Source organism: Homarus americanus, unplaced genomic scaffold, assembly GCF_018991925.1.
Source record: "Homarus americanus isolate GMGI-L3 unplaced genomic scaffold, GMGI_Hamer_2.0 scaffold6922, whole genome shotgun sequence".
NCBI classification, from domain to species: domain Eukaryota; kingdom Metazoa; phylum Arthropoda; class Malacostraca; order Decapoda; family Nephropidae; genus Homarus; species Homarus americanus.
Window position 1 is genome coordinate 139,290 of NW_024734765.1, and position 65,004 is coordinate 204,293.

Consider the following 65,004-nt stretch of genomic DNA (forward strand, 5'->3'; position numbering starts at 1 on the left):
AGCCTAACTGAACCCTGCCTTAACTTAGCCTAACTGAACCCTGCCTTAGCTTAACCAAACTTAACTTAGCCTAACTGAACCCTGCCTTAGCTTAACCAAACTTAACTTAGCCTAACTGAACCCTGCCTTAGCTTAACCAAACTTAACTTAGCCTAACTGAACCCTGCCATAACTTAACCTAACTTAACTTAGCCTAACTGAACCCTGCCTTAACTTAACCTAACTTAGCCTAACTGAACCCTGTCATAACCTTCCCTAACCTAACTGAAACCCTGTAACAACTTAACCTAACTTAAATGATTCCTGTCATAACATAACATAACATAACAAATATAACATAACATAACATAAACTTTATCTTAGTTTTTTATATAATTATCTCTGGGTAAAAAGATTTAAAACAATAAATTATTTCCCAAAAGGCATGACTAACGTGAGGTCGTATTTCCCAAATTGTTGGCAAAATGGCAAAAATCACCGTAATTGGTGCTTTAAAACGCCACAGTTGTATGATTCGAATAAATTTGTCTGGTTTTATTTTTAATTTTTGGTCTATGTAAATAATATAAAAATGGATAAATGAAGCACTTTATCACAACCAACTCCAAAGTGTTTCATACCATTAAAATAATATTACCTCGACAAACAAAATAATTTATAATAACAGTACAAATTAATATATACGAGTAGAATTTATGTAAATCTGAGATAAAAAAAAATCCTAGTAAAGTTTCCTTATTTTATAAGTTAATTTTATCCTCATTCATCATACATGTTAAAAAAATAAGTCATACTAACACTTCACTGTCAACACTACACTCTGCAAAAATAAATTCAGACAATATTGTATTTTACAGCTATTATATGAACCCATCACACCGTGCCCTTTATGGTAGCACAGTTCAGAGGAGATATAATTGTACGTTTAACGCTGCCACCTACACAGGCCGAGGCTGGGGAGACTAACTGCGGTATACTGTACATCTCCACCTCTGACTACCACGCCTAGATTTAAGGCTACACTTGATGACTTCATTACGAGTTTTAACAGTGACTGCAGTGCCAACAACCGGAGGGACAGCAACAGCAAGGAACAGCACAGCAAAAACAGCTACAGCACAAACACAGCAACAGAAAGGACAGCAAAAGTGACTGTAGCAGCAGCAAACTAACTAGTAGCACCAAAGATAGCAACAGCAAGAACAGCAACAACAAATACAACAGCAACAACGAAGAAAGCAACAGCAAGAAGCGGTAGCAACAGCAGGAGTAACAGCAGGGTCAGCAATAGTAAGGACAGCAACAGCAGCAGCAGCAGCAGCAGCAGCAGCAGCAGCAGGGTCTCAAGGGCTTCACGACGCCTACAATAGCCTGGGTCCAGGTATCAAGAGTGAGAGGTGTATTGCCGCTAGCCACAAAAACACATTGGTGGAGGTCCCGCACATCCTCGACTCTCGCGGCTCAATAACACAATAGACAAGACGCCTCGTAAGATCCTGAGAGTTGCTGAGGAAGATCCTGAGAAGTGCTGTGGAAGATCCTGAGATTTGTCGTGTAAGATAATGAAAGGTGCTATGGAAGATCCTGAGAGGTGCTGTGTAAGATAATGAAAGGTGCTATGGAAGATCCTGAGAGGTGCTGTGTAAGGCAATGAAAGGTACTATGGAAGATCCTGAGAGGTGCTGTGTGAGACAATGTAAGATCCTGAGAGGTGCTGTGTAAGGCAATGAAAGGTGCTATGGAAGATCCTGAGAGGTGCTGTGTGAGAATGAAAAATCGGAAGATTCTGAAAGATGCTATGGATGAAACTCGTGGATTTTCGAAAACCCCGAGAGATTGAGGGGGAGATGTCTAAGGTTGCTGTAGCAGATAGTGAGAGACCATTGGAAGATATTGAAAGATTTTGCTAAAGTTGCTGAAATAGGCTGTGAACGATGCTGACAGATGCTGTAGGAATTACTGAAAGAAATTGTGGAGATATTGAAAAACTCTATAGATGATAAGATGATGATGTAGAAGATACTGGAATACTGCTTGTAGAGGTTGCCACTTAAACATACTCTATGAGATGCCTTAAACTGTTGTGAAAGGCCTTTGAAAACTGTGAAAAATGGTGAAATGTACTGTAGAAGGTATTGAAAGGTGCTCTAGTCGATAGTGAAAGGTGATGACATTGAAAGAGTAAGAGTAGTGTGTTTTAAATGATGATATAAATGAAATTCGTGTAATCTTGTTAGACTGGTTGAAGGTCTATTGTTCCACACCTTCACACTGAGGTATTTTATGGAGGTCTGGGATTGAGAAGAGCGCTTGGGGGGATGGCCTCAGCGGGTATGGCGTCGTAATTGGTATATCTTATTATTGGAACTGAAAACAATCATTTTCAATCAGGTGGTTAAATGACTTCTATAAATAAAAAAAATAATTCACAACAATAAATATTAATATCTTCAATTCTTAAAAAAAATCAATACTGCAAATTGTTCAGTTATGTGTTAAATTTTGTTAAGTCACATTGACTGGCCAATAACAAGAGGTTTTGTTTTAGTGGTCGAAGGGAAGCCTGACACGTTATGATTAATTAATTCAACCTAGATAATGAGCGCTTCCCGCCTTTATTCACCACAGATTCAGATCCTGCCTGGTTTAGAAATTCTGACTGGGTCAAACATCACTCTCACTGATTGAATAGTTTCACCTGTCTTCTGTCTACTGTGACGGTTACTCACGGCAAGCTTGTCAGAGTTACTAGTAACTTATAACAAACATATCAACGACTATTACAGATTCTTGCCTTCATTCCATACGTCTGTTACGCTGTCTCAGGCAGAGAGAGAATGACACTCTTTTACTCTTCATTGTTTGTTAACGAGGATAGAACTTTACCCCAACAGTCAGCTCCTTCCTCCCATGTAACTCATCGCTCTGTTAACATACACCGCGCACACACTTCCTATTGTTTCTTCCCCGCACTATAAAGGATAAGTTCTGCTTCTTTACCAGGCACGGTACAGGGCTCGGCTGTGCAATTATTGTCATATACATTGCATCTTGCTATTCACGCTTCGGGTGTGTACAGGAACACTGTAACAGTATAATCAAAAGTTTATCTCGGTGGAGTCTTCACACACTCACCTGCCTGGTGGTCTTCTTGGCGTCCCGCCAGAAAGGAAAAACTGTGGAGGTATAGCATGATACATGAGGACCTTGAATTAGTTTATTGTCAGAGCTGAATAACTAACTAGGGCGACCTCCATAAGGCGAAAGTCAAGCCGTGTGTCAGGGTTGTGTGGGCCCTCAGGCCCGGCCCTAACAAGGTCCACTGTCCCCCTGAGACAGTGGAAACCTAGTTAAACCTCTCGACGCCTCCTACCTTGCCAGCAGAAGCAGAGGTAATATCAGCAGGCAGCCTGCTGGCCAGCAGAGGTTATACGCGATTTGTGGAGCGCTTGTATCAACATAGCCACACTCCCGGTGGCCTGTGTTTAATATTAAGACACAATATATTGCAGGAAATGACGTGATAGCCACTAAAACATGGCTGACTCCTCACAGCTCTAGCAAATTGGGCAATATATTATGCTTCACAAGACAACAAATCATAGGGTAAGAGGGTGAGCCTGGCCAGGGGGTTAGGGACGACACTTATCAACACGACGACCACAGCACTACACTGTGTGAGACTTATACTGACACAGCAGGTCGACGACCACAGCACTACACTGTGTGAGACTTATACTGACACAGCAGGTCGACGACCACAGCACTACACTGTGTGAGACATGTTGACGCAGCAGGTCGACGACCACAGCACTACACTGTGTGAGACATGCTGACGCAGCAGGTCGACGACCACAGCACTACACTGTGTGAGACATATACTGACACAGCAGGTCGACGACCACAGCACTACACTGTGTCGACGACCACAGCACTACACTGTGTGAGACATATACTGACACAGCAGGTCGACGACCACAGCACTACACTGTGTGAGACATGCTGACACAGCAGGCCGACGACCACAGCACTACACTGTGTGGAGACTTATACTGACACAACAGGTCGACGACCACAGCACTACACTGTGTGAGACTTATACTGACACAGCAGGTCGACGACCACAGCACTACACTGTGTGAGACATGCTGACGCAACAGGTCACGACGACCACAACACTGTGTGAAACATGCTGACACAGCAGGTCGACGACCACACTGGGCATGCACTAATACTGATACAATTTGAATTTAAATACTGTGAAGTTGTTGGCTTTGAACACTCGTTGACAAAGGAACAAAAACTTGTCCATCAAGAAATAGTGTGAACCAGCAGTGACAAAGTATTTTTTCCGGGAACAGGGAGAATAGGGGAGGGTGGGGAGTGGTGGAGGGGGAAGGGTGCGGGGGGGGAGCAATAACCTAAATATTTAACTAAAATAATCACTATATTCCAGCAGGGCGCCTTAACAGGACGTAGCTGGGTGACGGTCTTAGAACACTCGTGAGTTTCTAAAACAGTTTCTGAACGAATTATTCTTCCGGAAACATTAGATCAGTTTAGAGAGTTGTGTTTATCTTGTATAAGGGTTGTATTTTATATTTAGAAAAAAGTTTACACATTATCTCAGCCGCAGCTCTACAACTCAACCCTCCCATAGACTTAACCCTGTCATTATCTCCTGCGGGATGAAGGACGTGACTCTGGTGGCACAGGGCAGGGCAGGGCAGGGCAGGGCAGGGCAGGGCAGGGCAGGGCAGGGGGCACAGTTAAACTATCATGTGTGCATATTGTATCCATAAACTTTTAATTAAAATAGATAAAAAAATAATCTGGTAATTGAAAACTTTAATACACTGCTAAATTTTATGTAATGAAGTGCATTACGACACAATAAATGACATAAAAAATTAAATTACGTAATTGCAAGAAACAATGACTTCCCTTTAGAAATTGATTCCAAGTTCCACGATTCTCCGTCCTCAGCCATATTTTGTATAGTTTCGACAACATCTATATAAAGTTCGCCAAATACCTCTGAAGCATCATGGTCTAGTTACCCAAAGAGTTTTATATATTTCAACTATCTTTTGTCTGGAACTGTAAGGGAACATAATGACTACTGTATGTTGTCTTCACTGGTGTTTGACTGAATACTTAAAACAACCTGGCATGCACAACTGAGTCCTGTTACCCCTGCAGTCCTACCCCGCCACACCTGCAGTCCTGTCCTACCCCGCCACACCTGCAGTCCTGTCCTGCACACCTCGCAGTCCTGCAGTCCTACCTCATACCTCCAGTCCTGCAGTCCTACCCGCCACACCTGCCACACCTGCAGTCCCACCCCCCCACCCCTCCACACCTGCAGTCCCACCCCGCCACACCTGCAGTCCCACCCCGCCACACCTGCAGTTCCTCAATGGTATATTTGTGTTCAGGATAGACAGTAAATTATTGTATAAAATAATACTGTCAGGCACCTGTATACGGGCCCATGTCTCAGGGTTACAAGGGCACATTTACAAGCGTCTAGGCCGGGGTGAGGTGGGGGGGGGTTACGTGGCCATGGACCTGACCTGGTTATCAACAGATTCGTCGACCATCAGTACTGTATGTTACTTCAAGTGGTACTATAGGCTCACTAGGGCCCAGGCTAAACTAATTTAATCATTAAGGTTAGGGTCCATTATAATTGAGACCCATTAGACCTGGATTCCATTAGGGCCACAACCACCACTACTGCCATCTGAAGAAAACTCTCCTGCCTCACTTGCGTCGTGACTCTAGGGAGAAGTGGAGAAGCAGAGGCAAGAATAGGAAGAGGGAAATGAGGTGGAAGATATGAGAGAGACAGAGAATAAAGAGAGGAGAAGAAGGAAAAGAGATTAAAAGGAAGGGGGAATTAGAAGTATGAAAGTAGGAAAGAGAACGGATGAGAGAAGAAGATGGGGACAGGGAAGGGAGGAGAGACGGGAAAGCAGGGGGAGGAAAACGAATAGGAAAAACATGAAGGTCCCTCAGCGACGGGAGTCAGTATAATGAGACCATGGAGACAGAGGAGGAGGAGGAGGAGGAGGCGGAGAAGAAGGAGGTGAGAGAGATGGAAAGAGGGAGGAGGTGGAGGAATAGAAGGAGAAGGAGTAGAAGGAAAAGATGAAAGAATTGATTGATTAGGAGCAGGAGGTTGAAAGAAGGAGGGGAGGATGAATAAGAGCAAACGGAAGATCAGAAGGAGGAAGGGGGGGGTAGGAGGAGGAGGAGAGGGGAAAGAAGACAAGAAAAAAATGGATAATGAGAGAGAAATGGTGAGGAAGGAAATGAAAAGTGAGATGAAGAGAGGAAAAATGAGATAGACAGAGAGCAGGAGGGGGAAGAAGAGCAGGAGAAGGAGGAGGAAGAGGAGGAGGAGGAGGAGGAGGAGGAAGAGGACAAAGATAAGAATGAAAAGGAGGAGGAGAAAGACGAGAAGGAGGATGTAGAAGAAAAAAGGAGGAGGCGGAGGAGGAGGAGGAGTGATGGGCCTGGTTGGTGAGAGTGTGAGGGAAAAAGGTGAAAGGATCATAGATAAGGAAGAGGGAGACAGAGGGAGACGAAACGATAGGAGAAAGACAATACCTGCCAAGGAAAGTGGAAGAGCAAAAAACGACAGAAGAAAAAGAAATTGTGACAAAAGAAAGACGATGAAAAAGCAAAGAGAACAGAAACCATGGACAATAAGAGAACGTGGAAAAGGAGATTGAAAAACAACTAAAAATGAGTAAATAAATTGATAATATATGTGTGTGTGTGTGTGTGTGTGTGTGTGTGTGTTGAAAATATCATATTAAGGAGTCTGCATAGATTTCTCAAGAGAATATGTGAGATATGTCAAGGATAACAACGCGTCACCTTTACTCATTGAAAAATACAAGTTTTATTTAGGGCAAAACTAACTTTCTTCCATCAGGCGAGTCTTAACCTTATTACTTGCACTATTAATAGAATAATTAACTAGAATGAATTGTTTCTTATTCAATCAGGTGGTCTAATGGCTACCTGGCTGATCAGAACATATTGTGGGATTCTTTAACCTGTAGTGTGATGGAAATAAGCAGACGGGTGAGACAGGGATTTGATAATTTCGAGCTTCCATGGACGTACAATGGAGGAAGTGTTCTGTTTTATGTCTGGGAGTGTGTTTATCTTAGTGAATGGAGCCATGATGGAGGGAATCAGAGGAGGAGGAAGAGGGTAATATATACGCTGAGGAATGTATAAAGTGAGAGAAGTGAGAGAAATAAAACAAATAAGTAGAAGATTGGCAGCTGATGAGGACTCGTAGTATTGATTCTGGATGTGAAGGGAAGAAATATATAAGAAACAAAACGAAGGGCCTGTATGATAAAGAGGTAAATAGGGAGGAAGAGAATAAGAATAAACCCAGGAATTATGTTGTGTGGAAAAGAAAGAAAAGTGTAGGACAAAGAGGTTACCAGGGTTTGTTATGGTGGCATAGGGAAGTAAAATATTAGTAAGAAGAGTGTGTGTGTGTAGCTCAGAGGTTGAGGTAAAGGGGAGAAAAGATGACCAAGAAAGAGGTGGAAGGAAGAACTATAAGTGAGAGGGACGGAGCAGCGGTATAAATGAATAACTGGGGAGTCAGAGTGATGTACTGCACAATGACGCCAGCCGTGTGAGTGATCGACTGACACCAAATGAAGGGAATTTGTGTTTTTTCATAACTCTGACTAACCTATGATAAAGCGAGAGAGAGCTGGTGAGTGAAAAGTGTGTGTGTGTGTGTGTGTGTGTGTGTGTGTGTGTGTGTGTGTGTGTGTGTGTGTGTGTGTGTGTGTGTGTGTGTGTGTACAGTAAAACAACCTATGGAGTATTATAACGAAATTGAACCTTTTCTGACAGTAACACCCGCTGGACCCACACATAAGCGTGTACTGTACAAGGACCTATTTATTACAACATGATGACCCCGAAATAACACATACGTCCACTACGCTCTGTAAGTTGTCATTAGATATACTGTTTGTCAATTTTGTAGATATTCCTCTATATTTTCCTCTATATTAAAGTCGTATAAGCGCTTCCCTTTCAGCTCTGTTGGTCCAGCCGGAAATTTGCCACATATGTGAATCATATTCTCCCACACATCTGACTCGCGCGTGTGAGTGAGTATGAGGCAGCAGGTGAACAAGACGGTGGTGGTCACGTCGCCCAACAGCCAGTCACCGTCGCCTCCCTCTCCTCACTTTCCTGGATTATTATTATAATTTTTTTAACCAAATCAAAGGGTTGAGTGATGATGTGGCTTCCTCCGCGACAAGTGAGCTTATAAAAAGAGAGACGGATCTTCCTTTATAACAACACTTACTATACTGAATCATATAGACTGGTTTATTACCTTATATTAGTGGTGTGGATAAGGAGGCCTGGTGATATTGCCTACACCATGCTTTAAAAATAGTGCCATCTGGGTGTAGGTGGTGGTGGTGTTGTGGGTGGGGGTGGTGGTGTTGGTGGAGGTGTTCTGGGTGTGGGTGGTGGTAGTGGTGTGGGTGGTGGTGGTGGTCATCTCCCTTACATCATAAAGAAAATGCCACACTTCAAACACCACACACAGTGACGTACCTTCCACGCCACACAGTAAGTGGAACATCGTCTATAGCGCAGGTGTGTGGTAATAGTAACACCTACTCTTGATGAGACATGTGTGTTAATGACTTAGGTGTGTGTTAATGAGGCAGGTGTGTTAATGAGGCACGTATGTTTTGATGACGTTAGTGTGTGTTAATGACGTAGGTGTGTGTTAATGACGTAGGTGTGTGTTAATGAGGCAGGTATGTTTTGATGACGTAAGTGTGTGCAATAGGTGTGTGTTAATGAGGCAGGTGTGTTAATGAGGCAGGTATGTTTTGATGACGTAAGTGTGTGTTAATGACGTAGGTGTGTGTTAATGACGTAGGTGTGTGTTAATGAGGCAGGTATGCGTTAATTAATATTGTATCACAGGTGCGGCGACGGAGTGCACCATGAGGGTGTGACCGGCGCCACACCCACCACAGTCACCATGAGAGTCTCCACCACACTGCTCGTCGTCTTCATTGGTAAGTGGTAATGTTTATGTCGAGAAAAATCTTATGGATAAATCTCGTCACATTAATTCTCGTGATGGCAGATAACTGAATGATTCTCGAGAAACCTAACCTAACCTAACTTAACCTAACCTAACCTTTAGAAAGAGACGTGATATTTGTCCGTGCAATTAGCCACGATAAAAATAGAAAAAATATTTAAGTAAATTTATAGTATACTTTAACTACTGTCAACAGATGATTAAGTGAAATTTAAGTGGTGTATGTATAATAAATATGTAAGTAAGAAAGAGTTATGTAGTCAATATATAAGTAAGTGATAGTTAAGTAGTGGGAAGTGGAGACGGACACTGAGAAGTAAAAACAGCATTTGGTAAAGCATCAGTCATCACAATGCTATTTGACAACACGCTCTCCAGGAAGACCTTCACATGAACTAAAGTCATTCTCAGTTGTCCCTATTACAGTACTTCTCAAAACACACACACACACACACACACACACACACACACACACACACACACACACACACACACACACACACACACACACACACACACACACACACACACGTAAGTTCTCGATGCAATTTTCCGTCTGCATTTAAAATTCCAGACAAAACTGCCATAGTAAGATTTATTACCGCCGAAGTCCTCCTCCTCTCTCTCTCTCTCTCTCTCTCTCTCTCTCTCTCTCTCTCTCTCTCTCTCTGTATCTCTCTCCTTCTCTTGCCCCCCTTTCTCGCTCTATCTCTCTCATTCTCTCTCCCTCGCATTCTCTATCTTCATCTCTATGTCTCTCTCCCGACTTTAAGAAAATAGGGCAGTTTTTCTTGACGTGCTATACAGCTGGTGATATACAGTATGTGGAAAGTGTGTTTTACTATTCAAGACACATTTTCTTTTAAAGTAAGTTTGCCTTGACGAATATTTTTTACCTGTGTGAGTAAAGTCTTGATGGATGAGAGTCCGCACAATACCTTTTCACTTCCCCGTGTTCAGGATGATGGCCATCAATCTTCAATTATGGAAGTCTTGTACGTGAAATATCTTCCTCCCGGGTCTAGATCTGTGTTTAGTCTTACTAGCATTACAACCTAGTACTAAGAGTTTCTAGTATTATAACCCAGTACTAGATCCTGTTAGCATTACAGCCCGGTACTAGGATTTGCTAGTACTACAACCAAACATTAGCGGTGTTGCTAGTATTAAAAGATGGTAGTATGTATGCATGACGATACGGCAATTTCTTGTGTTGTGTTAAGGTTTGTTAACAACATGTGTACTTACAAATCAGTCTACACATCGTGGGTGTGGGTGGTGGTGCTGGTCTGGGTGTGGGTGGTGGTGGTGGTGGTGGTCTGGGTGTGGGTGGTGGTGGTCTGGGTCTGGGTAAAGGTGGAGGTGGTCTGAGTGTGGGTGGTGGTGGTGGTGGTGGTGTGGTGGTGGTGGTGGTGGTGCAGGTGGTCTGGGTCTGGTTGGTGGTGGTGGTGGTCTGGGTGTGGGTGGTGGTGGTGGTGGTGGTCTGGGTGTGGGTGGTGGTGGTGGTGGTCTGGGTGTGGGTGGTGGTGGTGGAGGTGGTCTGGTCTGGGTAAAGGTGGTGGTGGTCTGGGTGTGGGTGGTGGTGGTGGTGGTGGTGGTGGTGGTCAGGTGTGGGTGGTGGTGGAGGTGGTCTGTGTGTGGGGTGATGGTGGTGATGGAGGTGGTCTGGTTGTGGGTGGTGGTGGTGCTGGAGATGGTCTGGGTGTGGGTGGTGGAGGTGGGGGTGTGGGTGGTGGTGGTGGTGGGTATGGGTGGTGGTCTGGTGTGGGGTGGTGGTGGAGGTGGTGGGTGGTGGTGGTGGTGGGTGGTGGTCTGGGTGTGGGTGATGGTGGTGGTGGAGGTGGTCTGGGTGTGAGTGGTGGTGGTGGTGGTGGTATGGGTGGTGGTTTGGGTGTGGTGGTGGTGCTGGGTGGTGCTGGGTGTGGGTGGTGGTGGTGCTGGGTGTGGGTGGTGGGGTGGTATGGGTGTGGGTGGTGGTATGGGTGGTGGTCTGGGTGTGGTGATGGTGGTGGTGGAGGTGGTGGGTGGTGGTATGGGGGTGTCTGGTGTGTGATGGTGGTGGTGGAGGTGGTCTGGGGTGTGAGTGGTGGTGGTGGTGGTGGTGGTATGGGTGGTGGTTTGGGTGTGGGTGTTGGTGGTGGTGGTATGGGTGGTGCTGGGTGTGGGTGGTGGTGGTGCTGGGTGTGGGTGGTGGTGGTGCTGGGTGTGGACGGTGGAGAGGCCTTTGATCACAAACCCTCCGAAAGTTTCCATGCACTTTAAACTTAGTAATCATCACTCTTATACACGGGGAAACACAATATGCTTCTTAACGGGATCTCTTCGTGAGGGAAGTGTGTCACACCTTAACTAGCGGAAGAAGATGCTGTGTACGTCAGTTGGATGGTACTGTGAGACCACCACACACACACACGCACACATATACGCATACGCACACATACACATACGCACACATACACATACGCACACATATACACTGACGCACACACGTATTCCAATGAAACATCAACACAGATAAAGTAAGATGACCCACATGGCGTGAGTCACAAATTAGAGGTGTAATAACAAGAAGCTGCTGATGCAAACACCATAAAGGAAATTGAAAACCTTTGTCTCCAGACCTGCCTCGTTCCTTATGGCGAAGTTAGAATTATTATATCTCCATTCTTATGATAACACGGTGGAAGAAGAATGACTTTCATAAGTAATGATTAAAAAAGATTTGCGATAATGGAGAATGTGTGGTGTAAGAATTGCTATGTTAAAAAATCACATTATGTACTAGAAAAATAAGACACGTAACGTATGATATACGCCTCTGTTGAACAGCACATCGGGGGTGTAATATCCTACCCAAGCACCCAATAGATCGTGTATGGACAAAACTAATGAGGAAAGTAACCTCGTGTGAGCTTTTGAGTTCACTCCGAGAAGATTGAGAATCCTTCCTTAATTCTGGAAGTTAATGTCACCTTGAATGGATAGTTTCAGGCAAATTAAATCTTTATCGGTGAGGGAAGTATGAATCCTTTTATCATCAACGATTATTTCAGTATTTCACTTAACATTTTTCTGGGCTAGAACCCACTTTGGAGATTATTAGAGCAAATTAGTTAAATTTATTCGAGCCAAGAATTAGGGGTTATCCCTCAATAGTTCCGAGGCCACACCGACTGAGCCCTCGTTTACGTATTAAATTTGCTTTATTATATTATCACTTTGTTTATTTACTAATGCAACAGTTGTCTCTCATGTGATATTGATTGTAATAAGTTTGTATGTAGGTAAGATAGTGGAACTAATGTCAGTAGGGTCATTTAGATAAAATTTACGCTTTGGCAAAATTCGGCTATGATACGTCAGTATTTGGCTGTACAGAGGTGACATCTGTGGCAGGCTGGTACATTGTAGACTGTAGTCAGTGACTCAGTCTGGGCACAGCTGTCTTTAGTTGAGTATACCTTCTCTCTGGTGTTTTGGGAGTTGCTATTTGACTATTGAGATTTGTTTTGCTTGATATTGATTTTGTGTGATCGTGTTGGACCTTCAGTCCTCACTCAGTCACTTCCAAACATCTTATTATTGTTATTTATTTCATTTTGTGTACATATGTGGTGCTGGGAATAAGTTATTAAATATTCATATATTTATTGACTTGTTTAGGTTATGATATTTTAACTTGACCTTTGTTGAGGGAACTTGGGATTAATAATATAATAAATAATACTGATATATTTGAAAGACTAAAGTGATTTGTGTTTATGTAACGATTTACCCTCGGGTCGTAACAGTGTAGCTGTGATACATGGTGGTGTAATAGTGCTGGTCATCATCACCTCCTTCAGGAGTATAACTTGGTCATCATCACCTCCCTCAGGAGTATAACTTGGTCATCATCACCTCCCTTGGTCATCATCACCTCCCTCAGGAGTATAACTTGGTCATCATCACCTCCCTCAGGAGTCATAACTTTATAAACATTGTGTGGTGGATGTAATCCTAGACAAGGTTCTTGAAACTCCAGGGCACGAGCAGTAGGTATATTCAATAAGTGGTACAAGGCTGGGCGTGATAGCCAACCGATACAGGAGCGATTACTAGGGACCCCGGACCGTAGGTAGGCCGAGGCCGATCTGAGGGAAATTAGCTAGCCAGGCAAGGGGAGTTGCTAGACATTCCTAGGACAATAAATGAGGTCTTCTAATTACTCGACTAGCGCGGTACAGACATAGTACATCGGGACATAGTAAATGAACATAGGCATTAGACATAAGCATGGACATCAGACATGCTATAATAATATGTAGTAATACAGACATGTGAATAAATGGTACAATGAATGGTAACAAGAGTCCTGGTGTCAGGCGTGTTCACATATCTTGGTATGTACATATCTATACACCTCCCTCCCCCTTTACGCTCGTAGTGCAATCTCGAGCGGCTACGGACTCTTTTTCCATGAGTCGGGGGGAGCGGCGAGGGACAATGGGAGGATCAACTGACGACCTTCGTTCCTGGTCTGGGCAAGGGGACACAGGGGACGGGGAGGAAGGTTCGTCACTAGAGGATGGCACTGGGCGGAGGTGGCGTCTGTTTCGCCACCACACACGACCACTGGGGAGGCGGACTTGGTACGAACGAGGCTCGCCACGGCCCATGACGACCCCAACCTTGTCCCAGCGGTGTGACGTCGGGTCCTGGATTCGTACTTGCTGGCCGACGGCCAACCTGGGAAGGGGGCGGGCTTGGGCGTCATAGTGGCTTGTCACTTGGGCCATCCGGGCAGCCTCACGGCGGTCACACTCGTCCGCCTTGATCTGCCATTCATCTAAGAAGGACTGGGGGTGGGCAGGCACACAAGTACGAAGGGGGCGGCCATACAACACCTGGGCAGGAGAGCGTCCGGCAGGGGTAGGGGTGTTACGGAGTTCCAGTAGGCCCCTGTCGAACTCCTCGCAGTCCAGGTTCCCCGTCGGTGCTGTCTTGAGGATGAGGTATTTTACGGACTTTACCGCTGCCTCGGCGTGGCCATTCGCCTGCGGGTAATGAGGGGAGGTGACGATGTGGTGGACGCCCCAGCGTTCGGCGAAGCTCTTGAACTCGTGGCTATTGAACGGGGGCCCACCGTCGGTTCGGAGGCGGAGAGGCACTCCGACTTCCCGGAAGAAGCAACAAAACATCCGGATGACCCTGGAAGAGGTGGTGTCCCGACCACAGGGAACTACCACGGGCCATCCAGAGAGCCTGTCGGCGACCACCAGGAAAGACTTTCCGGCCACATTAAAGAAGTCGGCGGACACGGACTCAAAGGGCCGCTTTGGGAGGTCATTGCACAGGTACGGCTCTTGTTGCTGGCTGGGTTGGAGTTGCTGGCAAGGCTCACAGGCCTCAACCGTGCTCTTAATATCGGCGTCAATACCAGGCCAGAAGACGGTCTGACGGGCTCTGCGCCTGGTGGCTTCAACGCCGCGGTGGCTGTCATGGAGGCGGGATAAGGTGCGCCGGCGGAGGGCAGCGGGAACGACGATCCTGGGGCCGTACAACACCAGCTCTCCGTCCGCATAGAGGCTATCCCTTAGCTTCCAGAAGGGGAGGGCGGAGGCGTGAATGTCGTAGCGGTTGGTGGGGAATCCAGCGGAGACGTAGTCGAGGAGTTGGACGTATGCCGGGTCTTGAGCGGCGGCGATGCGAAGCTCCTGGAGAGTCCTATCGTCTTCGATGGAGGGCGTCGTCGTCGTCTTGTCAGCAAGAGAAGTGGCTGTGTGTGTCACTAAAGACCGAACGTGAGCAGCGGCCATGGTACAGTCGACTTCATCTTCAGGTGTGGGGCGACTAACAGGGGCTCGGGAGAGGGCGTCTGGTATGCACAGAAGCTTCCCGGCGCGCCACACAGCTGTAAAGACGTAAGGGGCGGTCTTCTCTTTGAGACGTTGGAGGCGAGGATTTTCGATGGCGTCCAACGTGTAGTGATTAAGAATGGGTATGAGCGGGCGATGGTCCGTCATGAGGGTGAAATGCCCAAGGCCGAACAGGTAAAGGCGGCACTTGGCCATAGCCCAGGCGACTGCCAGCATCTCTAGTTCAATGGTGGCGTATCTGGTCTCCGTGTCCGTCAAAAACCTGGAGCCACACTGAACTAAGCGCAGTCTACCCTGGCCGTGGTCTTGAAGGAGGGCATATCCGAGGCCGTATAGACGGGAGGCGTCGGTCTGGAGGACCACTGGTAAGGACGGGTCGAAGGGTGCCAGGACTGGTGGTGACAGCAACGCCTTCTTAACATTCCTGAACGCTAGGTCGTGGTCAGGAGTCCAGAGGAAAGAGCGCTTGGGGCTCATGAGGGGGCGTAGAGGTTGGGCTGATGTGGCGATTTTAGGGGAGAAGTCGGCCAGCTGATTTACCAGGCCCATAAATGAGCGAAGGTCGGTCAGGTTCGCTGGAGTAGGGAAGTCCCTGATGGCCTTGACCTTCTCCTCATCAGCTGAGATCCCCTCTGGCGAGATGTTGTAGCCGCAGTAGTTAACTTGGGGGGCGGCGACCACAAATTTGTCTTTGTTCAGGGTGATACCATGGGCACGACATCTTGTGAGCATCAGATGAACTCGGTTCAAGTGGGCCGGGAGATCATCGTCGAAGAGCAGGATGTCATCTACGACCTTCACGCAGTTGGTGACACCCTGCAGAGCCATATCCCCACGGAGGCAGTACGCATCCCCCGTTGCTGCGAAGCCCATGGGTCCGCGGCAGTGTTGGAAGCGGCCGTAGGGCGTGATGAATGTAGTGAGGTGGCGATCTTCTTCCGCCAGGTCGACTTGCCAGTACCCATGTAGTGCATCCGCCGTGGTAAAGAACTTTGCAGACGGGGTGACGCTGCGGACTGCTTGGATGGGCGTAGGCGATGGATGGGCGGGACGGGAGACCTGCGAGTTGAGATGGGTGAGGTCCACTGTGATGCGAACACCTACAGGCTTGGGTGCCAAGACCATAGGGTGGCACCACTCGGAGGGCTCCTCACCGGCGTGTCTGATGATCCCCTGCTGCACCAGAGAATCGAGCTCCGCCTTCACCTTGTCCCGTATGGCAAAGGGGATAGGCCTGGGTGTGTGGATGGCGAAAGGCGTCGCGCCAGGCTTGAGGTGGATTCTCATCGGGGGGCCTGTCATCTTCTTGAGCGGCGTCTTCTGGAGGTCGGGCTTGGAGACAAGGACGTCGCTGAACTGACGAAAAAAGAACTCCCGGGCGGCAGCAGGTGTGGTCATGGCTGAAACAGGTATCTCTGCACACCTGTTGAGGTGTGTCACAGCGAGGATGGGCTTTGGGAACTCGGATGAGACGATGGCCAAGTCCTGACAATGGCCACATGACAAGAGGGGTTTGGATGCCCTCATGGACGTGGACTGTGGCAAGGCAAGACTTGGGACCGAGCTGTAGTGTTGCCTTGAAGCAACCCAAAGGTGGAGACATCGGGGACCCGTCCGCTGTGAGCACGTCGTTCATGGCTGTGGGTGACAGGCTACTCCTGGGGATGTTGAGGGCGTCCAGGTGTGTTGGTCCAATCACCGTGATGTCCGCGCCCGTGTCAGGTATCATCAGGAGGTTGGAAGAGTTGGTACCGTAGGACAGACGAACATTGACGGGCTTGGGGGACCTGTCACTTGAGGTATCATCCACGCGTCGGCATCCTTTGTCGTTCTTGGGAGACGGTGGTGTGGACGTTCTGTCGGGCTGTGAAGAGACGTTTTGACCTGGAGATGGAGGCTTCTTGGTGGACCTGCAACACTTGGCGAAGTGTCCTTGCTTGTTGCAAGCGTTGCATGAGACCTTGTTGGCAGGACATCGAGGTGTGCGGGGCCAATGGCCTTGAAACCCACAGTTTCGACATGTACTATCAGCCGCAGGGCACTTTCCTGGACCATGCTGGTGCTGACAGTTTCTGCAGGATTCGGGAGAAGAAACTGGTGACTGTGACGGGGGCTGTGGAGAGGACGTCGTCTGCATCTGGCGTTGATTCCTCTTGTAGGTGGAGACGGCGTGGACTTGAGATGGCGATGAGTGTATAGCTGAGGCAGCCTCTCTTGTGGCCTCATACGACCTGCAACAGGTGACGAAGTCGGTGAGGGAAGAGGCGGCGTCGAGGGTGAGGAGTTTCTGAAGCAGGTCCTCGTCACGTACACCCATCAGCAAGATCATCTTGAGCTGGATCTCAGCACAGGTTACAGGATCGCCTGTACATAGGTCCACCTCGGTTGCTAGGTCCTTAAGTCGTGCATAGAAGTCTGAGAATGATTCCCCAGAAGCTTGTTTGCAGGATAGCAGTTCCCTACGACGCAAAGCTTCATTGCGGAGGCCACGGAAATGACTCTGCAAGGCGTTTAAAACCTCTGTCACTGACCTGGGGGAGTCAGGGGGGATGGCTAGCGTGTGCTCTAGGAGGCGTTGAACATCGAGGGAAATGCACGATCTTAATTGGATGAGTTGTTTATGAGGGGGCATTCGGTAGAGGTCAGACATAACAGCAAAGTCTTCGAAACGACGTCGCCATTGACGGTATACTTGATATGTTGCATCAGATTGAAGAGGTGGGGGACTGGGAACTGAAGACTTGCTGTGCAGGGGTGTACTCGAGACGGCAGGCGGTGGAGGAGGCACGGAGAGGTCGACGAGAGTTGAGACTGGAACGGGTGGTTGAGAAGACACTGAGGCATACCTAGGGGAGATAGGTGACGTGTGAGGAGGCGTTGTCTGAAGGATAGATGAAGAGGCTGAAGCTGGCGAATTGGTTGTGGCAGCTGGTGAAGTCGTCCTCGTTGCCAGCAATTCCAATAGGTCCAGGAATTTGCGGTTATCAGCTTGGTGTTGTTGTTGAAGTTGAAGGCGGTAAGCTGATTCCTCTGACTGTCTTGACAATTCCTCTTGACGTCGTTTTTCCTCCTCTAATTGACGTCTTTGGGCTTCCTTCTCTTGAGAAACTTGTAGGAAGTGGATTAACTGACGTATATCCTGGCTCCCATCCTTTGAATTTGGCGCGCCCGGCGTGTGAGGCGTGAGGGGGGGTGGGAGGGTCTGTGAGGCGTCGTCTTCCTCATAATCCTCATATAAATTTCCCAGCAAATCGTCGTGGTCAGACATCTCGTGCTTGGTATTGTTGCGATGGGAAAGACAAGGAGAATAAGGTGAAGTGCTATATTTTCGCCAATGGATTTGCTTAAGTGCAGGAACTGGCTGGCAAGTAAAAGAGTACTGACTGTAATATTTGTGAAGTGAGAGGAGGCGGCTAGCGGCGGTGTATTCCTCCGCGCGCCCGGGCGAGATGCTGGTTCAGTGGGAGGGGACGCGGGCAGTGGCTTGCGAGCCTCCGTGGATGGGGGGTGTATGCCGGAAGTGCTGTCTTGGAAACTGGGCTGAAGGCGTGTCTGCTACCTGTAGGGCCGCAGAAACATAGCAAAGAGACATGAAAGGCACTGCACTTCACTTAGGGCACTTCACAAGGTCACAAAGCACTTTAAATCCAGGGGCACTGTGGAGTATATCTTCTGGGCGGGAAACAGACGAGGCCGGGAACAGACGGGGCCGGCTCTTGAGGCTTGTAAACTGTCGTGTTGGAGCTACTCAAACTGCGCCATGTGGTGTGGTGGATGTAATCCTAGACAAGGTTCTTGAAACTCCAGGGCACGAGCAGTAGGTATATTCAATAAGTGGTACAAGGCTGGGCGTGATAGCCAACCGATACAGGAGCGATTACTAGGGACCCCGGACCGTAGGTAGGCCGAGGCCGATCTGAGGGAAATTAGCTAGCCAGGCAAGGGGAGTTGCTAGACATTCCTAGGACAATAAATGAGGTCTTCTAATTACTCGACTAGCGCGGTACAGACATAGTACATCGGGACATAGTAAATGAACATAGGCATTAGACATAAGCATGGACATCAGACATGCTATAATAATATGTAGTAATACAGACATGTGAATAAATGGTACAATGAATGGTAACAAGAGTCCTGGTGTCAGGCGTGTTCACATATCTTGGTATGTACATATCTATACAATCATCACCTCCTTCAGGAGTATAACTTGGTCGCCATCACCTCCCTCAGGAGTATAACTTGATCATCACCTCCCTCAGGAGTATAACTTGGTCATCATTATCTCCCTCGGGAGAATAACTTGGTCGCCATTACCTCCCTCAGGAGTATAACTTCATCATCATCACCTCCCTCAGGAGTATAACTTGTTCACCATTACCTCCCTCAGGAGTATAACTTGGTCATCATTACCTCCCTCAGGAGTATAACTTGGTCGTCATTACCTCCGTCAGGAGTATAACTTGGTCGTCATTACCTTCCTCAGGAGTATAACTTGGTCGTCATTACCTTCCTCAGGAGTATAACTTGGTCGTCATTACCTTCCTCAGGAGTATAACTTGGTCGTCATTACCTGCTCCAGGTTGGTCGGCGGCGCTGGAGATCCAGGAGGTGGAGGTGCCTGAATACAAGGTGAGGGGGTCGCGGGCGGAGCTCTCCTGTCGCTACAAGCTGGACAACGCCACTCTGTACAGCCTCAAGTGGTACAAGGGAGACAAGCTCTTCTATCAGTACATCCCCGCCAACAACCTTACGAAGAACACCTTCCTGGTCCCTGGTGTTAATGTTGACGTAAGTAACTTTAGTATTGTGTGTGTGAGAGATAGAAGCCAATCATATCCGAACTTAACCTTGATAACCCTAAGGGGAATATTTGGGTCGATATTGAAAAGCCTTGTTCTCTCATTTCCTGTACAACACAGAGAGACGAATAAGCAAACAGACAGAGAGAGACAACAGCTTTACCTCTCCCACGGATGATAAAAATACAGCAAATCTCGACACGCTCCTGCACGCTGTTCACAATGAGAATTTTACGTTATTAAAGGTAAACATCTTTGTGGCTCAGAGCACTAACACAAACACCTTTAATATAATGTTTCGTTTGCAGTAGTAACAAGCCGCCAAGACGCCAACATAATTAAATATTACAAAAAAGGGCTCAATCATTACATGTTTAATGGAATGAGATTATAAAACTGGATTACGGAGAAGAATTTTGTCACTTAGCATTGTTTCAGGTTGTCGATGGCTTTATGAAGTGATATTGTCGGCCTGTATCAGCAGATTTTAGATAACTTACTTTGAGGAATAATTGTGACTGATGAGATCACAGATCGTCATTTGTGCTCAAAATCTGTTTAACTTTTCTACACCACTTCTCTCGCTGCTGGCACTGCAAAATACAGTATCTGGAGTAAAAGAATACAGGGTAAACCTAGACCTCTTTCTCAACCAGATCACAGCTGTTCTGTCAAGAGCCCAAACCATTGACAACATCTTACGGTACTTAGTGTCTTCCTCGCATCAGTTGACATTGACATTGCTTACGAGTAAAAACTAGTGACACCTTCTACCACTACTGCCCAGGTTAAAGTATTTGCTGAGGTGCTTATTCTTCCATCATACTACCAAAGTATGTGGTGTGCTGCACCATCATAGTGCCAAAGTGTGTGGTGTGCTGCACCATCATAGTGCCAAAGTGTGTGGTGTGCTGCACCATCTTACTACCATAAGTGTGTGGTGTGCTGCACCATCATAGTGCCAAAGTGTGTGGTGTGCTGCACCATGGTGGCGCGACTCGACACTGGGAAGCTACAGTAATCGACTTTCAAACTTCTCTCGGCATCATTCATGGTTGTGTAAGTCTTGTGCTGAAAAGTTTGCAACTCTCCCTTTGATGTTCTGGTCCACAAAAAGTATCTCTTACTGGAGGAGATAAAGGCAGGGAGTGACATATCAAACTCTGGTTCGCGCTGTGACGTTTCTCAGGGCACTTCTGAGCCGTTCATCAAGATCACAAAGAGATTCATGTTTTTTCCTTTTCATTGTAATTAGTCTTAAAAAGCCATAAGATAGGTTAGGTCTCCACCAGCACGTAGAGTGCAGGGGTGTACTGTAACAGTGAACTATCCTCAAGCAAGTGGGGTGCAGGGGTGTACTGTAACAGTGTACTATCCTCAAGCAAGTGGGGTGCAGGGGTGTACTGTAACAGTGCACTATCCTCAAGCAAGTGGGGTGCAGGGGTGTACTGTAACAGTGTACTATCCTCAAGCAAGTGGGGTGCAGGGTGTACTGTAACAGTGTACTATCCTCAAGCAAGTGGTGTGCAGGGGTGTACTGTAACAGTTTACTATCCTCAAGCAAGTGGGGTGCAGGGGTGTACTGTAACAGTGTACTATCTCTAGCAAGTGGGGTGCAGGGGTGTGCTGTAACAGTGTACTATCCTCAAGCAAGTGGGGTGCAGGGGTGTACTGTAACAGTGTACTATCCTCAAGCAAGTGGTGTGCAGGGGTGTACTCTAACAGTGTACTATCCTCAAGCAAGTGGTGTGCAGGGGTGTACTGTAACAGTGTACTATCCTCAAGCAAGTGGGGTGCAGGGGTGAACTGTAACAGTGTACTATCCTCAAGCAAGTGGGGTGCAGGGGTGTACTGTAACAGTGTACTATCCTCAAGCAAGTGGGGTGCAGGGGTGTACTGTAACAGTGTACTATCCTCAAGCAAGTGGGGTGCAGGGGTGTACTGTAACAGTGTACTATCCTCAAGCAAGTGGTGTGCAGGGGTGTACTGTAACAGTGTACTATCCTCAAGCAAGTGGGGTGCAGGGGTGTACTGTAACAGTGTACTATCATCTAGCAAGTGGGGTGCAGGGGTGTACTGTAACAGTGTACTATCCTCTAGCAAGTGGGGTGCAGGGGTGTACTGTAACAGTGTACTATCCTCTAGCAAGTGGGGTGCAGGGGTGTACTGTAACAAGTTGCACTCTCCTCGGCAGGTGGGAGACAGTACGGGCGTGACGGTGGTGCTGCAGGACCTGGAGTTGGTCACCTCCGGCACCTACAAGTGTGAGGTGATCACTGAGGCGCCACTCTTCATCACCAAGTTCGGTCATGGCAACATGACTGTCATTGGTAAGTGACCAGCACCCACCTACTTCTACCTTCACCCACAATACCCACCTTCACCCACACACACCCACCTTCACCCACATACACCCACCTTCACCCACATACACCCACCTTCACCCACATACACCCACCTTCACCCACACACACCCACCTTCACCCACCCACACCCACCTTCACCCATCCACACACACCCACCTTTACCCACACACACACACCCACCTTCACCCCCCTCCACACACACACCTATAGGAGTAGGGATAATGTGCAATAACTTGGATACATAGGTGTTCAAATTTACACTGCAAAGTGCGAACGGTTGCACTCGCTCTGCAGTCAGGGGGCGGCATCCAGACTAGAAGTTCAGCCATGTCAAAAAACAAACAAAAAACAACGGGGTTATTCGTAGGGCGTTTGGCGACTTGGAGTCGGCAATCGTCCTACGAAATATCAATAATCCTATAAAACTGGTAGTTAAATAAGCTAGTACTGATCTGTCCTAGATAAACTAAGCTAGATGAAGATAGACAGCCACCTGCTCTGGGCGTCTTACAAATTGGACTTCTGGCAACCACCTGCGATGGCGACTTACAGTACAATTACACTTTCAAACGACCTAGACTCTTAGCTCTCTTCACAATATAACAATGTGTGAAGGAGTTTACCACAAGGTACACTTACTTAGATATCTCGCCATGTTAAATCCACTGACCCACACAGCCACACACGTCTTCACAAGAACACCTCCAAACACACACACACACACACACACACACACACACACTAGTAATCTCGTTTTAAATCGAGCGCCCGTGTTACTGGATATGGAATGCCCAGGCTCACCCAATCAGATCAAAGCCCTTATTACGCCACATTCACGGATCATTGCGATAGGCTAAGGCCCATAGGCACACTCAGGCTCTTACAGCTTGGGCGGGAACGTTCGTGGTCTTGGCAGGCGTGAAATCAGTTAGCAACTTGAATTTACATTACCCACAAACCTCTAAAATATGTCATTATTTACTATAAAAGCATGGCACTATTACAGGTGCACCATATACCACACACGTGACACTGGTACACCTTACACCAGCACTCACGTGACACTAGTGCACCATACACCAGCACACGTGACACTGGTACACCATACACCAGCACTCACGTGACACTAGTGCACCATACACCAGCACACGTGACACTGGTACACCATACACCAGCACACACGTGACTGATGAATCATGTGCCCTTGACCCTCACAGACCTGCCAGAGAGCGCGCCAGTGTTGGAGGGAGCCAGCAGCAGTTACCAGCTGGGTGAGCGTGTGGTAGTCAACTGTACCTCCCTCTACTCCAAGCCTGCCGCCACCCTCCAGTGGTACATTAATAACCAGCTTGTGGTGAGTAGTTTAATGATGACCAGCTTGTGGTGAGTGGTTTAATGATGACCAGCTTGTGGTGGGTGGTTTAATGATGGCCAGCTTGTGGTGAGTGGTTTAATGATGGCCAGCTTGTGGTGAGTGGTTTAATGATGGCCAGCTTGTGGTGAGTGGTTTAATGATGGCCAGCTTGTGGTGAGTGGTTTAATGATGGCCAGCTTGTGGTGGGTGGTTTAATGATGGCTTGTGGTGAGTGGTTTTAATGGCAGCTTGTGGTGGGTGGTTTAATGATGGCCAGCTTGTGGTGAGTGGTTTAATGATGGCCAGCTTGTGGTGAGTGGTTTAATGATGGCCAGCTTGTGGTGAGTGGTTTAATGATGGCCAGCTTGTGGTGAGTGGTTTAATGATGGCCAGCTTGTGGTGGGTGGTTTAATGATGGCCAGCTTGTGGTGAGTGGTTTAATGAAGATTAGTTTGTGGTCAATGCAAGGCGCCATTTAGAATTCCGTTGATTTTGCTTGTGAATTTTTATTTATTTTTTGTTATTATCGCGGAAATAGTTTCTGGAGGGTGTTTGTAAACAGAAAAGTTTAGGTGGCTAATTTTCTCATAATTTTTAATGATTTTTTCTGGTCCGTTTGTTTGCAAATTATAAATATAAGATCTACTATATGGTTAAGTCGCCGTACAGACGTGCCAGGTTGACTACGGTGTGTATGCGTGTGTGTGTCTGTCTATGTGTAAGTTCCAGGTCTCCCACAGACAGAGGTAGGGTCACTGAGGAAGTACCCGCCACAGAAGGAGCGGGACGGGCTGGAGACAGCTGTGTTGGGGCTCACTTTCATCACGAGTAGGAGTCACTTTCCCAGGGGTGAAATGCGACTCAAGTGCGTCGCCAAGATCGCCACCGTCTATTTCCAGTCGCAGGAGACCTCGGTCATTGAGACTGGGTTCCTACCTCAAACACAGGCTGAGGAGCGCCGACACAATGATCATTTCTACTTCCTCGGTGAGTATTGTGTGGATGATCCTACAAGCAGATCTAGTTTATTTTTGTCGTTTCCTCAACCAATCAGGGATTGATTCTCTAGTTGGTGACAAATTAATCCTCTTGGATCAGTGGCACATGTCTGGTAGTTTGTATTTCGTAGTATTTTACTTTGGGTTACTTTTACTTTCACTACTGACCAGACTAGCCATTTGGCGTTCTTATTTACTGTTCTTATACCTATCATTACTAGGCTCTTGCTGCTCTCTTGTCTCTGTCAAAGGTGTTCATGACTCTAATAGTGATACTAGATGAAAAAATATGTTTTAGTTGTGGTCTTCGAGAAATTATAAGACATATCTTAGACCTGGAATGTGGTGAGAGTATCTAAAGTGAGGAAACTTAAAACGCCATTAACTTTCAACATACACTATCAGGGATGTTAGCAACGAGGTATTGAAATGGTCTTCTTTCAGGGTTAATATGGTCTTTCTTCAGTGTTAAAATGGGTTTCCCTTAGCCACTCATTAGTATCAAAATGGTTTTCCTTCAATATTAAAACGGGTCTCCTTTAGGTAAGCCATCAGTGTTAATATGTTCTTTCATTTCTTGTTCTTGCAGGAAGCAGCTCTACTGCAGCCAGCGCGGGATGGTCACTGTTAATCTTGGTCGCCCTGGTCATCCTCTTCAACACCTAGGCTGCCATCCAGGTCGATCTGGTCGTCCTCAACACACCAGAGCTGTTGGTTCTGGTTGACCTGGTAGCCCTCAACTCCTACATTGTCGTCCTGGTCGACCTTGTCGTGCTCCTCAACAACTCACCCGATGTAAACATCTGCCTGTGAACTAAATGGCTTTTCTCAAACTCTCTCTGATGAACGGAGGAACTTCCTTGAACACATGCTGGGAAAACTTGAGAACTCTTCCGCAGATTTCTCTGCTGGACGGAGGAATCCCTTGGACTATATCCCTGGTGAACTTAGAAACTTTAGTGAACATGGCTATATGTGACCGCCTGAAGGTCGCAGGTGACACTGAAGAGCTTGAAACAAAATGTCAGTTAATGGCACACCAAGTTACACACACCAGCGAGTAGTAGTGATGTCTTTAGTCAGTACATCAGGCAGCGTGAATATCGACTGTGATTAATAATTTTCAAAGACAGTGTATTTGTAGCATCATAAACAAGCGAATGTGTTGTTAATTTTGGTCATTAAGAGTAAATGAGAGATGAGGAAATAAATATTGACCATTAAATCCGTCCCAATAGGAACTGGGGTGGTCTTGTACTGATCAGTCATTCAAGACTGTCAATTTTTTTTACTAAAAAATAACGAAGTTTAATGAAATTAAAGGGTGTATTACTGTATAATCTTAAGTATTGAAATAATACTAACAAGTAAGACTTAAGGAAAATCCTGTGAGAATATCAGACGTGTCTTTACCATTGTTTCTCTGTATGACAGAATAGTATAATTGGCTTCTGATGCTCAGGACGAAACAAGTTTGGCAGGGAAGAGGAAGGACATGTGTGTGCTCCGACTTACTACTGATAACCTAAATTAATGAGTGAACACTGACAAGATGTTAGACTTTCTGTGACTAACAGATAATTAACTTTATTTTTGTTACTTTTTTCAATGATTTACAGGATGAGGGAGTAAGGTTAACTGATCTATAAATTCAATGGATAATACGATATAAGTGAATCATTATGAAAAGAAGAAAAAATGAAAACAAAACCATTGCCATTTCAATGTGTATAACAGTACAGAGAACTAACCTATGACTCTCAGCACATAAGGTTGAGTAATTACGAAACATGCCAATTATAGAACTCATCTGAGACCTTGTGATATAATTATCCACACTCCACGTTTGGAGGAGATCCATTTAGATGAAATCAATTTTCTGTTACAGTTCACGGACACATTACCTTCACATCTAAATACCTCATCTGGAACGACGGGGACACATGTGTGTTAATTCGATGCTGGTGTTGCAACACAACAAGATTTCGTCCATTTTGTACATGAAATTCCTCCCCCGGCGCGGCGTCGCAAAGTAACACCAGCTGGCTCAAGTGTACGCCTGTGCCAGATGTTATGAATGTTGTGGCTATAGTTAGTAGTGACGAGTAGCAGCATAGGAATCAGTCCCTCCTAACAGCACTATGCAGGGGTAGCCAGTCAACAGTAAGCTTAGTACAACTATAATGCACTGCATGTACACTTACGAGGTAGCGAACAATAATTAGAGCGGAGGTTTAGTTACGTTAATTATAAACAAGTCCCTTGTTTAGCAACATTGACAGGGTTATGTACCTCCAAGAAATATCCCTTCTTAACCCTCACGTATATGGTAGGCTAGGCAAGTGATCCTCTCCTGAAATACAAAATCGAAACTGATGACATATCAAGAAGCTAAAAACTGTACGCATAGGCTATCACAAGAACGTTTACCAAGTACAATATACTGACTTTATCTGGATCCACAAACCTCTCTCGTGGAAAACGTCAAAGAGAAAACTATATTATAATGACCCAAAATCTACCAACAAAAGCCCGAGTCACTATGAGCACCCCCCCTTCCCCCCACCTCTACCAGCACACTCGCGGGTTGAGGAACTTCTACACCAACGAGAGAGTTTCTTTACGTCTTGGCGTTCTGCAGACGGAGTTATATAGGGCGCATCACACGCGTATGAGTGCACGATAAATCTTGAACGACTTGGACCAGCACTACCCGCACTCAGGATACACCTCAACACCTGACAACCACCAACGGATATAAACACCTACAGTAATGGTACACTTATTAACACCCACAGTGACGGTACACTTATCAACACCCACAGTGACGGTACACTTATCAACACCCATTGACGGTACACTTATCAACACCCACAGTGACGGTACACTTATCAACACCCACAGTGACGGTACACTTATCAACACCCACAGTGACGGTACACTTATCAACACCCACAGTGACGGTACACTTATCAACACCCACAGTGACGGTACACTTATCAACACCCACAGTGACGGTACACTTATCAACACCCACAGTGACGGTACACTTATCAACACCCACAGTGACGGTACACTTATCAACACCCACAGTGACGGTACACTTATCAACACCCACAGTGACGGTACACTTATCAACACCCACAGTGACGGTACACTTATCAACACCCACAGTGACGGTACACTTATCAACACCCACAGTGACGGTACACTTATCAACACCCACAGTGACGGTACACTTATCAACACCCACAGTGACGGTATGTGTAAATGAAGTACTACGGTAAGAGGGTGGCGATAGATATACTGTACATGGTAACTCAGGAAGAAAGTGAATGTACAGTTGACATCATAGGAGGTGAACAAGTGGGTGGTCAAGGGAGACATCTGCTCGAGGTAATAGGTACTATTTTTTTCCATGAATGAATCACTCCGATTCGTCGGGTTGGAATAATTTATTCATTAAAAAATGCTACTTATGGCCTCGAGGAGATACCAGATATCTTCATCAGCCATACATCTAACTCCCTATATGTTCCTCGGTTGGTAGATGTTATAAATAATAGCAGGAACACATTACCCAATACATGATGTGGTTTTGAACACGCAAGTCTACGCTTACCCAACCCCCCCCCCCCTCAAAAAATATACCATCCGATTATAATATAATTTCCTTTTTTCCTCTGACACTTGACGTGTGACCTTCAGCAATCAGGTCACCGGATTATTCCTGAGTGGTAGTTATTGGTAGATAAACATTCTGCTGTAGTGTAAGCCATTGGCCAGTATGCATGTTTTTTCTGCAAATTTTGAGACAAATAACGAATGTCTGGCCACACCAAGTAAAAGCCACGTACTGAAGACTAAATTGTGGTAGTGTGTACTGAACAGCTGGCGTGGCCACACAACTGGTATAAGAACAACTGGTGTGGCCACACAGTTGGTGTGAGAACCACTGGTGTGGTCACACAGTTGGTATAACAACCATTGGTGTGGCCACACAGTTGGTATGAGAACCACTGGTGTGGCCACGCAGCTGGTGTGAGAACCACTGGTGTGGCCACGCACCTGGTGTGAAAACCACTGGTGTGGCTACTCAGTTGGGGTGAGAACCACTGGTGTGGCCACACAGTTTGTGTGAGAACCACTGGTGTGGCCACACAGCTGGTGAGAAGCAACACTAGCTCTGCCATTTGGGGAATATCATTTCTCTCACCACCTGTGTTGCACACACACCAGTGTTCACTGAGGTGTGAGAGACACATTACACTGTTCACGTGTGTAAGTAAAGTCTGGTAAGTCCTCTACATATCTTGCAATAAGAAACGTTTTGTTGAATACATGGAAACGCCTGTAGATACATCACTTATTTTTTAGAGGCAAAAATTCTTCTGTACTAAATTGACAGATTTTTTCACCATAATGCTATGAGAAACATCAGTGAAATATGTTCTTTATAATATAATGACAAGTTACACGAAAATAGCATCTTAATTCTCTGTGTAAGAAACATTGATGTTTGGAGAGGTGGAAGGCCGTGTACTGTAGGGGACCACTGTGAACATGTTAAACACTGTGGAGCGAAGGAACAGTATCTGTCTTCGCTGTATTGGTAGAACGTTATAAAAAGTTAATTAATATACATAAATTAATTTTTTGTCCTTTTAATAACCTGATTTGCCGTGCCACATTGAAGGTGGCAGTTTCATATATCAACGACCAAAGCCCCGTCCACACGATCGAACAGTGCCCGGCGGGCTTTGCTCGTTTACGGGGCAAATCCTGTGTTGTTGTTGTACACACGGGGGTGGTTGGCGGCAGTCATAGTCGAGCACCGGTAGCTAGTAGGTGGTCGGCAGTGGCGTGTGCGGTACGATCACCATGGTGTGTCGCAGGAATAATCACCGGACAGTTAAAGCGAAGAGCTTAGCGTTACGTACTATAATAATTGCTTCTATGTGCAAAAAGAAGAACCAAATGCAGAAAAGGGAATGGTGAAAAGAGTGGTTAAGTCGAAGAAAAGTATTGGGAAGTCATGCCACGATTTTACGTGACCTGCAAGATGGACATGAGAATGGAACCCCAACACCTTTTACAAACGTCTAGCGAAAGTGGAACCATATATAAAAAAAACAGGAAACCAATATGAGGGAGAGTATATCTGCAGAGGCTCGTCTAGAGGCAACGCTCATATATCTTTCAACTGGGTGCACCTACACGTCACTTCAGTATAGAACGAGGATATCAAAACAAAGTTTGTCTCGCATAATACCTGCAACTTGTCAAGCCATGTATGAAGTACTCAAGGAAGATTACTTGCAGGTGAGATTTGTAGTACATAAAAATTCATTGAATAATGTTAAAATTATGATATGCATAGACAGGAAGCTATGGGACTAGAGTGAGGAGAGCGGCAGGAACGAAGAACACACACGAATGTCCTCATTACATAATACATAAACAATCTCCCGTTTATTGTCACGCCAATAATGTACATTGCATTAGCTTATTTGGTTATACACTGGACATCTGGACCGAGCGGGGAACATATACGTATCACATTTGCAGTACTTAACTCAGGTTTTACAAAGTGCTAGCATACGTTCTGTCAGTGTCTGTTCATACCTCACCGACTTGAGGACCCCGACCCCCGAGGTCAGCGGTGGCGTATTGATCAGCTGTTTTTGACAGTCACTTGAGGTTCCAATAATAACACGTCTTGTATTGCAGGCTTGTGTAATGTTGAATATTAATGACAATATTATAGGAATGTCGGTTTTCCGGTTTTATCGATTATTAATAATGAAAATGATATTAAAACATATTAGTATTTGTGAAGGGGTCCCAGGGTCAACTTCGTTTGTCTAGCAGAGTCGTCGTTCCATATCCGGCAGCAAACCACCAGGCAGGTGGACCATGATTTCGCTCAACGACAGGCACGGGCACTTCGCTGGTTTGGCCGCCAATTTTGCCCAATAACGGGCATTTAGCGCGTGCCCGCCGGGCACTGCTCGATCGTGTGGACGGGCCTTAATGTATATTAACAACACAGATCTATACGCAGAGTGTCATGGAATCAATTATTTTATCAATACAACGAGAATAAAACAATTAAAACAACAAATACTATGAGCTGTCAACAAGGCACTAAACTTCTCACAAAAAATTCACTATTGATAAAAATATCACTGAAAAAGATCCACACTTTAGTAGAGTATTCACCTTACTGTACAGTATATACGAGTCAAACCAAATTTATATTTACTCAGGAACAATACTTAACAAAACACTTGGAAGACAAAAGCGTCACAAGTGCTGGCAGAGGCCCTATACAGATGACCAGCAAGTGAATCAATATACAATTCTCATGCAAAAAGTAGTTAAGCTTGATTACGCATCCAGCAAGGCTACTGTCATCTGCTTACTTGTATAGTCAACCTACAGTACAGTATTTGCAAACTACGAAAAGTAGAGTCATCTCCAGGACGCACTCAAGCTAAAGGTTATCCATTAACATTATGTTGAGAGAAGGTCCAGTGAGGAATGAATTAGTTTTTCGTATCCTTTCCTATTACATTTAGAACGGAGTGTTAGATGAAAGGTGTAATATATCCTCAGGTAACGAACATTATAACCAAAAATACTGATTCGTTTGGGAAGGAGAAGCGGACTTTTTGAGGTGACTGTACTTAGTGATGTATTTATTTTTATTCTATTTGTCATATTAAGTTTTGATGACAAGTTATATTGTCCAAACGTTACCCTCTAAGTGTTGCAGTAGGAGGTGCTGAGAAAGAATTTCGTCTCTATTGAATAAAATGTTACTCAGTGACCCTCAGGTTGAGACTGAGAAACATTTTCCTGGGCTGTAATAAGACTTATAAACTTTGGTCGGCAAATAAAACTGCCTGAGAGGATTTTGTCGACCCTTCATGAATTCTGAGGAGGAGGAGCGTCCACTTTCTGCCTCCATCATACATTTCTATTTATGTCCTGATAACACCATAAATGGAAGGTTATTGATTTATAATAAAAAATATGCATGTAATGTATTTATAATCATCAAATCATGAGTAAGATATTTCTACATCATAGTAAATGAAAAATAATCCTCTCTACTTCATGGCTGTATACATGTATCGTGCTCTTATCATTATACACAATCAAAATACAATAAGTAATACTCTTCAGACGGGCTGCTGCTGCTCCCCGGAAACAGATTTCACTTGAGGCTGCGTGACCTTGGTGGAGAGGTAACACACACTCTCCCACACTCCACCTCACCTTTTCCCTATCCCTCACCTCTCCAACATATCTTCTCCTATCCCCCACCTCTCTAACAAAACTTTTCCGATCCTCCTCCTCTCCATCACAACTTTCTCCCACACTTCACTTCTCCAACACATCTCGCATCCTCCACCTCTCCTCCGTCACAACTTCCAGAGAGCCAATAGGAGGGCCGTCATTACCACACCCCCGACGCTCCCACCACAAATTTTTCACCATAGTCAAAATCCTTAGAGATATGTGACGCTTTTAGGAAAAATGTTAGTGGTTTAGAGGCGTCTTGAAAATACATTAAAAGTTTATTTTTGGAGCCGTCCACCCATCCTGCCTTGCCCATGCCAGCCGCCCAAACGAGCCGCCCATTCATCCTATCTCGTCTATACAAGCCGTAGTAGTAGTAATAGTAGTAGTAATACTATTGATGATTAATGATGAGGATGATGATGATTGCACCATCAACAACAGCAATAATAATAATTATTATTATTATTATTATTATTATTATTATTATTATTATTATTATTATTATTATTATTATTATTATTATTATTATTATTATTATTATTATTATTATTATATTAAAAGTGTCCAGTCATGATAAGGCTATAAGCCATATCCGTAAAGGGTAACGCCTCAAACAGAACGACATCAAAAGCTGTAAGTAATTACCAGACACAAAATTGGGTAAATTATGCAGTGCTCGACCTACCTCTGATGTCAAGTAAAATATTCAGAGTTTTGCCGTTATATTTCATATCAAGAACTGACTTCCTCAAATTATTACCAATTTCTGAATATGTGTTCAGTGTAGCTATTTTTTATCATTACAATTATTATTATTATTATTATTATTATTATTATTATTATTATTATTATTATTATTATTATTAATAGTAGGGGGGGGGGGAGCAGGTAATTTATGACTACCTCTGGATAAGCTATAAACTGGAGTAGGTATTTTAGTTGTTAATGTATCCTTATAAGTCAAGATTTATCATTCATATTTACATAACATAACAGGAAAGTTCAGCTTCATTCGTATCAACTTAATTTTGCATATGACTGAAATCCTTTACTAGAAGACTTCAAATGGTATCATGAACCACCACCACCACACCACCATGATGGTTGAACACCACCACACCACCATGATGGTTGAACACCACCACACCACCATGATGGTTGAACACCACCACACCACCATGATGGTTGAACACCACCACACCACCACCATCATGGCTGAACGCCACATCACCACCATGATAGTTGAACACCACCACACCACTACACCACCACACCACCACCACCATCATGGCTGAACACCACCACACCACCACCATCATGGCTGAGCACCCTACTCCACCACCATCATGGCTGAACACCACCACACCACCACCATCATGGCTGAACACCACCACACTACCATCATCATGGCTGAACACCACCACACCACCACCATCATGGCTGAACACCACCACACCATCACCATCATGGCTGAACACCACCACACCACCACCATCGCCATCGTGGCTGAACACCACCACTACTCCACCACCACCACACACCACCACCATGGCAGAACACCGCCACATCACACCACCACCACCACACCAGAACACCACCACCATGGCAGAAAACCACCACCACCACCACGCCAGAACACCACTACACCATCACCACACCACCATCATGGCACAACACCACCTAGCGGTATGGTGGTAATGGTGTTTCCTTGCTGGCGGCGAATCAGTTATATTTTCCCCCTCAAAAGACTTTCCTAAGAGTTCTGTGTCGTTTTACGTTTTTCACACCACACTGTTGTTGTAAGTGGCTCTCCCTCTCTCTCTCCACCATTAACACGGCTTCCGAGAGCGTCTTCATGAGCTACACTACAGTACAATGTTTGCGTGTGTGTGTGTGTGTGTGTGTGTGTGTGTGTGTGTGTGTGTGTGTGTTTCCCCCCCAATACTGTATAGGTTATCGCATTAGTTTTTTTTTTATTCTACAGCTGCCATATAAAATTTCTCTTATATTCACATCCCCTTCAAACTATGACAGATCACAAATTGTAACAAATTTATCATCCAATGCCTACTAACCCCTTATCTGTTTTAGACACTCTTTTCAGTCACAAGGATTAAGTAGACGATTCACTGGCAGTAGTTTCTACCCTTTACATGTGATTGGTTATTTCAATATAGGTCATTAACTGGCCCCAGTCTTAATCGTTATTACACTGATAAAGGTCATATCATGTTATATCCTATAGTAACTTAAACAATCGTGAGAGATTATCATGATGGACGGCGCCATTCATAAGGGAACCCAATCCTAATGGTCAGGTTAAGTCTGGGTCTAGCAGGACTGGTGTGAGAGGGTCATCACTCACACACACTCCAAGTTTCATAAAGTCTTCCTCCAACTTACTCAACTTTTTCTTCCCGCGCGTCTCCCCTGTGAAGAATTTTAAACCCGTGACTATGTGTGAGAATATCTGCAACATAACATACACTAGCTCTTAATAATTTGTTTTATCATTCTCAGCTCGTGTGATCAAAACCAACCATTCTATAAAAAAATAATTAATACTATAAGAGTGCACAATTGGTGGAGGGGTTCGTAACAATACGTATGATTATGGCACTGTTAATTTTAGCACTACACAAAGCCCCATTTAACTTATATTTATGGAGTATATTTGATGTTGGTCACCAAAATAACACCGAAGAGTTCCATACAAAATCAGACAGCGTGAAATGGTTTTACGTAAGAATTATATTTCCATGTTTAACTTTGTGATAAGAATTAACATGATCATGACCACTAGAAAGGGCACACCTCGCCTCAGCTGCGTTATTGCCACTGGAACGGAACAACTCACACACGTGATGTTATTTCACTGCTTGCTTGAGTTTTTATTTTATGAACAGGTAACCTACAGGTAACCTAAATTAACCTACAGGTAATTTAACCTATAACCTAACTTAATATAACCTCCAGGTAACCAAGCTTAACCTAACCTACAGGTAACCTAAGCTACAGGGGCCTATAAAGACTGGGGCTTATTATGAATGGAGCCAACTTCACCATTTACCAAAGACATGACTGTCCAGTTCTCTTAAGCCAAGACACACACGAACTAGACAGACAAACAGCATCAACCGACACTTAACAAACTTTAATATAAACTTAGAATCCCTCTGAGATGACCACTCAGGCAGGACCAGACCGTTCATAAACCATCAAACAACAACTTGTATTAAGTAAAGTCCCTGAGCAGACACCATACAACACCTTGTATAAGTCACTTAACACACACTTATTATAGATATCACAAGCGAGGAAAAACTCATTGCCTCATAACAGCCTGAGGTGTCGCGTTAAAACAGATTATCACACTCGCCGGCAAGCTTTCGTAGGATTACCTTACAATTTGGTTGATTTTCTCGTTTCTATATCTATGAAGCGAGGACGAATGCACAGATGAATGTAAAATGTAAATTGTTAAGTCCTCCGGCCTTCAGGTGTAGAGACTTAGTACAGGGAAGTTCAAGACATGACACTCCTCAACACAAATTGCATTCTCTCGAAGGAACAAATCTTGTGCTCTGAAATTCCAATCCCGTCCCGCTTCTGACAGTAGGCAGGAATAATGGAGAGTCCAATCTTTACTGTGCGATTCTTTTTCGAACGACTAAACCGCAGGAAAAATTACCCTATTCCACCAAACACGGGTGATGGTTTTCATAGCACCGCATATTGAATTTGAATACAATAAGAAATATCATCATAGGAATCATGGAACTAAATTTCGTAACAGAAATATGTTCTTGTTCTTCATATTTCGTTCATTTCATTTCCATCTCATTACTATCGTGTGAAGTGCCTCATAGGCTGATTGTTTCATTAATATTTAAAGATGTTCTCTCTCTCGGTGGACGAATCACAAATACAGGAAAGCCTGCTGTCACATATGTCACATATAATAAACACTCCCCTAGTCTACATTATATGTTTAATATGGATTCCCTCTGAATAATATAACCCCCCCCTCCCCCTCAGTACACATTGAACATCAATAATCACATTGATGCACCATGTTGGCAAACTCACAGTGATCATCTCCCCTTAGTTGGTGAGGTTTACTATATTGATGTATGAACGGAAAGATAACTCAGGTAGGTCCCGACTCTCTGGTAGAGTGCATCCTGAATATCAGACACTCACATCTCGGTAACTTTCCCAGAGTGGACGCGAGTGGTGAGACTTGCTCCAAGGCGCTGCCGCTACATGTTAACCCGAGGAAGTCCAGGAAAGTGTCAGTCCTCTCAAACTAGGGTGGTCAGCGTGCATGTTTTCACTGTCAATGTGGACGATCAGAGACTTAGCATTCGTGATGGTGTGCGGCCAGACTCTCACACTGCCAAGGTCCATTCACAGCCGCGTTTTGGCTTGTCACACGAGGAGGGACCCGTCTAACCCACTTTACTCTGATAGTCGCTGCCTCTCACAGACTGTGATCATATCCTGGATGAGATTATAGAGGAAGATTGAAATGTGATTATTTGTATGGCACAGCATGTAAGAGTGTATGACTTTGCGGTGGTATGAATGTATGAGTGTGTATGTGTGGCAGTGTGAGTGTGAGACGATGTGAGAGTGTGGCGGTGCAAGAGTGTGACGAATGTGAGTGTATGAGGTGTGATGGTTTATTTATGGTAAGTGTGGTGGTTCAGGAGTGTGTGTGTGTGGCGGTGTGAGAGTGTGTGGCTGAATGAAGGTGTTAGAGTGTGTGATTTTTCAGGTGTATGAGAGTGTAGTGTGTTGAGGTTGCAGTACAGGAGTGTAGAATGGGTACAGTTGTATTTGTAGGTGTGTAATAATCTAAAAAAATAGATGACAGTGTGTGTGTGTGTGTGTGTGTGTGTGTGTGATGAAATAGGTCAACATAATTTAATCTCAGATAAAAGATTCCATTCTTAACTGCCTCACCTACAATAAGTGAGGGAATAGACTCAGGTGTGAGAGGGGTAGACTCAGGTGGCTAGAGCGTTGATCAAGGACACCAAGTTTATCACAATATATGGCAGGATTTGCTCTCACGTCAATACCAAATTTGTAAATCAAACTTTCATTGAAATATGGAAACTTGTATTTAGATGAAGGGGAAGTTTCCATCTTTCAATGCGAGTTAGATTCACACGTTATGATACTACAGACGCGTAACTCTCTTGTTAATACTTGAGTGTTTACCGTTGCTAGCAGCCTAAGTGATTTCCATAAGAACAGTAATCATCAGCCAATAAGAATAATAAACTTAGATACGTAGTCTCGGGTCTGTAATATAGCCATACAGTACAATATACATCAGCTGCTGTGACGAGTACAGTAAGTTACTACGATCAATAAACATGACATCTTGTAGTAATAGTGAACCAACAAGACCTATATCACGCACTATACACACCAAACATTATCGTATAGGTGCCTGTGTGACCGAGTATCTGATGTGATATTAAAAACAACAAATCAACTCCTTCTTGGTCAGCACCCAGTGCACCTCCATCAAACTTAAGTGACTCTGAGCTGATTCGCATCCGACATTATGAATAATTAATTGACCCCGTTTGGTTCTTGTATGGTGCTATAGTTACACTTCTTTTTGACCGACCTTCTTCAGGTCCACGAAACTTTACTTCAGGTCATCATCTAACCTTCCTGTCGCGTTACGACAATATAGCCGCATGTTTTATACCTCCTCCAGATAATAAGAGGGAGTATAGTGTCCATCCCTTCATAAGAACTTCGTTTCTGTTCACCAGCCAGAGGAAGTCTTTGTGAATTGAAATGAATTTTGACATCTAAGAGGAGTTTGATAATAAAGGCTTTCCGACTCTTTCTTTTGTCAGAGTTATGACTTCTATCCCCCTCAAGTAAAATTGCATCTAGTGCCCGAATTTGCGTTACCTTGTCGTGGCGTGGGGGCTCGAACGAACCACTTTCAAATACCTGGGATGGGTACAAAGTTCCCATCTTGTAACCTCAAATGAAGTGGATGAAAGTGGATCGTGGCTAAACACGCAAATTCCTCAGAGGTGATAGGACGACTCTTCACCAGTGAGGTATGAGCGGCCTCTACACCCCCAACCTTTTCTACTCCATTTCAAGGAGAGGGCAGTGGCGGCCACGTTGTGACCTTGTAAGTCGAAGGTTTAGTACACAGTGTGCATGACTACAACAGCTTGTTTATGTATCTCAGTTAAACCACATGATCCCGGTCCGGATTCAGAACTTCAGCTGTACCTTGAACTTTGACACAGACACCCGGGCCAACGAACAGACACTCAGGTGGATGATCTGACGCGTAAACGAACGAAAATCATCAAAATGAAGGACGGACGGACGGACCTACACGTCCTTCTGTATTTTAATGTATGTAATCAAATACTGTTTAGATAAACAACAGCAGTAAAAATGATGAGTTACGCTGGGTGTGTTGACAGGGTTGATGAGAGAGGGATAATGAGCGGAGTACTAATTGACTGACGCTGCTGAAACAACTATTTTTACCTAGAATATGGCAACGTATTTCAATAATTTTATCGTCTGGTTTTATCTTTTTTAAATTTTGGTTATACAAAGTAACGATTGGCTATACCTATCTTCCCAAATCCTTTTTTCTTTCCTCTGATACACTCCACGATAAAGAGGAGACAGAAGATGATGAGAGGAGGAGGAGGAGGAGGGAGAGATAACAGACAAATAGAAATACATTGCAGAATATTGGTCAGACAAGAGATAAAGATAGAGTTCTTCGTCACACAAGTCATCCATCATCATCAAGGCGCTGGGTTATCAAGTTCCTCCTTCTTGATGACCATAAATTCCTAAACTTTTGACAGGAACGAAAACTTACTCCCCAGCCAAGAGCGTAATACTTTATACACTGGTGATTTACCATATAGAAAAATACGTGAGAACTCCTGCGTGAACTCTTGTTTTTAAGTCCTGCTGAGCATGTCCGTTTGTGTGTAATGATAATAATAATAATAATAATAATAATAATAATGATAATAATGATAATAATAATAATAACCAACAACCTCCATAAAACTTGCCTTGTTCTTTATTTTTCATTATACAGAACATTGGAGAATCCTTAATGATAGATTCATACAACACTCTGCACTCTACTACAATAATTTTCTTGCGAATTATCGGAGATGTTGTTCAAATATTTATGCCATCAATTAGTGGTAAGTTAACTTTAGCCGAAATGATTGACAGAGGGGAAAGCAATACTGTCATTAACGTTTCTACTCATTCCTGGCAACGTCAGTATGGAAGAAAAATAGTTTAATTTTACAAACAGGCAACTTCATTCTAACGTTATTCTTAATGTATGAATTATTGTTAAACTGTTTTATAAAGATTTAAGGTACAAGGACATGCGTGTGGTGTACACATCTTTGTTATCCAGACATTCTTTTGGTAGTATAGTATCCTCCTGTGCCCAAACATAGCCGTCTCGCCCTTCGGTTTTAGTCAACATGGTCTTACTTAATACTGTGTTTAGGCTCGAGATGAGTCAACACTCCCGCCCTCGATCTTATCCTCTAGGCGAAGACAGGAGTAAGACATTCCAGGGCATCGGTTCATCGTCTAGATGTGAACGAACGGCCTCTAGTTTCGCTATTGTAATATTCTTTCTATCTTCTGTCATCAGTTCCCTAGAATCAGGTATTCTCTTATGCTGACTTATGGCCACATGTGTTGTTAAGCTTGGCAAACGTAATATCCCGAAAATGAAAGAAAATAACAGAAAGAGAGAAACAAGTAGAAAGTCAAGATGAGAGAATAAGGGAGTGAAAGAAAGACAGAGTTCATCTCTCACACAGAGATAATAAGGGTGAAGCATTAGTCCCAGGAGCAGGGTGACGGCGCTCAGTATTGGAATTCCTCATGTAATGAACGATAAGGAAGTTTTATACGATGAAGAAAACCCATCTGCCAGGGTTTGAAAAGATGAAAGGTTTATCTTTATGAGTTGTGGAATTAATCTATTCCACTTTCTATTGAAATGGAAATCGTGTATTATGAGTTTTTATACAGAAGTTTGGCTTAATTCAGCCCGAGTTGTGTGGACTTTGCGAAGGTGGAGACGAGGGAGAGGGGGAGAGATATTTACGGGAGCGCCTCTCCTTGTAAGAAATAGAAGACACCAAGACCTGGTCTGAGTATGACGACACAGTACATGTGACCTGTAAATACGTTATGGCCATGTTCCAGTAGGTCAGGCGAATTACGAATGGGGGCCCATTAGGTCTAAATCCCATTAGATCTAGTCCCGTAAGGACTGGAGCACATCAGGACTAACTCCCATTAGGACTGGGGATAATCTGACCAGTCACTTGGTAGACACTGACTTTCGCAAAAGTTTTAGCTGTCAGTCTTTGTAAAACTTTAGGAATTCACATTTACTGTAAGTCTTATGACATGTGGCACCCTGTATGAAGACCTGGCTCCCTTTAATTGTGTCTGTCTGGTGACGTGTGTCTGTCTGGTGACGTGTGTCTGTCTGGTGACGTGTGTCTGTCTGGTGACGTGTGTCTGTCTGGTGACGTGTGTCTGTCTGGTGACGTGTGTCTGTCTGGTGACGTGTGTCTGTCTGGTGACGTGTGTCTGTCTGGTGACGTGTCTGTCTGGTGACGTGTGTCTGTCTGGTGACGTGTGTCTGTCTGGTGACGTGTGTCTGTCTGGTGACGTGTGTCTGTCTGGTGACGTGTGTCTGTCTGGTGACGTGTGTCTGTCTGGTGACGTGTGTCTGTCTGGTGACGTATGTCTGTTGGGTGACCTTGAATAAACAATGTTCCAAGAAATATGACGAAATGTCGGATTCTTCGTAGTTTGCTCGCCACAACACTTAAAAGAGGTTGAGGTAATGACGGCGATGTTGAAGCGAAACAGTTGTAGATTTTTGTGTAATTTTTTGCGCACAACTACACAATGTAATAGTTGTGTTATTATAATAAATAATCCTAATATTCCCTTCCTCTGCCTCTGTATTACTATCACCATTACTACTACTGTCTTCATGAGTCGTCCTGTCACTTGTAGCCATGAAATAAAAACTCAGACAAGTCACACACTTAGGCGACGTACTTCAGAATGATCGTGTGCTGGGCTAGTGTGGAGAACTGGTAGGCATGCCTTGGGTTCAGAGCGGTGGAGATTAAGGAAACATTTGTCAACGAGGAAGTCAGTGACTCTCAGTAAAAGACATTCACGGGGAATATAACATATATATATATAAGACAATAACACAATATAACACACGTGAGAATGAAATATAGGAGCTTGGTACCTGGTCAAAATGACTTTTAATATGAACCGAGACACTCCTGCCTCTAGTGACCAAGGGAAGAGGGAGAGACATACAGTAATACGAGTAGGAAGGTACCAACAGTCCTTGTCTACTTGCGGGATTCCCCAGCCTGCCCTGCCTGGGAGGGGGGAGCAGGTTATCATGCTGTTCGTTTATTATGTACTGAACCACAACTTCCGATCTTGGTAACACAAACATTTATGTGGGAATAAACTTCACTAAGCATTTAGCATTTTTCTAATTTCAAACTATTTCAAAGATGAAATATGATAAAAATTAAAATAATAAATTTTATATTAAGAAAATAGAAAAAAGTATTAGATACATGTTAAACAACTATGGTTTGTTGACATGAGAAGAAAAGAACCACAAAAAAATTACTTATTAAGTTTGGATGTATTTCTACTTATTATTTTTTTTACACTTAATGCATCATGGACACCACACTACTTCAGCGTTACTTTACACCAGATGAAAGACGAGAGAAGTGACTGCAATTAGAACGTTTTGCTCCATCATTAAACACGAACCAACTATAAAAGAAATTGCGTTCCACTGCAAGGGTTGTAGCCCACCAGTGAAGCTCCCTTATTTTACGCAACCTAGGGTACACTCGTACAGCCATAATAACACCACCGTTCATATTTAAGAACAAAACTATCTTATAAGTAACACATTATTAGGTTTTTCCTGCATGTTTAATTCCTTAATATTATTTCTGTGGCTATTAGGGCCATATCCTGTTAAAATACAGTGTGTTTATTGGTAACTGGTCACACACAGTGTTGGGGGAGGAGACACGTCGCGCAGCTGTGAGTGAGTTGGGAAGAACCTACCTGGTCAGTGTTTTTCCACAAGGTGCGCCGTGGTAGTGTTATACGTAGTCTCCGTCAAATATAGCGCCGTCAACCGTAAGTCTATTGTGTTTACATAAAGGCTGCCACACCGAACAAAGGTCTAGCCGGAAGTACTGTAAGCCAAAGTTTTATTATGGCACCCTATACTTTCTGATCTTATTGTCCAAGGTCATTTCAATGGTCAGTAATGTTCTTACGCCCATAGCTGCAGCGTTATACATTACAATCTTCCATCCAAAGTTTCATTCCATATATTGTCCATCACTCACTATAGGTGGTATGTACAATAGTTCACAACAGCATTTTGTGATCACAATAATATCACAATGGAGGAAGACGCTTAAAAATAGTAAGGGTTCGTATCTTACCAGTCAAACAGGAATCACAACGTGTCCTTCAATGACTTTTACCCTGTAGTTTCTGCCTGAGGTGTTCATAAAGGCTCTATTCTAGTACCTGGACTTTTTCTGTTTTACACGAATGAGATAATCGACTAAAATTTCGTTTGTTTAATATAATTAGTTGCAGATGATAGATACTTGTATACTAGACATTAATATCCACTTTTATTAGTTCAGGATAATGTTGTAAACTTAAATTAATCTCTATAAAACTCATGATTTGCCAGAGATTACGTTAAAGATGACGACTCTTTGGTGTAAACCCAGCAGTGCATTGCAGTACATCCGGTGAATGTTAGTTACAAGACTAGCGAGGTCATCCTAAAACTGTATCTTGCTCTTGTGAGACCACACCTGGATTACGCAGTTCAGTTCTGGTCACCGTATTACAGAATGGATATAGAATCCTTGGAAAGAATTCAGAGGAGAATGACAGGACTAATCCCGGGCATTAGGAACCTTGAGTATAGAGACAGGTTAAAGCATCTTAATTTGCACTCCCTTGAGAGACGTAGAGCGAGGGGCGACCTGATAGAGGTGTATAAGCGGAAGGCAGGGCTAAACAAAGGGGACATTACAAAGGTACTCAAACTATCCAACCAGGAGCGAACTCGTAACAATGGTTTTAAATTAGACAAATTTAGATTTAGGCGGGAAATAGGTAAACACTGGTTTGGAAACAGAGTAGTGGATGAATGGAACAAGTTACCTTCATTCTTATGTTCTTATGAAACACGATCAACATGACATCCTTTACTTCACGCGCCATACTTTAGGATCAGCTCACACAATATGAATTACCATCCAGATGTTGCAGCTTTATCTATAGTAGCTGCCCTTATTAATGTGTACCTAGTGACGCATCATGCCATTACCTCCACCTACCACCACCATTATTATTACTACTATTACTACCACCACTACCTACCAACACCATCATCACTATTACCTCCACCTACCACCACCATTATTATTACTACTATTACTACCACCACTACCTACCAACACCATCATCACTATTACCTCCACCTACCACCACCATTATTATTACTACTATTACTACCACCACTACCTACCAACACCATCATCACTATTACCTCCACCTACCACCACCATTATTATTACTGCTACTACCACCGCCTACCACCACCATCACCACTAATATTACCTCCACTACCACCACTACTACAAATACAACTATTACTACTACTAATTCTGTTACTACTTGTACTTTTTTTTTAACGTGGCCTTCAGCCTCCCCCAATAGCCACACCTTCGCCGCCACTTTATTACCTTAAAATTTAATATCCTAATGCATAAATAGTTACCCTAGCTGTGTTGAGTTAGTTGAGCCGCAGATCTATGCGGCATTCAGTGACTATTGCCTCATAGTCAATATCTGCAACTGTTGTCGGCTTTGGGGCCGATGCTTTCGTTCCCCTGAGGTAGAGCAAAGCAGACGTAAGGAGAGAGAAGGACAGTCGACATCTCATCCAGGCTGTAGCATAACTGCTGGGCTGCTGCTTCTGTTCGGATGGCACCTCCGAGAGTCTGACGTGGAAGCATCTTGCACTTGCTCCCATCCCACCAGAGGTTGTGACCACCAGAGGAGTGAAGCTGCCTTGATCAACGTTTTGAATTCTCTAGCCCGTATTCCCTATCTTGTCGTTCTCGTTCCTCCTGTGTGCAGCATCGAGAGCTAAGTTACGGTGACATGCGGCCATGGGATAAAAAAAATCCTGATGTCGAAGATCTTGGAGATTGGTATCCCTGCATCCCCTGAGCAACGCTCTTGTGCATTATGCAGAAGCCCCGACAGCCGCACCCTTATCCACTACCTCCGAAGATGTCCCCACACACAACGCTTCCGTGACACCTGCTGGACCACCACTCCACGACCCCTTGACGGAGACACGATGATCCTCCCCATACTGGCCAGATATTATGTAAATAACATTGATTATGTGTTAAAGGAATATCCTTCCTTCCTTAGGCCTTAGTAAGCCCCTATATAATATTTATACTGTATATACTTGTCACACTTGCCAGATGCTTCTGGTGTTATTGTACAGGGGTACCTAGTGACAGCACTAGGATCCCGCTTCCTCTATCAAGGAATGAACAATTGAAATTAAAAAAAATGAATTGATGTCGAAGAAGGCTCGCTGTCCCCGCGTCCAGAATCCTCGAGCACTGACGTCAACAAGGGCTTCGTTGGATGTGTTTGAAGTCCTATGTTGGAAATTCTCACCGTCCAATGGAAGGAGGGTCGGTTCTACCCTGACATCACGACAGATTTCCTTCAACATATTTGCTGTGAGATCCCTTACTTCGTCATGACTCATGCATATGATGCCCCCATTCTTGCTCACCATGGCGTGATCGACGTCATAGGAAGAGCCACACACGCATTCGGAGGGCAAACCTTCTACTGGCCTACCGTTCCTTAAAGAAATGGCATCTGTAAATTCTTGTTTATTGAGACTGAAACCATTTGCCCTTATCGGTAATGTAGTTAACCAGTTCGAGGTGCCCACCTCCTGCGCTATAGCTACTTCTTTTTTTCTTCAAATTCTCTGGTACTTGCAGCAACAGTTGCTGCAACTTATCACTTTGGCCATGCTGTCGTTCTGTCGTAATGGATCGTCGAATCTTGTTTACTTCACTGGTATCCACATCACCTGTTGCGTTATGAGCTATTATGTGGTCGGTGAGAGCTGCCTTGAGCTTAACTGAGTTTTGATGTTCGGTGGCAGCAATCTCCTCTGGATTGGTCAATCCCATTCCTCCCAGTCTCGGTAGTAGTGCAAGGAGTGATCTTTCTGCTGGGGTTAAGTGAAGATGTTTCACTAATTTGGGAATGAAATTGACACTGATAGCTTCTTCCAGAAGGTGGAGGAGGGGTCCGATATCTGGGATAGTACGCATCAGGTAGTTCCAGCGATGCTTGACTCCATGGGTGAACGCAGCAAAAGCCGCATGTGACTCTGTGTTAGCAATATCAGACAGAGCATGGATTTCCCTAGCCCACTCATTCACCTTTCCTGTTACATACTCGGTCTTGAAGTCCGTCGTGCCGATTACTGCGCCCAGGTGTCTTTGGCCATCCTTTTTTATTTTGACCTCATTTCCGCCGAACACTTCCATTGCCCGTTCATAATGTTCTGGCTTCACAATGAGGAAGCACTTGCTGGCATTTGGGTGGTACCCTATTTGTGGACCATTTAGGTCTCACCACATTTTGATGTCCTCCACTTTTCCTGCTCCTGTAAGGTCGTCAGCATATGCCACTTGCTTGACCTCGGTTGTTACTACTTGTACTACCTACCATTACTACTACTACTATAACTATCTGCCAATATCATCATTGCTACTACCTATTCATGCTAGGGACACCACCACCATCACTACCACTAGTATTACTACCCCTACATATCACTACTACCACCATTACCACTATTATTACCACATCTACATACCACTACTACCACCATTACCACTATTATTACTGTCCGTCTGTCTTGTGGATATTGTGCTTATCTCTTCCAGTGTTCTTCAGGATAATTCGTTAGTCGAAGGTTGGCACTATTCAGTATACCCTGGCGGTGTTGAGGAGGAAGTAGCGTGTCGCCTCTAGAAGTGTTCATAATATTGTTACAATAAATATCATACTTAATGGTTTTACTGTGGCAAGAAGACGGCTGGGCCAATAATTACCTAGTCACTAGTTCTTTGGGGAGTCCCCCTGTTTTTTTTTACTTTAGGGGGAAATCCCGTGTTTGTAATAATCGATGCACACACACACACACGCACACAAACACACTCCGTGAAAGAGTTTTACCAGGATGAGTGGGTATTATCCACACATCCTGATAAAATACAGAGATGACAGATTTCATCAGGCCACAATTGCCGCCTTTAACCGGGTTTCTGTCGCAACTGTTGGGAGCCGGGCTGTCTACGTTCACCTGGTGCATGACTGTAAGAGAGGAAGGTAGAACAAAGAGAAATGGGTATGAGGAGAGCGAGAATAAAAGGATGATATAAATCGGGTATTAAGAATCAAAATCGATGCGCCATAGTTAAAAAAATCGGTACGCCATGAACGATATGGTTAAAGGTTAGGAGTCAAAATAGGTGCGTCAGAAAATGCATGGTTAAAAGTAGGGTAAATATAATATAAAATAGGCATGATGAGTACACTAAATCTATCATGTTTCACCTAACTATACAGGGTGTTCCGTAAATACTTTTCATAAATCAGGGGGTTTATTCCTGAGACGTAAATAACGACACATGACTAAATGACCAAATTTTCAATTCTCAATAATTTCAGAGTTACAGCACATGACAGGTCTGGTAGGAATGTGATGAAACCTACGGTCACCTGACATAAATCCCCTTGACTTCTACCTGTGGGGTCACATAAAAAGCAAGGTGTATATTACAGAGGTCCCAAACCGTGAGGAATTGTGGCGCCTTGTACAGGACAGTGTGGCGAACATTCACAACACCCCTGGGGTCTGTGAACGTGTGCGACACTCACTGGTGCGACGGGCTGAGCTCTGCATGAGCAAGAGGGGCGGAACTTGAACATTTCCTCTAAATGTTAATACCAATACAAATCATATGTCATTATTATTGTTAATAAACGTCACTAGCAGCAGTTGATGTTTCATATACACCCCATATAGGTTTCATCACATTCCTACCAGACCTGTCATGTGCTGAAACTCTGAAATTATTGAGAATTGAAAATTTGGTCATTTAGTCATGTATCGTTATTTACGTCTCAGGAATAAACCCCCTGATTTATGAAAGGTATTTACGGAACACCCTGTATATCTACTTACGTACAGTAAAAAAAAAGATGTTCAGCACCCCTTTAAGCCATCTTTATTTGGTAAGGTTGGTACAGTACTTCTGATTGTATGATCCGGTATGTAACGATGTATTCTGTATATCACGTATATGTATAGTTAATACAGTGAAATTAACAAGAATCACCATAGTAAATGAGTGTTGTTCAGAATTCTTAGTCAGGTGTGTAGTACAGTTGGGGACAGCTTTGTCAACCAAATCTTTCCATAAGGCGTAAACCCTGAGGGTATCTGAGCGTGAATCCGAAACCTCTTAAGTTTCTCCAGTTAAGTTTCTCATCAACAATAACTCCGAGGAATTTAGTATTTTGTTCGCGTTTGAGGACTATATTACCAAGGTACAGAGGGTTCAAGTCTGGAGGTAAGTTTTTTCTTCTGTGAAAGATCGTGTAGTGGGTTTTCTCAAGATTTAGGGTCAGTTTATTACGTATTACCCAGGTCCCGACTATAGTTAATTCAGTGTTCATAGTTCTCATCAAGGAATGGAGGTCTGAGTTGCTGGCATAGAGATTACTATCGTCTGCAAATAAGTTGTATTTTATGAGTGGGCTGGCGTGGACTATGTCGTTTATGTACAACAAAAACGGTACTGGACCGAGAATTGAACCTTGGGGGACTCCATAAAAGATAGGCCAGGAGTCAGATTGGTGGTTATTGTAACAGACATACTGCATCCTGTTGAACAGATATGAGGTAAACCAATTGTGGGACAGGCCCCTAACGCCGTAATGTCCAAGCTTTGAAAGGAGGATGGTATGGTCGACAGTATCGAAGGCTTTAGAGAGGTCCAAGAATATACCGACTGTGAACTGACTGTCATCAAAGGAATTTAAGATGTCATTAGTAAAGGATAGCAGAGCACTCTCAGTATAAAGTATAAAGCTGTGAGGTTAAGCTGTGAAGATATACTATAAGGTTAAGTTGTGAGGTAAGGCTATGAGATAAAGCTGTGAGGTTAAGCTGTGAAGATAAACTATAGGGTTAAGCTGTGAGGTTCAACTATGAGATAAAGCTGTGTGGCTTAGCTGTGAAGATAAACAATAGGGTTTAGCTGTGAGGTTCAACTGTGAGGTTAAGCTGTGAAGATAAACAATAGGGTTAAGCTGTGAGGTTCAACTATGAGATAAAGCTATAAGGTTAATCCATGAGGTTCAAGTAAAGGAAAGGACCAGAAAGTGAAAACTCCATTACCACCCTCAACACTTACACGGCCAGCGAGGTCCTGTGAGTTATGGAAGTGAAGTTTGGCGGTCATCATTCAGACAAGAAGAAATATTTGGTTTTATATTTTTCCTACTAAAGCGAAGAGGCGTGTGGTGATGGTGTTGACTGGTAGTGATGGTGGTGGTGTTGTTGAGTGATGGAGACGATGGTAGTGATGGTGGTGTTTGGTGGTGATGGTGTGTGTGTGTGTGTGTGTGTGTGTGTGTGTGTGTGTGTGTGTGTGTATGTGTGTGTGTGTGTGTGTGTGTGTGCGCGCGCGCGCGCGCCGAACAGAGATAACTCAAACAATACATTCTGACTGTAATGTAATTTAGACAATATGTGTGTGTTTTTCCCTCAGGTGTTTGCCTACGGAGAGAGTAGGATGTGGGTCTGGTCGCTATTGTTCATGCTACTGGTGGCTGCTGTCAGCGCTCAGAATTCTAGTGAGTATTGTTGAGGACCATTTCCTTCCTTTATGTTACTGACCAAAGTTCCTCCCATTATATTACTTGACTCAGTGTTCCATCTTATATGTAACTAGAATTCCTTCATGTGTCTTTGTAATAATAATTTATGATAACTTAATTTGATTTGTAATATCATTGTAACTATTCATTTGAATGAGAATACTTACAAGTCCCAGTTGGTCAAGTATACGTTTTCACTCCACGAGGACCGAAGTGTGCGTGTAAGTGTACGTGTATATTCTTCATGATTTTCACAGTTTAGTATGAACTTGCGGGTGACCCAGGGGCTGGCCGTGCACTATCTGCACCCAGGTAAAGCAGGTTTTCTCACCGACTACATTTATAAGAAAGATATTACACAACATATCATAGCAGCAATATCAAATGACGTATTATAGTAATATAATGATTATTACATACTGTATGATAACCAAGTATAACAAAAGAAACGGTAATAATAGTGTTTTATTAACATTGTTTAATAAGAAATATATTTTTTTTGTAGTGTGAACATTGCTTAACATATACACAACATCCACCTTAGATAACAAAGCTGTATTTAATATTTACGCAATAATAGTTTTATAGTATATCTTAAGAAGATAAAGTTACTCAGTGTCACACAGCATGTAATAACATAGTCTTGTAACATGTAACAACACATAATAAACGATGTCATACATACAGTACCTACTGTAGTAACAACAGTATTGACTCTCAGACTGCAGGACGCCCAGCGGAAGTGCTGGTGTATGCATCCCCACGGACGAATGTCCAGAGCTGTTCAACCTCCTGCAAAGAATCCGTGCTGGTACAGAACCACGTAGCTCCCTCACCATCCTCAAACAGTAAGTCTCCCTTCCTCACCATCCTCAAACAGTAAGTCTCCCTTCCTCACCATCTTCAACCAGTAAGTCTCCCTTCCTCACCATCCTCAAAGAATAAGTCTCCCTTCCTCACCATCTTCAACCAGTAAGTCTCCCTTCCTCACCATCCTCAAAGAGTAAGTCTCCCTTCCTCACCATCCTCAAACACCATGGAATAAATTCTTTAATCACAAAAAGATTAAATTACCAATGGCCTTCTCCAGATGCTCTCAACAGTGTCAGCAGGATATCATCGACCATATCAATATATCATAACCAAAAGAAAAGCAGGCAGGTTTCCATGGTCATGACGTCGACACTCAAGATAGCGTTTCCATAATCAAGGAATCTATCAGGTCATGTGAGAAGCTCTTCAAACTTTTCTTGGGATATCTTCAGTGCATTAGTCACTTGTTACGGATCGAGTGCGTTTGGGTTTTACGATAAACTTCTGTAGACACCGACAAATTATTTTTTTTCAGGCAAATGTACAAGGAACACACACACACACACACACTTCTGCCCCCACAGAAAAATAAATACAAAGATTCATTTAATATATTTCGGTGTGGATCAACTTTACGGTCTTAATGCTACAAAATATATGATGTTGCTTCAGGTGATTCATATCCTCGACTTCGAAGTACGGATGCACCGGAACCATAATAATAAATTCTGGCCGGAACATGAACTTACAGGAACTTTTATAATGTTCCGGCCTGAACCGGAACTTAGGGTGTAATAACTATAAAAAAATTAAGTTATTTAAAGTAAATGACACTGAGAATTATAATACTGTATGATATTATTGGTAGATGTTAACCTTTTAAAGTCATTTGTGAGACTAAAGTTACGAATATGTAGCTTCAGTGTATTTTTTGTTTACTTAATGCAGTGGTTCACAGGTGAAACCCACAGCTTATTAGATAACATACAACCTTGTATTAATTAACCCTTCACTGAATGTGCTGTTTCATAAATTATATTAAGTTTGAAATTTTAGTCCTCCTTATTATCAATACACACAATACAAGGAAAATTAAATAACTGCAATAAATATAATGTAATAATTTTTTGCTACACATACATCAGTATTTAATATCCATTCAGTGCTTTAATACACTACTACTTTTTATGCTGTGTTCTGCCATAACTACTGGAGTCCTGAGTCTTTAATTATTGCTACAGAATATTACAAAAGTTCTGAACCTTTTTGTGCACTGTCACCACTGACCTGTATAGCCTCTGTGTGCTATCTTAACCGATTATTCCTCTCACCAGATCCATCTGTGGCTTCGTCAACAACAAACCCAATTCATGCTGCCCATTGACTAGTAAAGTAAGTCAACTGTGTGTGTGTGTGTGTGCAACATACTGCAGCTTGTTTGTAGAGCGGTGTGAGCAAGAGCTACTGTAAAAACTAAATGTTGACTCTTGTCTGTTGTTCTAAATTACTTTGGTGTTTAGTGACAAAGTAAACCTAACAAATGCTCTCTTGTTTGTCTACTTTAACTTTAAGAACTGATCTTCAAATCACTGATCAGAGAGCTACAAGGTTAAAAAGGCTTTTAAAGCATTGGAGTTATATGTAGGATATATGATTAGTGGGTAAGTTTGTTTCCTTATAAGACTTGGTAAACCTTTTCATCTCTTCTTCCGGTCGTCTGTAATTAATTGTTCGGGGTAGGGAGGGAGGTTGATAAAACAACAATTATATGATCTATAGTGATCTATAGTTTTGAACGTTAAAGAAAACATAACAATAAAACGTTCTAATTTCAACTTCGTTATTTTTAATGTTGTTTAAGTTAAAAAGATGTAAACTACTACTGAATAACCTTGTCTATCCTAGCCCAACCAAGCCTAGCCTTACTTTAGCCTAGCTTAATATACATAGCCAAAATTCAGCCTACTCAGTCTTTCACAACTCATCCTAACTTAATCAATCTTAATATCAGCCTCGGGATCTGTTGCCGGAAGTCTGCGGGGTGTCTGCCTTGACGGAGAAAATTATAGGAGGCACCGACGCTTCCCTGCTGGACTGGCCGTGGATTGTCATCTTGAGGGGACGAGGTAAGGCACTCACTACACTATGTAAAACCAAAGCCTCACCATTAAGACTCATATACTAACATTTAAGGTTAAGAAAGTGACATATCTCACACGAATCATGAGACTAAAATTCTCACTATAAACAAATAAGAAAGACTAAGACTCACTGGTAAGACTTAAAACTTTTTACTTACAGATAATAGTAAGACTCACAAATCACAAGTATGATTAAGACTCACAAATTAGAAATAAGATAAAGACTCAAGGTTGTTTTATAGGCTGACAAACATAATTACCGCACCAGGTTGTTCAGTCATGTTATAATCTATGAACCCTTAACATTAAAAAATACCATAAATAACCTAACCTAACCTAACCTAACCTAACCTAACCTAACCTAACCTAACCTAACCTAACCTAACCTACACTACACTACCTAGACATTGATACAGAATACCTACACCACCCACACCATACAGGGCCATCCTCCACCACCCACACCATACAGGGGCCATATAGGGCCACCCTACCACCACCCACACCACACAGGGCCACCCTACACCACCCACACCATACAGGGCCACCCTACACCCCCCACACCATACAGGGCCACCCTACACCACCCACACCACACAGGGTCACCCTACACCCCCCACACCACACAGGGCCACCCTACACCACCCACACCACACAGGGCCACCCTACACCACCCACACCATACAGGGCCACCCTACACCCCCCACACCATACAGGGCCACCCTACACCACCCACACCACACAGGGTCACCCTACACCCCCCACACCACACAGGGCCACCCTACACCACCCACACCACACAGGGCCACCCTACACAGTTAGGGTCTAATTGTCCCTCCAGTGATGCTCACAGACTGTGGAGATGAAGGGTGTTCAGTTAACTAAGAGGAGGATGGTGAGAGAAGTTCAGGGACAATTATTCCTCTTTTTTGTTACTAATCCTATTAACAATGTTGAGCTGTATTAAGGAGTGTGTAGTAAAGTTAACTCTGCTGTTTACAGAACCTGGTGTAGGCAGCAGGTTTTTCTGTGGAGGTACTCTCATCTCTGACCGCTATGTGCTGACAGCCGCCCACTGTGTCCACTCCAGCTCCGGCTTCGAGTTGTAAGTGTTGGCATTAGTTTTATTTCTTTGTGAAAGACAAAGGGAAGTACAGTCGGTAGGAATAATTATTTCCCCTCCCCCCAGTAGCCGGAGCCACGACAAGTGAAGGCCTGGCCATCGGACAAACCCTTCCTCCCCTTCACCTGCTTAAACGTTGGTGGGTAGTTTGGGAACCATCGTGGCTGGCGATGTTATATTGCCTCAACATCGGCCTTCATTGGCTGTGGCTCCGGCTACTTGGAGGGGGAGGGTAGGAATTATTGCTTCTGGTTGTACACAGGACAGGAACCTTCTGAAGGGCTATACGAGTAACACGTGGCCAATGATCAAGTTGGATATGCCCATTGCCAAGTGACCAATTGAAAATAAAAAGGGAAGAACTTAAGAAGTGAATTAATGTCCTCCAGTCAAGAAAGTTTAAGTGGAATGTAGTGTGTAGCTAAAGACAATTTTCCAAGAAGCTTCCTTGGTAATGCCATAACTTCTCCACATTCACCAAGTACTGCCTTAACGATTAACACCTCTACATGTGGGGAGGGGCAATTTATCATATATTGTTCGTTTAAGTTTTGTATCTGAGCTATTCGAATATTTCGTCTCATCACACATAACTAACTGACTGTTTCATAACACACACACACACACACACACACACACACACACACACAAAATGTTTCTTAACACACAATATTTTTCTCGACCGGTGATACATGATTCTGATTTTTATTCTGGCAATTGTACATTGGTAAGAAATATGAAAGTGATTCTGATTCTGACTTGTACATAATATGTAAGTGATTCGAGTATTTTCACATTTTTCTAAGCAGTATGAAAATAATTCTTGGGATTTCATATAATGGGAAGAAGATGTAATTAACTTATACTCAGGAAATTCTACGTTGTCGGCAGGGAGTATGTAAGGGCGGGCGAATATGACCTTAGTAGAGACATGGACTGTGAGAAGGGGAAATGCAGGAAGGAGCCACAAGACATGCGGGTGGAGAATATAATTGTACACGAGGAGTACCTTAAAGTGCGTGGGTGTAATCGCTGTCACGACATAGCGCTCCTCAGACTGGCTCAACCTCTCATTATGGACCCAGGTCAGTACCGTGATGCTCATATACACCCATCCAGGTGAGTACTGTTTCTCACCACCCACCCACGTGATTACTGTACCCCTCACCTCCCTTATGAGTGCTGCTTCTTTTATTTCTTCTCACCCATCGAAATGACTACCTCGCTTCTTACTTCCACCCAACCAAGGTAATATTGTGTTTCTTATTTCTATATGTTCACATGAGTGTTCTGTATCACATTTCGCCTCCCCTACTCATGTGAGAACAGAGTTCCTCACTCGTATCTTGTTTCCACCCAGGTGAGTGTTGTGCTTCTCACTTCCACTCATCCAGACGAGTGTTGTGTTTCTCACCTCCATCCACCCATCAGAGTTCTTTCTTACCATAAATTTCTCATGTGAGCACGAGAACTTCCTGCCCTTTACCCCCATCGATATATGAAGCAACTGTGGGTGGAGTTACCAACTCCCCAGACACTTTTCACTCTCCAGGTTGGGTCAGACTACCTTTGTCCCAGTCTCAGTTGTCTGTATCCAGGAAAGGCCTCACGCCTCTCTCAATCCTCTCCTTCACTGAAGCCAAGTTCAATCCCTCCTGGAGAAGGTTATTATTGTATGTGCATGGGCGAGTGTTTGTGCATGAATTCCTCTGTGTTTCCATTTAGTTTGGTGAACAATTACTTTCGGGTTGGTTGGTGTGATGGTTGGGCCCGAGACCTACTATAGCTGATAGTACAAATAACTATAGATTCATTATCAAATTTCGCAGTTTATGAGCAGTAGATAACTCAATGGTAGTAATCCCATCTTTCATGTTATCGAAGGTTATTATGATATAGTACAGTAATGTGATCATATATGTGGTAGACTTGGTTACTACACAGTGGGTTCCTTTACAGTTTTATTGTCGCCTGTGTGCCTTCCCAGAAGCCTGGAGCAAGACCTGAACATCACCGACAGAAACTTTAACAATAGGTTTGGCTGGGCAGCTGGTTGGGGTACCATTGGTGAGTTTACTGTGGTAACCAAATGCTATGCAATTTGTTTTCCTACAATCATATGTTTGCGAGTGTGTGTGTGTGTGTGTGTGTGTGTGTGTGTGTGTGTGTGTGTGTGTGTGTGTGTGTGTGTGTGTGTGTGTGTGTGTGTGTGTGTGTGTGTGTGCGTGCGTGCGTGCGTGCGTGCGTGTGTGTGTGCGTGCGCGAGTTTCTTTTTGAGCATTTTTAACCCTTTAATATTTATTTTAATATGACAGCTTATTAGTTAAGATTACCGAACACCCAGCTACATCTTTGTGTGATTCCTACAGTTATCATCTCACTTTTCCTCATCTTTTTTTTTCCATTTTCTGTTGCTATTCCAATTTTCATATAAATGATGGCAAGAAACACCTGGATACTGAGACACATTTACTTACAGTACATTAATAGTGTCACGAGGTCAATATTTATCCTGAAATGATAATTGTTCGCAGGCAGGGTTTGCATCCACACATACTCGTATGATGCTCAATTAATCTTAGCCTCTGTAAAGTGCACCACTAAGAAATTAAATTTGTATTTTTTTAATATATATATATATATATATATATATATATATATATATATATATATATATATATATATATATATATATATATATATATATATATATATATATATATATATATATATATATATATATATATATATATATATATATATATATATATATATATATATATATATATATATATATATATATATAAGTATTACAGAATATTTCAATAGCTCAAATTTATATAAATTACTACGACTCCTACATACATAAATAAGGAATGCACTTTTACCTCTGAATGCGATGACTATCGTCATGAACACTGCCTCTCCTGTCGTCACGATAGGGTTGGTAAGCGTAATTGTAACGTCATTTCCCTTATCCTTGTTTTTCGAAATAATTTAATCATATTTCGTAACATATAAATGATATAATGAACTCAACACCAGAACAGGAGTAAACTGTAAGCTTTAGTGATGGTAAATAATAAATAAAGGATTTAGAGGACAAAATCAATGACCCAATAGTTGTTATAGTGTCGAGATGTTCCTGACGCACCTGGACGAGGTTTTTCTGTGAATGATCTCTACTTAAGGAAACTGAAGATCACATTACTGTAAGTCACTGAGTTCCAACAACCTAAATGTCGTCGTTAACAAAATGAAAATAACGGAAACAAATTCTTAAAATGTATATGAATTAACCAGATAGTGACACCAATGGTTAAAACTTAAAGACGAGTTGATCGGAACAGAATAAAAAAAAATTGTTTGAAAGAAATTAGAGTCCCGACAGCGGGAGTCAAAATAAAACAGATGAATAAGGAAACTTAATAAACAACTGTATGGACAAGATAATGTTTTGGCATGACGAATATCATAGCTGATTTTAGCTTATTTATTTATTTTCTTACTTTATATTCTTCTTTACATTTTTAACTCATTCTGGTACGGGGAACAGTTGCCTCCACATGACCGTGAGGGCTCGGGTTTGCGATGAAGCACCGCAGCGCCTTAGTCAGGGCTGAATTAATGTGCGTGGCACAGTGAAATTACCCTATTTGTGATAAGATATAAACAATAAACGAGATAGACAGATAAACGAACCCTGTAATACGTGTTATGCAGCAGTGTTGCTTAGCCACGACCGAGTGACTAGGACTGAACTATGAGGAACCAGCAAACAGGGTAATCCTTGCACGGTTTCACACCCATGACTACGGCGCTGCTTTGCTGCATCTTGTAAATGTGCTCCTACACACACACATAGGTCGTGGTAGGTTCGAGTGCAGGCAACTGTGCTTATTTACATAAAAGGAATCACTGACTCGTCTTATGAACCAAAGTCGCTGCCTCCTTCCACAGATCCCACTAAGCCGGTGTTCCGAAGTGTACTTCAGCACATCCTGCTGCCCATCAGTGATGAGTTCTGCGGCAGACTACTCAATGACTACCCGGACAAAAACATGGTAAGACCAGTTAGTACGCAGACTGTAACATGGTAAGGCCCAGTTAATACCAACACTGTAACTTGGTAAGACCAGTTTTATACCCAGACTGTAGTGCTTCCTTTGGCCAAAGTCTAGGGACTGCCTACCACCCCATTAGTCAGTGGGTTTAAAGAAGCCTCGAGATACAATGTGAGTTAATTTTAAAGAAACCGTCAACAGAGTTAATTAAGTTTTAGGAGAAAGCCAAAGGGTTACCCCCTTCCCTTCATCTCTCTTACACTTTGGTTTATTTTGGTACAGGTGGTGTGTGCTGGAGGCGAGGCGGGGAAGGACACGTGCCGCGGTGACTCAGGTGGTCCTCTCATTGTCTCCAACCCGCAAGTTACCAGGTTCTACTTAGTGGGGATCGTCAGCAAAGGTCCCAGGTTCTGCGGGACAGAGCGCAGTCAGGGTGTCTACACTAACGTCAACCATTACATGCCCTGGATCCTCCAGCACCTCCGGCCCTAGCAAAGATCAGCCCCTTGACTCAGTAAAGACCCTCGACCTCTTGGCAGCCCACGACCTTCACTGAATAAAGATCATCGGTCACTTACTGACCCAGGATCTTTTTTAATCGTAGGACACAGTTAATGTGATCGACCTATACAGATTTTGGATCTTTATTAATTATATATCCTATTGATAACATCGCCACTACACCAGACTTAGAGTATCAGCGACTCTACAACAGTATGTATTCAGGACCACTTAAGCGTCACTTTTCCTGCCCTACTGCACGCCAGCCTTGTACCTAGCAAAACAACACCCGTTAACAATGACTTATCAGTAGTTGATTAGTTATATATCAACTCAAAGTTTTGTTCTGGTATGTGACCCACAGTGCTGTACCTGGGGAGGGGAGGGGGTGAGGTTATGTTAACTTGTGTTTTATGTTTCTATCCATATTCTCACACCATTAATTGTTTTTATTTACTGTTACTATAAAAAATACAAGAATAAATAGTTTTTTCCACCTATATATAAATATTCTTAGAACTAAGTCCTTTTTTCTCATCTCAATTGTTACATTGGTTAATATTTCTTATAAGTGTCAAACTTAATTCTTATAAAATACTTCTTGCTTGTGTTAATCTACACAACGAAGATGCCGGAAAACCAGCTTTTTAAATTGAGACATTGTATAAGTATGTGAACACAGAAGAAGGCAGAGCATTCCACAGTTTGGCTGTATGAGGAAAGAGGGTGTACTATAACGGGTTATTCTAGTGTGACCGACATCCACAGAGAAACGGTGGGCACCGCGGGCAAGACGTGTGTTACGAACCCACGGCCTTGCCGGCGGTACACAGGATGCCAAATCCACCGAACATTGCCCGTTAAAGTACCTGAAAAGAGAGAGAGAGTGAAGCAACATTGCGGCGAAGAGAAAGGGAAGAAAAATTGTCGACTAGAGGAGAGTTAATAAGACAAAATGCCTTTGATTCCACCCTATCTAACAGTTGGACAAAAGAAGAGCCACCCCAGATATGAGAGCAGTACTCCAAGTTAGGAAATGAATCCCTTATATACTTGGAGCAACTACTCAGGAGTGAAGTAGCTACAGCATCTGTACAGCATTCCCTACTTTCGGGAGGAAGCTTTAGCTATATTAAGGATGTGTGATTTCCAGGACATATTGAGAGGATTTATTTGTATATTGTTTCAGAGGATTCGTATTACACGCAAGCAAATACTGTAACGAGTTCAATCTTGTGGGAGAGAGGCAGAGAGGGAGTAGCATCCTACACAACAGAGAGTCGGGGCTGGGCGTACGTGGAGGAAACACCGCCTCAGAGATATATTCCAGCACATGAATTAATGCAGGTAGACGCTGCCTCATAAACCGAGACATGAGTTACTGGGCCGTTAGCAGTAATAGATATCAATGTGCCTCACAATTAAGGGAGTATTATGACCCCTCGTTCTACACATGCCTGAGTTAGTATACAGATGTGCTTGCAGAGGTCAGCTGGTTGGGGCCTCAAGGATGTGGGAGTATTCTAGACCCAACGTGAAGAGTAAGATTTATGTTTCAGGGCAATGCTGAGTTTAAAATAATAATAATAATATTAATAATAATGATAATGTGTTTGTTGTGTCATTACTTTTTGTATTCATCATTTTTTCGACATTAAGTGTAATTTACCAACGTTTCTCCCACTGACGTACAAGCTCCTTATAACATCATGGCTCTGTTATATTATACTGCTGTTAGCCCTTGTTGCTCTGGTGTTCTCATATTGCTCCTACACATTCATTCTTACCATTATTTTAGTTCTTCCACATCTCTCTTAATTATAGTTTAAGTTCTTCCAATATTTACGTGTTTGTTCACTATTCTTTTATTTTTACCTAAAAGTTTCATTCCCATTCCTGTTTTGATCACTCTTCTTCTATCATCAGTTGGCATTAATTTACTCTCATTCTTTCCCCCCATAAGTTTCCTTTTCCCCACTCCTTTACTTCGTACATTCATATATTATAATTTGTTTCACTTCACTGATACTGTTCCTGTCACTCAACCCCTTAATATTATGTGAAGTGTTCCTCCTCTTCCCTTTTCACCCTCAGGAACTCAACCCCCCCCCCACCACACACACACCTACTTCGCTGTCACCCGCTAATGATGACATAAAATAACACACAACAAACTGCTTCACTTTAACAGCACACACCAGGCTAAATACATTAAATGCGATTTTTTTTCTTAACTTGAAGCTAAGTGCTGGTTCACGGCCGTCGGTGTAGATCTCTGAAACGCAATTAAGTTATCACAAGTAGCGGTAATTTAGTCCTAACTTGGAAGGGGAATTCTCAAGCTGTCCTCTCTAAATGATACTCATAACTCGTAACGCTCAGAGACACATAACACAAGTAACTGATAAGTGAGGGTAAGTGTAAGGCATATACTGCATAGTGAGATTAAGTATAAGGTATATTCAGTATAGTGAGGGTAAGTATAAGGCATATACTGTATAGTGAGGGTAAGTGTAAGGTATATACTGTATAGTGAGGGTAAGTGTAGGACATATACTGTATAGTGAGGGTAAGTGTAAGGCATATACTGTATAGTGAGGGTAAGTGTAAGGCATATACTGTATAGTGAGGGTAAGTGTAAGGCATATACTGTATAGTGAGATTAAGTATAAGGCATATACAGTATAGTGAGGGTAAGTGTAAGGCATATACTGTATAGTGAGGGTAAGTGTAAGGCATATACAGTATAGTGAGGCTAAGTGTAAGGTATTTACTGTATAGTGAGGCTAAGTGTAAGGCATATACTGTATAGTGAGGGTAAGTATAAGGCATATACAGTATAGTGAGGCTAAGTGTAAGGTATTTACTGTATAGTGAGGCTAAGTGTAAGGCATATACTGTATAGTGAGGGTAAGGCATATACAGTATAGTGAGGCTAAGTGTAAGGTATTTACTGTATAGTGAGGCTAAGTGTAAGGCATATACTGTATAGTGAGGGTAAGTGTAAGGCATATACTGTATAGTGAGGGTAAGTGTAAGGCATATACTGTATAGTGAGGGTAAGTGTAGGACATATACTGTATAGTGAGGGTAAGTGTAGGACATATACTGTATAGTGAGGGTAAGTGTAAGGACATATACTGTATAGTGAGGGTAAGTGTAAGGTATATACTGTATAGTGAGGGTAATACATATGTATAGTGAGGGGTGTAGGACATATACTGTATAGTGAGGGTATACTGTATAGTGAGGGTAAGTGTAAGGTATATACTGTATAGTGAGGGTAAGTGTAGGACATATACTGTATAGTGAGGGTAAGTGTAAGGTATATACTGTATAGTGAGGTTAAGTGTAGGACATATACTGTATAGTGAGGGTAAGTGTAAGGTATATACTGTATAGTGAGGGTAAGTGTAAGGTATATACTGTATAGTGAGGGTAAGTGTAGGACATATACTGTATAGTGAGGTTAAGTGTAGGACATATACTGTATAGTGAGGGTAAGTGTAAGGCATATACTGTATAGTGAGGGTAAGTGTAAGGTATATACTGTATAGTGAGGGTAAGTGTAAGGTATATACTGTATAGTGAGGGTAAGTGTAAGACATATACTGTATAGTGAGGTTAAGTGTAGGACATATACTGTATAGTGAGGCTAAGTGTAGGACATATACTGTATAGTGAGGCTAAGTGTAAGGTATATACTGTATAGTGAGGGTAAGTGTAAGGTATATACTGTATAGTGAGGGTAAGTGTAAGGTATATACTGTATAGTGAGGGTAAGTGTAGGACATATACTGTATAGTGAGGGTAAGTGTAAGACATATACTGTATAGTGAGGGTAAGTGTAAGGTATATACTGTATAGTGAGGGTAAGTGAAGGACATATACTGTATAGTGAGGGTAAGTGTAGGACATATACTGTATAGTGAGGCTAAGTGTAAGGTATATACTGTATAGTGAGGGTAAGTGTAAGGTATATACTGTATAGTGAGGGTAAGTGTAAGACATATACTGTATAGTGAGGGTAAGTGTAGGACATATACTGTATAGTGAGGGTAAGTGTAAGGTATATACTGTATAGTGAGGGTAAGTGTAGGACATATACTGTATAGTGAGGGTAAGTGTAAGACATATACTGTATAGTGAGGGTAAGTGTAGGACATATACTGTATAGTGAGGGTAAGTGTAAGACATATACTGTGTTACGAACCACGCCATCTATTGTCATGATCTACCTACCCAGCACCACGAGCAACGCCATCTAGGGACGAAACCCGAGTATGACTAGTCTTAGTTACCACTCTGGGGTTTCCCTTCTCCATATCCTGGTTGTTGCGTCACCTCCTCCAAGTCTTCCTCATCAGCTCCAGATCGAGGACAGTTCAGTTCACTCTGGGAAGTGACCACACTAGGATCACCTATCCTGGAAACCTACGGCACAGTGACTACCTACCATCGTCTTCAATACTCAGCCTTACTCGTCAGCCATCTCAGCACTGCACTTGAGTATTTTGTAATCTTATGTTACCTCCCACCTCCACATGCTTTAGAATGTTGTATAATTATGTATATACTGTTAAGCCAATGTTGCTTATGTTTAGGTTAAGTATGGTTAAGGGTAATTTATAAGAAGCTGAATATTTTGTGAAGGAATTTATGGTACTTTATTATGCACAACAAAAACTCCCATCCTTTGTCTACCCTTTTATAGTCAGATTGTCTTTGTTTTTTTTATTGTTGTTGCCTGTTGGGATCTGGGTAGACTTTTAACTATATTCTAAATCCCCAACTCGTAACAACTGTATAGTAAGGGAAGTATGAACACAAGTTAGGAGATGGTTCCTGATTGGTGGAAAACCATCGCCGACTGCTGGGGGCGCCATCTATGACAGGTGATGTCTACTCTGACCGTTATCGGCTCCTGTTCTACCCTGTCTGCTCTGTCGTGGTGTGACCCACTGTTACCTGCACTGCCTGTTCACCTCGGAATCTACTGGCCATCTATTTGTAACGTGTATTAGTACAGGTGAGTACATTATTTTTCACCTTGTATATGTGTTTTTGGTTGATTTTGTTTTATGAATATTATTTTAAAATCACTTTCACATTTTTCACGTCCTGCGAGTTATACTATATTGGGTACTATCATGTCAACCATTAGTGTGTTATCAACTATAGCAAAGTAATGCTATAAGAACTAAACCTACAGTAAAAAATATCAATAAAAGATCACAGTACAAACAGATTGCCATTTGCTACATAATTGGGCAAGAGTATTATAAGGTATTATAACGAAATAATTTCAATCTAAAAGCCCCTAGATACACACAGGTAAAGAGATCATAAATATTTTGAGATTAAAATAAAATTGAAAGTTAAAGTAAAGTAACTTAAGACATTTGCTTTCTTGACTGCTCAGTTTCCGCAACATCTGCAGTACAGTTCTCTCTCTTCCTACAACAATTAACAGTGTACTGTATGTATTAAACTCTTTCCCTCAGTTGGTTTTTGACACCAGTTTGCTGCTTCCCCCCATTCACTAATACATCCATTACAAGATATTTGAAATATCTTATTTTCTTTGTTTTATCTGTAACCAGACAAACATTTAATTTCTCTACTTATTTCCTAATTTCGGTGTTTTTCAAATCACTTTTTCAGCTCCGTTCATTAACTAATGCATTTGTCTTCAAAGTCTCTCATAACAGTTTGATTTTACTCGCCATTATAACGTACTTACGTAAATATAATCACAATAGCCTGACGTTTCAGAAATGACAGGTGATGTTAGGTTTCTATCCAGGCTCCACGCTGAGCGATGACTTCTGCAGGTCGCTCACAGACATTATTAATAACATGATCTAGCAGATCAGGGTGATGAGCCTGATGTCAGCTTTGATAGTGTCCTTTAGTTCTGAAGTGTTTGTCGGTCTGTTGACATAGATATTTCCATACAAAATAAAAACACACACATATGGGGAGCAGGGAGGCCAGTCATTATCAGTCCTTTGTGAAATCAATTAATTATCAACTGTAAAGATACTACGAAGGTTCTTAGGGGTGTCATTAGATGTGTGGCGGGTGTGAACAACTACTACATACACTGTTAATGTCTACAGTGCTCTTTCTGCCCAGCGCTGGATTGAACATCTGCCTGAATCTGCCTGTAACTTTCGCCGTTTACTGTCAGCGACTGTAAGGGCGGAAACGATCTTCCTGCTCGTTACCGCTGGTAACTCTCTCGTTTGTTGGTGCGGACAACACTTAGGGTGGTTGGACAGAGGTGAGAACGGCAGCTGCTACCTGTGTCAAGAGAAGATTCACCCCAGCGGCCATACAGTCACTATCTAGCTACCCCGCTGTTCGTCAAATTCTGGCTGTGATCTCATCTTAGGTCCAAGACCCGTGGGCTGTGTCCCCAAACCTTCACCTATCGACTGTCAATTCTCTGGTCATCTACCACAACCACATACCACGACCGTCAGTTCATCTCATTCCGTCTGCTGTATCAAGACCTCGGGTCTGCTGTATCAAGACATCAGCCACTGTTGCTCGAGTGTGGAGTTGAATGGATGCTTCCCTACCCTGAGTGTGGATCACCGTGTTCCAGAACCTTCCCCCAGGGCCACTGCCGTAGGAAATATCTGTTCATTGTTTGATTCTATGGTTGTTTGATCCCATTAATTGCAGACTCCCCTTTATTGTTCAATTCTATCACTTGTTGACTCCCATTAATTGTTTGATTCCATTAATTGCTGACTCCCATTAATTGTTTGATTCCTTAAATTGCTTGCTTCCCTTAATTGTTTAACTCCATTAATTGTTTGACTCCCGTAATTATTTGATGTTTGTTGAGTGGTGTCAGAGTTTTGTTATATTTTTTATAGTAAAGAGATGTCAATCTCAAACGGTTGTTTGCTATTCCTCAGAAAACCATTGTCCTTGACTTTTCTTTATTAAGAACCTGATTAGTCTGGTAAGGGACTTCTATCCCTAATTCCCAAGCCTTTTACACCGACTTTACACATTCGTCTTCAAAAAGAATGGACCTACATCACGAACCTTTCCTAGCACTGTCTCTTGAAAGAGGCTTATCAATTCTTCCATTAAGTTTGTCATTTGCCCAGATGTGAATGGTCAGTTGATTCACGTGACCAGACAAATGAAAACTTGTATCGTTATTGGGAAAAAAAAATAATACAGAATCTCCAGGAAATTAGAATCTTTCTATTCGGTCTGATAATGCACCATAAGCTCCACGCCGCTCAGCACGGTACACCACACCGGATTTGTTTATTGGTCTGAAAACTTCCTAGTTAGGTGCTCGTGTGACGACTAAACGTTACAGGGTTTTCTTCGGCTATTCTATCT

The 65,004-nt window shown here is 43.3% G+C and overlaps 2 protein-coding genes across 2 annotated transcripts; both read left to right on the forward strand.

Moving 5' to 3' along the window:
- The first annotated feature begins 9,015 nt into the window (after positions 1–9,015).
- LOC121870491 (cell adhesion molecule 2-like) lies at positions 9,016–29,140 on the forward strand. The gene is made up of 6 exons (XM_042372323.1): positions 9,016–9,098; positions 19,568–19,776; positions 21,982–22,117; positions 23,371–23,507; positions 24,248–24,494; positions 25,095–29,140. The coding sequence occupies exons 1-6, from the start codon at positions 9,062–9,064 to the stop codon at positions 25,169–25,171; spliced, it is 843 nt and encodes a 280-aa protein (XP_042228257.1). The 5' UTR covers positions 9,016–9,061; the 3' UTR covers positions 25,172–29,140.
- Positions 29,141–41,972: 12,832 nt separating this feature from the next.
- LOC121870492 (CLIP domain-containing serine protease 2-like) lies at positions 41,973–58,130 on the forward strand. Its single transcript, XM_042372324.1, has 10 exons — positions 41,973–42,088; positions 48,880–48,964; positions 49,710–49,836; positions 51,136–51,193; positions 51,813–51,927; positions 52,945–53,047; positions 53,957–54,150; positions 55,025–55,132; positions 57,026–57,129; positions 57,412–58,130. Exons 2-10 carry the CDS (start codon positions 48,904–48,906, stop codon positions 57,619–57,621), a joined length of 1,080 nt encoding a protein of 359 aa, XP_042228258.1. The 5' UTR covers positions 41,973–42,088; positions 48,880–48,903; the 3' UTR covers positions 57,622–58,130.
- The last annotated feature ends 6,874 nt before the right edge of the window (positions 58,131–65,004 follow it).

Coding starts and splice junctions, on each gene's coding strand:
- LOC121870492 (XM_042372324.1), top strand. CDS start 48,904: ATGTGGGTCTGGTCGCTATTGTTCATGCTACTGGTGGCTGCTGTCAGC. Junction 51,928..52,944: donor TGTCATCTTGAGGGGACGAG/GTAAGGCACTCA, acceptor TGCTGTTTACAG/AACCTGGTGTAGGCAGCAGG. Junction 54,151..55,024: donor ACCTCTCATTATGGACCCAG/GTCAGTACCGTG, acceptor GTTCCTTTACAG/TTTTATTGTCGCCTGTGTGC.
- LOC121870491 (XM_042372323.1), top strand. CDS start 9,062: ATGAGAGTCTCCACCACACTGCTCGTCGTCTTCATTG. Junction 19,777..21,981: donor TCCCTGGTGTTAATGTTGAC/GTAAGTAACTTT, acceptor TCTCCTCGGCAG/GTGGGAGACAGTACGGGCGT. Junction 24,495..25,094: donor TGATCATTTCTACTTCCTCG/GTGAGTATTGTG, acceptor TTGTTCTTGCAG/GAAGCAGCTCTACTGCAGCC.